We start from the raw sequence: 71,351 nt of genomic DNA on the forward strand, positions 1-71,351 counted from the left end.
TGTGGGCTGGGAGCAGGGAGAGCGACAGGAGTGGAAATGCTCCTGGGACCTCTGGCGCGATGGTGGGCTCACCGAGCCTTGACTGGATCGTCGGTCCTTGGTCACCCTGCCGCGATTCTGCAACCCTCCTGCCTTTGGAGGGCAGCTGGCCAGGCTGGACTTGGGCGGGTTCTCAGACGACTGTTTCAGCCCTCCTTTATCCTGACATGACTTGCTAGTGGGGAGAGTCTTGTTAGTGGAATCCACCTACAGAGAGAGAAAGAGAGAACTGATGAGTCTATGTGAAAGAGAGAGACATTCCATGAATGAACAGTACTAATAAAACAACCACATGTAATGGAACTCACCACACCCCCCTCATCCTCCTGCTGCGACAGCGACAGTCTGCGGCCTCTCTTCAACCAGGTGTTGGGATGGAGCCCCTTGCAGCCTTTCAGCGTACCCCAGGAAGGGACCTCCTTCGGCGGGGAGATATTGGGACTGAGCCCCTGTCCTGGAGCCGGGGTGGGTAGATTATGTTTTGAAGTAGGGGAAGATATGGGGGTTAGAGGGACAGGAGGACCAGGAAGGACAGGAGGACCAGGGGAGGGAGTCAATTTTGCGGCGCTGGGTCCCACCCTGGGTTGCCAGAATGGAGCAGACTGGATGCTGGAGTGGGAGAGGAGGCTGTCCAGGAGTCCACTGAGGAGCGTGTTGGGGTGGGGGAGGTGGGCGGCGAAGAGAGACTGGAGTAGCTCGCGTCCCGACGTCGCGTCTGTGTACCTTGTGAGGGTTCGGGGTCACACACACCCTTACTGCCATTCCACTCCCCTGTGTGTGTGAGTCCGTGTGTCTGTGTCTGTCCATCCTTCCGTAAGCTGTGAAACATCTCCCCACCTCCAGCCAGGTCATCGATGCTACCCAGCCTGTCTGCGTTCCCTGCCAGTCGCGCCACAAAGCTGGCCACAGAGTACCCTATGGCCGGCTCTGAGCACCTCCTCCCCCCCATCCGAGGAGCTGGGGGGCTGGGACAGGAGGAGGGGGGCACAGCTGGGATGAGTTTCCTGGTCCTACCTCGGGCTGGGGTTGAGGGCTGGAGGAGGTTGCCAGATCCAGGTTGTGTGATCGTATCACGGTGGTGCTGGTTGCCAGATTGGGGGTCTGTAGTGTGGGGTCTGTGGGTCTGTGTCCAGGTCGGGCTGCTCCTTGTCGCAGTCACTCAGGGTGAGGACCGAGTCCAGGCTGCCCTGCAGGGGCTTGGCTCTCCAGCGCCGCCGTGAGGTGTGGAGGCATGGAGACTCACTGCTGTCATCATTCAGCATGTTCTCCAGGCTGTCATAAGATGAGTCGGTCAGGTGGAAGGAAGACACGTCTGTGGAGAGAATGAGAAAGAGAGAGATAGAGGTGGACAGACAGGAAGAGGAGAAAAATAGGTGGTGTGTGCTTTTGAGCAGGGGAATCTTTGCATAAACAGAAATGTTAGTGTGTGTGTGTGTGTGTGTGTGTGTGTGTGCGCGAGTGAGATACCCGATTCGGCACGTTTCCGGGGTAGACCTCCAAACACGGAGGTGACATCCTCTCCCAGGACCTCCTGGCAGTGTTCTATCATATACCTCACCAGGTCACACACCTGGGGACAGGACAGGGGACAGGTCTTTAACCTGGAGGAACTACTACAGATACTGAGCTCCATGTATCTTTTTATTAGGCCTCGAGTTAAACCAACAACTAGCATTTAAGACACATCGTGTTTTTCTCATGAGAAATCAGTCTCCAAGATAGAGAAGTGGGTCTATTCTTAGGACAAAGGGCTTCACAGCTTTCTAACGGCATGAAACAGGAACGCAGGAGTGACGTGAATGATGGGAATTTACCAGATAACCTTCTCAGAGAAAGAACAAACTATTCCGAGTGGGTTGGACATTCCGTTGATATGGTGATGAACTGACACAAATGCAGCCCCAAAATGGCTCTGATGGTTACATTGATGTCGCTCTGTCTGTATTTTCAGTCTCGGCACGCGAGATAAGCTTCTAGGGGCTAACGGGCTATGGAACACATGAACTTACTTGTAACCTAAGACTTTGTTGCATAATACATTTTTGCTATGTTAGCAGAGCAGTCAGACAAATCTGTTAGCCATAGAATTAACTTAACTGCTACACTATTAGAGAAAAAAAACACCCATTGTGAGGGAAGGGGTAGAGTGTGTGTGTTTGTGTGTGCATCGCAAGACTAGTGTGAGAACAGTGCTGACCCTGCAGGCTGAAGGAAATGCGTTGCATATTTCCTAGCGAGCCCATTATGTTTCCAGCTACCTTCTCATTACTGTTGAGTTCCCAGCTACATGTTAACTGTTACTCTACTGTGGTTTTCCAGTGTTTGAGTGACCATTCACTAGGTTACAGGATAAAGCCTTAAGTGGAGCCTAGCCTAGATAAAAGGTTAGGGGTCAAGGGAAAGTGCTTATGTGCATTTCCCCTCACCTTCTTGGCGCCCTCCCCCTCCACCTCGGGGCTGCTGGGGCCCGGAGCCCAGAGCATGCTGGGAGCAATGCACACAGACAGGTTGAAGGCGTTCATCTGGTTGTCATGGGCGTTTTCCTGGATACCGTGCAGCACGGCGACAACGTGGCGTAGCAACAGGGCGTTCTCTTTGGGCAGTAGACCAATCAGCCTGCAGAGAAGGAGGATCACAGATGGGTCAAAGGTTATTATTGGTTCTCAAAATGTGTATTATTTACAGTATGAACGGGGTCTTGGGTTTTCCCTGACAGGAAAAACTCCAGACGCTGGTTTGTTTATTTGGATCCCTATTAGCTTTTGTAGAAGCAACAGCACCTCTTCCTGGGACTACAAAAAAACACAACACATGACTCGTAACAAAACACTGATAGACAAGGACAGTCACACACATTTAAAATACAACAAAATACAAATACAACTTGATTTGATTTGTGTAGGTACAAGCTTCCCCTAATGACTGATACGTGGTCAGATGTTTCTCATTAGCCTGATGGTTTTGATTAAGATTCAAGTAACGTGGTAATCTGATCCTAGATCTGTCTTAAAGGGCTACCTCTACCTCCATCTGAACATGGACTGCTTTCCAGCACAGAATGAATGATAACATAACAGTTCACACACTCTTTCTTTCTCTCTCTCTCACTCACTCACGCGGCTCCCTTGTGACTGGGTGGAACGAATCGATAACAAATAGTTGAATGCCCAGGAGGAATATTCAGTTTGCCCAATATTTTCCTACTTTAAAGCGGCCTACAGTCGTGCTGAGGCTGTCCAGTCCTTCTCTTCAGTTCCCTAATCCTGTGCTCTGCCTGTTTAGAGAAGCGAGCTGAAAAGCTTTGTGAACCATTGAGATAAAACTCTCCATGATTAGAACACTGAGCTGAGGGAAGCAGTGGATCCTTAAAACCCTTTAGAGGAGTTTCCCTTTCATAACTAAATCACCTGGTTCATTACTCAGCCTATTACTGGCTGATTACGCCACTTATCAGAGTAGGCTACTGCTGATACAGGTGAGGATGGAAAGTGTCTGTCTACCTCGTTATATCCTGTGCCTGCTCCTCCTCCTCTGCCTCCTCCGATTCTGCTTCCTCCATCACATCCATCCACTGTTCATAGAGGTCGGAACACAGCAGACTGCCCGGAATGTTCCGCAGGAAGTCCTGAATGTCGAGACAGAGACCAGAGTCACTAGACTGACACAATTTATAGTGGAACAAAAAATATACAACAGTAAAATATCATTGAAGTTCATTTTGAGGTGAAGTTTTAGGTGGACACCTTCATTTGTCGTCATAGACTTCTAGATGTGACTGTTAACGTCTTCAGACTCACTCAGTGGATCTCGACCAGATTATGAGCTACAGATTCAATTGGACGACCTTATCTCTATTTAGCTATAGTTTTTGTCACAGCCTGTGCTGCATTGCTACCGGCTCGTATGTGTCACCCATAGAGATATGAGTCGATAATTGGATTGACGACAACAACACACCACAAGGGCACAGGTGTAATGTAACACTTGGCAAGCAAGGACAATGTCCTTCCCTGACATTAGTCATTCACAAGGCTCAAAGGTCGACTTTGGGCACGAAAAACAGTCCAACTCCGCCTCTTTCTCAATTTTCAAACAGAACATGGAGTGTGCCGTTGGTGGTCCATCGACGTGTCATTCTGGTCATGCTCGCCACGACTGACGTAGCTAGTTCGTTAGCTAAATGGAGCCGCTGTAGCTAGCCAGTAACTCCCCCTGTATGTGTTGATGTCATTTCACAGGTCGGAAGCTCTAGAGATCGGTAAGAAATTGCAGTTCTGCAGCCATTTTAAAGCATTAAATGACCTGGTTTGATGGTGCATTGATCAGTTATATAGTTTAAGGCGGTTATTTGAGCGTTTTCCCCCCCCAACCTCAATACTACAGCATCAATCTGACAGCCGCATGTTTCTTTACAGCTTCATCTGCCACGGTCCTACAAGGTGACCAGATTTACTAAGCACAAAGGTTAAACCTGTTTTTCCTCAGGTGATGAAAGTACATTTGGTTTCACTTCACTGAACCCTCCGCCTGCCATAAGGCCTACATAACACCACAACATTGGTATAATTGATGTAATTCTGCCACAGACTTCAGAGTTGTCAAGCGTGTTTTAGAGAGTGGACCTTAAACACAGCAGCGATGATGAAGACGTGCTCCCGTGACAGCGGGACATCCTGAGCCCCAGAGTCCAGTCTGTCCCTGAGTTCACGACACGCCCTCGCCCCCGCTGACCGTCGGAATATCCCCCGCGTGAACGGACCCTCGTTGTACAGAAACACCAGCATGTCCTAGTGACAGAGACAGAGAGAGAGAGAGAGAGAGTGAGAGTGAGAATGACAGAGAGAGAGAATGACAGAGTGACAGAGAGAGAGAGAGTGACAGAGAGAGAGAGAGAGAGTGACAGAGAGAGTGACAGAGAGAGACAGAGAGAGTGACAGAGAGAGACAGAGAGAGTGACAGAGAGAGAGAGAGACAGAGAGAGAGAGTGACAGAGAGAGTGACAGAGAGAGTGACAGAGAGAGTGACAGAGAGAGTGACAGAGAGAGTGACAGAGAGACAGAGGTTGCAGATGTGAGTGATACATTTTCAACAGACTTCCTCAAATCACTGTGATGATGTCATTCTGAAGTCACTGCGACATCATCGCCTCACTCACCATGACGGGCTTGGGCAGGGAGTTGTCCCAACAGATGGTGCTCAGCGATTGGCCAAACAGGTAGCCGGGGGCAGGAGAGGAGAGGTTTGTAGAGGAACTGTGGAGGTTAGGATTGGAGCCTTTCCAGAAAGCCCAGTTGATGAGAGAACGCCTTCGCTTGAAGGGCTTCTGAGCTGGGTCTACTGGAGAGAGATGTCAGGTCAGACAGGACGTGGTCACAACAGAGAGATCAAATCATTTGCAGTGCGACACAGGAGAGAGGAGAGAAAGGGAATCAATAGAGTAACAAGAGAAAGCGTGACAAGCAAAAATGAGCCAATTCTGGACCATCAGTAACAGACCATTAATAAACCTTTTATTGACTGGTATTAGTACATTAAGCACCTCCTCGGTCCTCACCAATCACAGGCGTTGTTGTTGTGGAGCTGCATCGGGTCTTTAGGATGAACTGGCACTGTTTGTCCACCTGTACCTGGTCGCGGTGCATCGCCCTCTGTCTGTCTGGAGGTGGAACTGTGTCCCTGCGGCCCGGCTGGGCCAGGGGCTCCCGCATATGACTCATCTGGATACTGAAAGGAAACTCATGACCTGGGAGAGGGTTAGGGCGTAAAGGTCAAAGGTCAGGGGTTCCAGTAGGATTTAGTTCCAGGCTAACACTAACACACCTGACTCAACACCTAATTCAACTAACACACCAGGGAATCAACCAGTAGACAAGACCTTAGTTAGAATCTCACCAATGAGAGGGTAAGGGGCGTTGTCCCTCTTGGAGCTTACCCACAGCTGGTAGTCCTTCACACAGCTCTATGGAACACAGACAAAGATATTCTAAGATCCAAGATAAACAAAAACACTCAAAAAACTGCATTAGTCAAGATAACAACACAAGACACAAACAAACAGTATTGCTCAATTCTATACACACCGTGACACCAAACTGTTGAAGAGCGAGTCGGACAACCTCATTGGTTGAATCAGAGTTACTGACACCCAAGGTCTTACTGACGGCCTGAGCACAACTCCCGATGCCTTTCCCAAACACCTTCAGTGGAATGGTTTTAGGATCATCCTTTTCCTTCTCCTCTTTTAATCGACTGGAAAAACAGGAAAGTTAGGCTCCAGCCCACAGGCAGAACACATACTGGACACGTGTCAACATACGTTTACAGTAGAAGAAACCATGAAGGCTTGTCTGTTGCTCACCTTTTGAGCATGGAGAGCCAGCTCTCCTTCTGGACCTCAGAGCTGGTAAAGATAAACCATAAATGTCAGAACAACAACACGATCAACCTAAACATGTCAAATAAGAACCTAAAACACATTCTACAGCAACTTATAGAACCACCTGTAAAAATGTACCAGGTTGAAATATATACAACCTATAACGGTCATAATGTTTATCGGGGGAGGCTGGTGGGAGGAGCTACAGGAGGACAGACTCATTGTAATGGAGTAAATGGAACGGTATCAAACACGTCAAGCATATGGAAACCACATGCTTGACTCAGTTCCATTAATTCCATTACAATGAGCCCATCCTCCAATAGCTCCTCCCACCAGCCTCCCCTGCTGTGTATATATAAGCAATGCTTCACTGCTCAGAAATACGCAGTGCAGAGTGCAGACCCAGAATGTCTGTTGTGTACCTGAAGGTGACCACACAGTTGCAGGTGGGCCAGCCCATGACGAAGCTCCTCTCTGGGTTGGTGCTGCCCTCACATACGTCCTCCATACACTGGGCTGTCCACATCTCACCCACACACACCTGGGCCTTCAGCTTGAAGTGTGTGGGAGACCTGAGGATGACAAACAACAGATGTCAGAGACACACTCACACACACACACACACACACACACACTCATTTTCATATTCATTCACTGCAGTCATCCTCCCCCTCTGTCTCCCACCTTCCTCATCCCTCTCTCGCTCTTACTTGGACTTGGCGATGATGAGGATGTCAGTGAAGAGGAAGAAGTCTCTGTCCTGCGTCTGCAGCCCTGTCTTCAGCGTGACGTGGCCGTGCAGGAGGAACGCCCTATCAGGACACAGGAACGACTGGACCAATGGGCACGTCTCTGGACACACAGGAACCAGGAAGCTCTCTCTGGGGAGAAAATATCAGGTATACATCCAATCTAAATCTGGGGAGAAAATATCAGGTATACATCCAATCTAAATCTGGGTAGAAAATATACATATACATCTAATCTAAACACAGTTTTCCAGAATAAATAAATATATTCTTTCCTAACCAAATTATACAACCGAAACAAAAGGTTTAAAAAAAAACGATGTAGGAACTTCAGTTCAGGGAATCAACATTATGGGGTATGTGGTTGTGATTGAAGTGTGGAATTAAATGGAATGTGACCCTGCTGTGAAAGGGGTCAGTTAGGTTAGTAGTCACCAGGGCAGTATCTCTTTAATATGGTTATTCACTGCCCTGGACAGAGGGTCAAAGCCAGGGATATTAATAGATCCCAGATCCTGATTGGGATGGATTAGCTATCTGAGAGGATTAGCGATGCCTGAGAGGAGAACCACTCTAGGACTAGGAGCTTGGTGTTTGTGTGTGTAACAACAACTGGAGATCATTGTGAACCATTCACTTCACAACTTCCTTGACATATAGCATGTGAACACACACAAACAGAAAAACTCTGTTCCTCTCTTAGTAATGAAGTCGTTCCACTCCTTCCTGTTAAGCGTCTGTAGTGTGGTGCAGATTATGAGATCACCCCTCTTGAGTATTTGGAAGACGTAGGCGCAACTCTCACTCAATTAAAGAACTTGGTCCAGCTCCTTCCACTCCTCTCAATCACAGCTCAGAGTCCCAGGGGTCGTCTAAGCAGTAATGACCCTGTCACACATCCAGGCTGGGAGGAGGATGTCTGGTCTGTCCCTTTAGACAGCTAACTCAGACTGATAACACACTCTTAGAACAAAAGGCTGCTATCTAGAACCTAAAAGGCTGTCCCCGTAGGAGAACCCTTTGAAGAACCCTTTCTACAGAGGTTTCTCCTATGGGGAGAGCCATAGAACCTGTTTTTTTAAATATATTTTTCATAAAGAGTGCACTGCTGTCTCCTGTTTGACCAGGGTACGCACGTACACACACACACACATGCACACACAGACACTCACTCGCACGCACACACACACACAAACTGTCTCCTCAGGTTCAGCCAGAGTGACCCTTGACCTCTCTGATGTATGATCATCACAATCCATGGCCACTTCTCTAGCCAAGAGAGAACCATAGAAATAGAATGGAAACTGTTGACTTAGAGCTCTACCTTGAGAGCTGAATCCTAACTGGAAAACCCACTTAACTCAAGCTTTGAGTGTGATATTGATGGGAGATTTGCAGGAAAAGTTGAGTTGTGTAATTTTTTGTTGAGCTAGCATTTGACCTTTACACCTAGTTTATGTGAAATGTCCCTGGTCCCACAACGCACCTGGAGAAAGTTCTGGATCTGGTCAGGGCTTTGTTGATGACCAAAGAGGGAGCGGACTGTCGACGATGGCTCAGAGACTTCAACCTCTGTGGAGGAGAGAGAGAGGGGTATGATAGGGGTGGAGATGGAGGGAAACAGAGAGAGAGAGGGGTATGATAGGGGTGGAGATGGAGGGAAACAGAAAGAGAGAGGGGTATGCTAGGGGTGGAGATGGAGGGAAACAGAGAGAGAGAGGGGTACGATATGGATGGAGATGGAGGGAAACAGAGAGAGAGAGCTGTACAGACACAGCAGAGACTGATCCAACAGCCCAAATAGGTCTTCAACTCTGACTAATGTTCTCTAATGGGTTTCACCTTATTTACAGTACACAGCAGCAGCTGGCTGGCTGGACAGACACATACAGCATTTAAACATTGGTTAAAAAGCGCACCGTGGTGCAGCCTAGACATTGCACAAGTCCGAGGTAAAGAGATAACATTTACACTAGATGTATGCGATAACTCGCCATCAACTTTGGTGTCAGCAGTCACCGCTAGAATGGCCTCCAAACGGACAGTTTAAGGGAAGTGAAATTTACAATGGAGGTTTCAATTATATATCAGGGCTGAGGTGACTGAGGTTCTTTCTCAGTGAGGGATGTCTCCTGTAAGTGTAGACTGTAGGGAGCTCTGGAGAGACTTTCCTTTTGAGGGACAACACATGTCATTCATTAATTGGGAGTCCAAATTGGATTGGAGGGTGGATGATCTTATTTTAAGGTAGAAAATATAAAGTGAATACGTAAATCAGATGTTATGCCTCTGTGAAATCTACAGGTAACCCTGTGTACAACTTTGGGGTCAGTCATGCCTCCTCTGAGGTCACCAATGTACAGCTGATTAATTGCATTAAAACATGTTACCAGCAGGGTTGGGTAGGTTTACTTTCTAAATGTAATCTGTTACAGTTACTAGTTAGGTTACTGATTACTATTTTGGACAGGTAACTAACTTCTGGATTACCCAAACTCAGTAACGCAATCTGATTACATTAAGTTACTTTTAGATTACTTTCCCCTTAAGAGGCATTGGAAGACAAAAATGTATTTTACCAATTGAACGACATCTATTGCAGGATAAATCAATGTTAAAGTTGACATATCTGGCCTTATCTGGATGTTACATTTTACTTTATGGGTTGGTTATGTAGGCTTCTTCTAACCCATCGCTTTCTACTACAGATAATAATAATAAATAGATTCCATTATATATATTAATGTACAAATAAGTCAAAAATGGATGTAGCAACTACAGATTGCCCCTTTAAGTCTATCAAATGTGTGCAACTTTGAGCATGTGTCCAGTAGGCCTATGGACTTTTTATTTTATCAGCATGAATTTGACTGAGCAATAAAAGCCCACTTTTAGGCTGGGATCCGCACTATGCAGCTGTTGCAAGAGCCCATTTTTCACTGGCTGTCCACTGGTTTCAAAAACAATGATTGATAGGCAGCTTAAACTTCTTGAATTCAACCATTATCGGGTTCAAATCCCCATTTAGATTTGTGAACAGACATCCACAACACGTAAGGCGCAAATAGCTAAATGAGAGAGCAGCAGTGTGATTCACATCAATGAGCTAGGTAGATATCAATAATAAGGGATATCTGTATGCAGTAGACTACAACACTGCTGTCATCCTGACCTCCAAGCGTTTATTCACATTGGATGCCGACAGCAGTCGCACCATTGGAAGACATAGATTGGACTGTAGCCTACAAAAACCCATTCCTGCTCTTTTCATGTGATTCATCAAACACCTGTGGTGTGTCATCCTAGTGGTCTCTGATTTACGGTCAGTCTCGCTCAGGTGGAACAAACTTCAAATTTGCACCTTTTTTCAATACCGATTTGAGTGTCTTTGAGAAAACAGAGAAGAGTCCAAGATTTGTTTTGCAAAAATCCTGAATTTAAAAGTAATCATCTACTTTGTCAAAAGTATCTGTAATCTGATTACAATATTTTTTGCTGTTAAACAGATTACAGTTACCGTTTTGTTGTAATCCCTTCCATGTAACGGATTACATGTAATCTGTTACTCCCCAACCCTGGTTACCAGAGTAGTTGGTTATTATTATTATTACATGGCACATGGGCAACAATGTAAACATTGCCTGTTCTATCTCGAAGTAAACAGCTAAATAACATGTTATTCTGAACTGTACAGATAATGACTTGTGTAACGACTTTAGGCATAATCATGTTTCCTCAACAGACCAATTATTTATGTTAAACCCATCAGGGTTATCTAGCCTGCTGGTCAGCAGCCAAATCTGTTAACCTAAACAGTTAGGACCTATCCTGTGATGACATCAGCTGTCACTACTGGTTATAAGGAAGGCATCTATACTACATTAGTAATGACAGTTATTATGACACAGTAATATACAGTGCATTGGAAAGTAATCAGAACCCTTGACCTTCTCCACATTATGTTACGTTACAGCCTTATTCTAAATTGATTAAATTATCCCCCCCCCTCCCTCAACTAAACACAATATCCCATAATGACAAAGAAAACAGGTTTTAGATTTTTTTGCAAAAACAGAAATACCTTATTTACATAAGTATTCAGACCCTTTGATAGGAGACTTGAAATTGAGCTCAGATGCATCCTGTTTCCATTGATCATCCTTAAGATGGTTCTACAACTTGATTAGAGTCCAACTGTGGTAAATTCAATTGATTGGACATGATTTGGAAAGGCACACACACACCTGTTAATATAAGGTCCCACAGTTGACAGTGCATGTCAGAGCAAAAACCAAGCCATGAGGTCGAAGGAATTGTCCGTAGAGCTCCGAGACAGGATTGTGTCGAGGCTCAGATCTGGGGAAGGGTACCAAAACATTTCTGCAGCATTGACGGTCCCCATGAACACAGTGCTTCCATCATTCTTAAATGGAAGAAGTTGGGAACCACCAAGACCCTTCCTAGAGCTGGCCTCCCGGCCAAACTGAGCAATAGGGGGAGAAGGGCCTTGGTCAGGGAGGTGACCAAGAACCTGATGGTCACTCTGACAGAGCTCCAGAGTCACTCTGTGGAGATGGGAGAACCTTCCAGAAGAACAACCATCTCTGCAGCACTCTGCCAATCAGGCCTTTATGGTAGAGTAGCCAGGCGGATGCCACTCCTCAGCAAAAGGCACATGACAGCCCGCTTGGAGTTTGCCAAAAGGCACCTAAAGACTCTCAGATCATGAGAAACAAGATTCTTTGGTCTGATGAAACCAATATTGAACTCTTTGGCCTGAATGCCAAGCGTCACGTCTGGAGGAAACCTGGCGCCATCCCTACCGTAAGGGTGGCAGAATCATGCTGTGGGGATGTGTTTCAGCAGCAGGGACTGGGAGACTAGTCAGGATTGAGGGGAAGATGAACAGAGCAAAATACAGAGTAGATCCTTGGTGAAAACCTGCTCCAAAGTGCTCAGGACCTCAGACTGGGCCGAAGGTTCACATTCCAACAGGACAACGACCCTAAGCACACAGCCAAGACAACACAAGAGTGGCTTCGGGACAAGTCTCTGAATGTCCTTGAGTGGCCAGCCAGAGCCCGGACTTGAACCCAATCTAGCATCTCTGGAGAGAACTGAAAATATCTGTGCAGCAACGCTCCCCATCCAACCTGAGAGCTTGACAGGATCTCCAGAGAAGAATGGGAGAATGTCCCCAAATACAGGTGTGCCAAGCTTGTAGCCTCACACCCAAGAAGACTGGAGGATGTAATCACTGCCAAAGGGGCTTCATCAAACTACTGAGTCAAGGGTCTGAATACTTATGTAAAGGTCATATCTCCGGTTTATACATTTTATACATTTGCAAACATTTCTAAAAAGCTGTTTTTGGTTTGTCATTATGGGGTATTGTGTGTAGATTGATGGGGGGAAAAAAACAATTTAATAAATTTTAGAATAAGGCTGTAATGTAACAAAACGTGGGAAAAGTCAAGGGGTCTGAATACTTTCTGAATGCGTAGGTCTGGTGACTGGATAGATAAATGAAACAGTTTTAATAACTATAAATTACTGAAGCAGTCATGTATTAATGGCAGGCTTACTTAGATCTGCTATTTCCACACAAAGCAGAGCAGTGGGTAAAACCTATTGCAAAAGGCTTCCAGTCCCCACGCAGCCAGACACTATAGTGGTGCCAGAGACTGGAATACCCGGCTACAGAACACCACAGCTTTTACACAAACACAACTACTGATTCAGAAGACTGCGGAGGGGGAATCTATACATTCCAACTGTTGATCATTGTCCTATAATAACCTACAGTTGGCTATATGATAAAAGCCTAAGGTTTCAAACGAAGGTGTCATTTGATATACTGCATAAGATTGTGGTTTCAGAGCATTGAAACGCTTTTGAAATGTCACCAATTCACATATACGCATGGATATGCAACAAGTAGTGCTGTTTTCAGAAAATAACTGAGTTGCATGGGCCTAATTCCTGGGTCTGTCTATGGATATTCAGATTAGTATCTACAACCGGGGGTTCGGTTTAACGGCGATTTACTCCCTCCTCCTGCGAACACCGAGTCCGAACATAGCACCGGCAATCCCCGTGTGAGTCAGTGCGCTACGGGGCACAGAGCGCGTAACAACACAATTGCAATAAGCTACTTTACAAAACAAAAGTATTTTCACTGTTTTGAAACGCATAACAAATCACACACACATTAATGGGAATGAGTGCGTAAAAACACATGATTTGGCCTATCACGTTAATTTACCCTCTTGTGTTCATGTTGCGTGCTGGTCTTGGACTCGCCGGTGAGTGACGTCCTGCGACTCAGCTCGTTCTGTTGCTGTGGTGACATGGTTTCCATCCAGGTAGAGTTCCGCGGGAAAAGGGGAGCTGCAACCGCGCTCTACTGTCCCAAAGCTACCCAAAGACGAAGTAAAGAAAGAAACTCCATAAAAGTACTTATTCGTTAGAAGCATTCCACCCATGCGTCGCTGTGCATGTGCGAAAGAAAGGTAAATGTTCCTGTCGACACCTTGCAGTCCAACCAAGGTCGTATAAACTACGCACAGGATTTGTATACGGTATTGTGCCCGTCGTGGTTGAAAATTAGAGTTCAGTTGTCTGGTGTTGAAAACGAACTGTCTAAGCCATGCACATCTTCACAATTTATAGGTCTTCTAAGCACGCACCTCACTCAGGCTCTCCACACACTGAAACAAATTGGCTGTGTCAATTCTTTACACACGAGCTCGTGAGCCCTGTGGAGTCGGCGCCTCGGTGGCCCCTGGGTCCTACTGCAGACCGGGTCTGGTAGAGAAGAGTTGGTTATTTTAAAGTAAAATATCTCCGGGAAAATTGACGAGGTAACATTTCAATTTAAGTGGGGACTATGTTACAAGCTTGATAAAAAAAATAGTATGTGCTTGTTGTATTCCTCCAAGACTTGAGGTGAGCTTTGAAGTTTAGACTTGTTAGACTTGTGAAAAACACTATTCTTATTATCATGATCAGCAGGAATTAGACATGATAGACATTCATTAACAGGTGGTCAGTGTAATAGACAAGAGGGCGCTGTGCCCACTGTCATAATAAGAGTAGGAGATAAGAAATGAGACCCAAAACTTTTTGAACTCGGTTTCAAAAAAAGAAAGAATGTAATAAAATCCATTTTACTGCAGCATCAGACAGAAGTGGAGCACAAACTGGGCTAAAGTGAGAAGAACCAGGACAGTGTGTGCTCCCCAAACCAATCACAATCATAGCCCCATTTAAAGTGGTTCAGAAAATCCGATGATTAGATGAATGAGGGTGATAATGAAATGCCTTGGGCTGTTGGGCAGACAGAACATAGAGAAAGTACAACATACCCTCATTATTGTCTCTCTGAAACTTCCACTTTCTCCTTTAATCTTGAGGGCCGGTTTTCTGGAACCTAATTAGTCCTCAATTAAAAATATGTTTGAAATTTAAAAGAGAAAAAGTAACATCCCTCCTAACTTCTCTTGACATCCCTTCTTTTTCAGGCACGCAGACACATTATGTCATTGCATTAGATAGAGGATTTGAGTGGCTTTTCAACTGTGCTCTGTAGGGTTCCATTAGAAAGGAACGTCTGGTCTCCCTGCACAGCCAAAACATGTGGCGAAGAGCCCTCAGAGCCGACAACTACAATCACTAACACTACATTCCTATCTTTCTCTCCCACTCTGCCTCTTCCTCTCTCCCTCAACTCTCCACACTCTTTCTGTCCATGCCTCTTTCCCTTCTGCCAACAGCCCTATACTTCCCGTCCGTCCCTCCACCTCTTTCTGTGTTTTTGTCTTCCTTCATCTCCTCCTCCCTCTCTCCATGTTCATCCCAGCACAGCATTTCGTCCTCCAGTGGTTGGCCCGACCCTCGTCCCATCGATTTAATCAGCTTCCCGAATGAGCCAATGTTCCAGACAGAAAAAGGCAGAGAGGCGTGTGTCTGTTCGCTATGCAAGGTCCTGAGGACATCACCTCTCCTCTTCACCTGCAGCAACTAGCAACACAGGGTCACGTAAAACATGGCTGAAAACTGAGAACTACAATTGACTGAAAATTACAAATGCAAAAAGTTGACGCCATCCAATGACATGAAGTACTATATTCTCATTGTCATATTCACTGTTCCACACCAATGTAACAGACATGGTTAGAATACATCTACAGTTACTCCTACCACTGGATGTGCCTTCCTGCCCTCCGTAGCCTGTATGAGCTGCAGACGTCAGAGGCAGGAGATGTTTATTGCCAATAAATGAGAGACTGATGTGTGAGATAAATATTTATGAAGTGTGTAGATTCCCTCCCTTCAGTCCAACAGTAGACAAACTCTCTCTCTCTCTCTCTCTCTCTCTCTCTCTCTCTCTCTCTCTCTCTCTCTCTCTCTCTCTCTCTCTCTCTCTCTCTCTCTCTCTCTCTCTCTCTCTCTCTCTCTCTCTCTCTCTCTCTCTCTCTCTCTCTCTCTCTCTCTCTCTCTCTCTCTCACACACATCTGTTTCTGGAAAGATTCCTCTGCTGTGTCAGCGCTGTAAAGGCAATACATCGTCTGTACAGATAATATACAGAGGGAAGTTTTTGGACTTGGGGACTGGGCCAGAGATGTGAGCTGAATGACTTCGGTTCGAGCTCTGTTCTGGTTCTGGTTTAGAGTGGGTTCATAGAGATGTGATCAGATACGATCACATACAGTCTGTCCTTTGGTATCCACACTGTTTGTCCCGTGGCAGCGATTGCCATCCTGATAGCCATAATCTAATGGCTCACGTCTCTCTTTATAGCTGCCCAAGAATGGTATGAAAAAGCTGTGGATACCCTCCATCATAGTCAGAGGACCCTGAATCAACCAATTGACTATTGTTCTACTGACAGTATGCCTCAATTGCCACTGATGCTGAAAGACTGTCAGATAAAACTTTGACATTGAATTGTCATCAAGATCGTGTTTCAATGCATCCACAAAGGTTCATTCTCATCAGTACTAAGACTTTTTACTGCAACTTTTGATTATGTTTGTTGTATGCAACAATTGTAATACTTTTTTCTGTAGTGTTTCAGATAGGTCTACATGTTATTCCTTTGTAATGTGTATCACGTCTGCTAGCTATATTTGTATTTACCCTCCCAGTGATCATATCTAGGGTCTATTGTTTTCTGCTAGCAGGCCTATGTCATCTATTACGGTCTCTGGCCCCTTTGAAAACTAGATGATAGACCTCAGGGAATTTTTCTCCTACATATTTCCACTCTGAAAACGAGTAATAAAAGAGTCCTATACCCTCCAGCTCCTCTCTCTGTTTTCTTGACCCATTTCTCTCTGAAATTAATCTGACATTTCCACCATTGGCACACGAACAATGCCGGCTTACATTAATCTAATTTAAAACAATGTTTCTGGCCACAACTTTCAGAGGCCTTCCTTTCAGTTGGACTTTATTTCGGTTGGCCTTCCTTTCAGACGCCTTCATTTAGTTTGTACTGGTGGGAGCCTGAGGAGCGATTATCACAGCCTATGATAACAAACACAGACCCAGATCTGCCCTGGAAACACAGGAAACAGAGGAAACTACCAGTTCTGACAAAAGTCACCCAGACAAATGTTAAGCGGCCAGTACTAGTTCAAATTCAGTTCTTACGCTGGCTACGTCCCTTTCGTCTTCAAGAGAGCGAGAGTTGCACCCCTTCTGAAAAAACCTACACTCGATCCCTCCGATGTTAACAACTACAGACCAGTATCCCATCTTTCTTTTCTCTCCAAAACTCTTGAACGTGCCGTCCTTGGTCAGCTCTCCCGCTATCTCTCTCAGAATGACCTTCTTGATCCAAATCAGTCAGGTTTCAAGACTAGTCATTCAACTGAGACTGCTCTTCTCTGTATCACGGAGGCGCTCCGCACCGCTAAAGCTAACTCTCTCTCCTCTGCTCTCATCCTTCTAGACCTATCGGCTGCCTTCGATACTGTGAACCATCAGATCCTCCTCTCCACCCTCTCCGAGTTGGGCATCTCCGGCGCGGCCCACGCTTGGATTGCGTCCTACCTGACAGGTCGCTCCTACCAGGTGGCGTGGCGAGAATCTGTCTCCTCACCACGCGCTCTCACCACTGGTGTCCCCCAGGGCTCTGTTCTAGGCCCTCTCCTATTCTCGCTATACACCAAGTCACTTGGCTCTGTCATAACCTCACATGGTCTCTCCTATCATTGCTATGCAGACGACACACAATTAATCTTCTCCTTTCCCCCTTCTGATGACCAGGTGGCGAATCGCATCTCTGCATGTCTGGCAGACATATCAGTGTGGATGACGGATCACCACCTCAAGCTGAACTTCGGCAAGACGGAGCTGCTCTTCCTCCCGGGGAAGGACTGCCCGTTCCATGATCTCGCCATCACGGTTGACAACTCCATTGTGTCCTCCTCCCAGAGCGCTAAGAACCTTGGCGTGATCCTGGACAACTCCCTGTCGTTCTCAACTAACATCAAGGCGGTGGCCCGTTCCTGTAGGTTCATGCTCTACAACATCCGCAGAGTACGACCCTGCCTCACACAGGAAGCGGCGCAGGTCCTAATCCAGGCACTTGTCATCTCCCGTCTGGATTACTGCAACTCGCTGTTGGCTGGGCTCCCTACCTGTGCCATTAAACCCCTACAACTCATCCAGAACGCCGCAGCCCGTCTAGTGTTCAACCTTCCCAAGTTCTCTCACGTCACCCCGCTCCTCCGCTCTCTCCACTGGCTTCCAGTTGAAGCTCGCATCCGCTACAAGACCATGGTGCTTGCCTACGGAGCTGTGAGGGGAACGGCACCTCAGTACCTCCAGGCTCTGATCAGGCCCTACACCCAAATAAGGGCACTGCGTTCATCCACCTCTGGCCTGCTCGCCTCCCTACCACTGAGGAAGTACAGTTCCCGCTCAGCCCAGTCAAAACTGTTCACTGCTCTGGCTCCCCAATGGTGGAACAAACTCCCTCACGACGCCAGGACAGCGGAGTCAATCACCACCTTCCGGAGACACCTGAAACCCCACCTCTTTAAGGAATACTTAGGATAGGATAAAGTAATCCTTCTCATCCCCCTTCCCCCCCTTAAAATATTTAGATGCACTATTGTAAAGTGGCTGTTCCACTGGATGTCATAAGGTGAATGCACCAATTTGTAAGTCGCTCTGGATAAGAGCGTCTGCTAAATGACTTAAATGTAAATGTAAATGTTATTGATTGATAAATGACTGGAGATTATTAGGAGGCATTGACCAAATAGGGCCAAATCAAACCACCCCACAGCTGGTCGAGGATTAGTTTAGAAGTGGGACAACCTGTTTATTATCTTCAGAAATATTTTCATTATATTTCATGATTCGTCAACTTTGTGGTTGATTCTTTATTGTTTTTGTAAGACGGGCGCCAGCGACACTGTCCCCCTAATCCTACAGGCAAATATTTGGGTAAAAGTAAACATGCTAGACGTAAATGGTCGATTTTTGTGGATCTAGTAATATCTATCCAAATACATCTCTACAACATTATTTTGCCAAGTGTTATTAGAGATGATGAGACAGTTGTCTTGGTGTCAGGTCAGCAGCAGTTCAAGTTTGCCATTGTAGTGGAATTTCTGACAGTCACTACCACAGGAGGAATAACCACAACCCCAAAATGTGTTGAGAGCCCTGCAAGTAGAGAACAGTATGCACAGGCAAAAAGTATCATTATAGCTATCCTGCTATCATCTACATGATTCTTTACTCCAGTTACTTTAGTTAACGGAGAACCATTCTCTCACAAAACAACGACCTGCAGAAGAATTGCAAAGGAGTGGAAAAAGGAGGAGTCAAAGGAGTGGAAAAGGGGAGGGGTCAGACTTATGACTACTGAGATGTACCTAAACACTCAGTTAAAGCTGGGCCTGATTCTCACAACACTGTACCTCAGGGCCCTCTGGGGTCAGGCTCGGGGATGGGGGAAGGAGACACAGTTGTGGAGGGCGCGGTCAGGTCAGTTGGAATGTTGAGGATCCTCCATGACGCTGGTGTTCCTTAGGAATGTGGCCTGTCAAATATCACACTGACACTGACATTTAAACACTCACAGTATTCACAGGAAGCCACTGTCAGTATAAGGTAATGGTTCCCAAAGTCCTTTACAGCCTGACCTTTACCCAACAAAGGTCTTTGTGACCCAATAATTAAGTTTAGGAATGCTGTTCCAGGATAGGGTTGGGGGTAAGAAGCAGGGAATAGAGTTGATAGAGGATGTATTAAACCTGGGCTCAGATAGTTTCCCATCTGCCCAATGGTTCAGGAAGGGTTGGGGGTAAAAGGCAGGGAATAGAGCTGATAGAGGATGTATTAAACCTGGGCTCAGATAGTTTCCCATCTACCTAATGGTTCAGGAAGGGTTGGGGGTAAGAAGCAGGGAATTGAGCTGATAGAGGATGTATTAAACCTGGGCTCAGATAGTTTCCCATCTACCTAATGGTTCAGGAAGGGTTGGGGGTAAGAAGCAGGGAATTGAGGATGTATTAAACCTGGGCTCAGATAGTTTCCCATCTACCTAATGGTTCAGGAAGGGTTGGGGGTAAGAAGCAGGGAATTGAGGATGTATTAAACCTGGGCTCAGATAGTTTCCCATCTGCCTAATGGTTCAGGAAGTGTTGGGGGTAAGAAGCAGGGAATTGAGGATGTATTAAACCTTCCTGATATGAACCAGCACAAAAATCATGTTCAACAGAGAAAAATAGGGTTTCACGATGACATCCATTGAAATAAACAACTGTATTAAAACAAAGTTTATTTGCTGTATTGAGTCAATACAGATGTGATGGGCCACTTCAATATGCTAACATGCAGCCATCAGTACAGATAGAATATAGTGGCCCAAATATCCTGTATGTCATTGTTAAACAATTGAATAGGAACTCCTGTTGTTTAGAAATCCAAGTGTGTGCTCTGTGCTAGATACAGTGGTGAGGACTTCCTGAAGCCAGCAGTGTCCTGGAGGGTAAGGTCCCTGAAAGTGGGAGCTAGATTCACCTTAAAAAGCTGACACTGAGTGATGCTTCCCCCTCCACACACACAACTCAATTCGTTTTTTTGTCTAGTGCCAGAAAATAGAACATTAATTTAAAGTTGGATGTAACAAGAAATCCACAATGATAAAGTATAATTTGTTGTTTTCACTTCAGATTCACTCGCTGCACTCATTGCAGGGATATTATGTATCCCTTTTGTGTGAGTGCTCATATGCAACTTCAAGCTTCCTTTATAACTAAAACATTTGTCACATTCTTTGCACTGATGGAAGTTTCTCCCCTGTGTGAACGCTCTGATGACGTCTTAAATGGCTTAATTCCATGTAACTTTTCCTGCAATCAGGACAGCTGTATGGTCTCTGTCCTCTATGAACTCTCATATGCAATGTCAATTCTATCTTCTGGTTGAAAGCTTTGCCACTGTCTTCACACTGAAAAGATCTCTCCCCTGTGTGTATACTTGTATGTCTGTCCAAGTGACCTTTCTGGATTAAGCTTTTGCCACATTGTTTGCACAGATAAGATTTCTCTCCTATGTGTGTTCTTGAATGGATGGTCAAGTGTCCCTTACGTGTGAAGCTGTTGCCACATTGTTTACACCAATATGTTTTTTTCAGTGTAGCAGAGCAGTCTGGATGAACTGAGAGGGGCTGATCACTGGTTGGTTCTGCTACTCTGTAGTCCTCTACATCAGGTTCTGTTTTGATCTCTTCAGTTATGATGATAGGTAGAGCGCTCCTCTCTCCATCATCCACAGTTTGGTTTTGGTAAAGATGTGAGGGCTGAGGTGGGTCCTCCTGACTGAGTCTGAGCTCCTATTGTTCCTCTTTAATCTGTGTGGGTTCTGGGTCCTCCTGCCCCAGACTGGGGCTCCATTCCTGCTCACAGTTCTGCTGCTCAGGGGGAACAGAGGGAGTGAGTTGCTGGAAGTCTGGAGGGAAACATATATATTCAATCAATATTTTGAATGACTAAAAATAGTGATTTTGTTTGAAGGCCTCTTTGTGCTTAAAAACAAGATGATTTGTTGAATGGTCTTCTACACTAGCTACAGCAAGAGAGCAATGTTGGCCAACTAAAGTTATGTTCAGGGTGCGCTATCCCAATATTAGACTTGTCATTCATTATTTCATTAATTAGTGACGAGGTCTTTGGGCATTTTATAGTGACATTGGAGATAACTCATGGTCCAATGACCACTAGCAGCATGTGTCCCAAGTCCAAAGCTACAGTGCCTTCAGAAAGTATTCACGCTCCTTGACAGATTTTGTTGTGTTACAGCCTGAATTTAAAATAAATTAAATTGAGATTGTGTCATTGGTCTACACAATGCCCATAATGTCAAAGTGGAATTATGTTTTGAGAAAAATGTACAACCTAAATAAAAATGAAAAGCTGAAATGTCTTGAGTCAATTAGTATTCAACCACTTTGTTACGGCAAGGCTAAATAAGTTCAAGAGTGAAATTTGGTAAACTGTCATATGGAATTGTTTTAAGATGGTCACACTATATGGATCATTTAGCGATTTGATTTTTAATTTTAGAACCCCTTTAGTTATCAAAAAAATATATACAATGATTTGATAAAATATTGATTTTGGCCTTTACTACTAAAGCCCATTGAAACGTATTAAATAACGGAAATTGCAGAAACAGAATCGCCGTTTGCGTCGCTGACCAATGAACAAAGAACTATTAAATCCAGTTTTTATATGCTACTTCCCTCCCCAAATCAAAATCTAATATGGACGCCAATGTTTTTCGCTTTGTCATTATGGGGTATTGTGTGTAGATCGATGAGGATTTAAAAAATATATATTTTAGAATAAGGCAAAAACATAACAACATGTGGAAAACGTCAAGGGGTCTGAATACTTTCAGAATACACTGTAAATGTGTTTAGCTAATCGGGACGAGGGTGTAGATAGCTTCAGACGAGGGACAAATGGCTCTAATCAGGACTAGGATCTAGATAGTTTCAGACTCGGGACACGTGGGTCTACTACAGGTACAGTCATTGGACCATGAGTTCTCTAATGCAGTCGTTATGGAATTACCCTCCAGACCTCAACCAGCATATCCAACCCACTTGTTTACAGCTGCAGTAGGGTTGGACAGGCTTCCTACGGAGCCGGCGCGAGATATGTCTCCAAGAATGTTCTCCGAATTGTCATCCGGTCTTCATCTATGCAGGAAAACCGTCAGACCCTAGTGCAGCTGTAAGCAAACAGGTTGCATCTGCTGGCAATTTAAACCTCGATTTATTAGTTAATTAAATAATTGATCAAAGGTATAATATTGGTCTGAGAGTGCGCATATCACAACGTGCCACCTGAATTATCTTGTCTAATGACGTTAAATATACAAATCTCGTATCACAACTGTAGCTGTCTTGGAGCATTTAATGGAAAACCAGTTACAAGATCCTACCCCCAACACCAAATTGAGCTAAAACATCTTCTTCTTCGTCTCTATCATACTACTCTGAATTGCTAGTTTAGATTTCTAACTGTTGTCAGTCAGTATATTCTGTAACAGAGACAATTTTTTCATGCCTTAGCATTGTCTCTTAGTGCCTTCTATTTAAACCATCATGTCCCAGGAGACACCAGTTGGGAGGAGGTCAAAGTTGACCCTAACCAGTAACACAGGGTTAGGGCCAGGGGTTGTATTCACAAAGGCCCCAATTCTAGGGGTTATAAATACAGGGCTTGAAAACAAAAGTGTCAATGTATGCCAATGTCTAAATGACCTCTTAAATCCGCACATCTCGAGCCCTACACAGTATCATTGAATATATTGATCCATTTTCTATCCTATTTGGACTTAAACCCAATTATGATAAGTGTACCTTATATTAAAATACACATTTTTCATTTTTACATTACCTTGTAGTTTACCTATAAAATGGCCTGTTGGTGAAGTAGACATACTTGATATTCATATCCTTAAAGATATCAATTAATTTACCACAATAAAGTTTAATTGAAAGTTAGCAAAAATAGACAAGATTCTGCAACCATGGAGAGGTATACCTGTATATTTATGGACAAATCACATTGATTAACTCGAGTCCAATCTCCATTTTACGGACTAATTTATGGCGCAGCCTACTCCAGATGACATGTTGTTTTTAAATCATATGAGCCAAAAATATTGCTAATTAAAGGTGCCTATTTATATAATGAATATGAGTTTGGGCGACTGAAATAATGAAACATGGCCGCTGGAAGATTCTGCATTTCTCCCCACTCTGCTGACCAATATTTTGCTCCTCTCCGCTCATACGGGAGTAATAAAGGCCTAGTGCACTAATTTGGTGAAACAAAACAAATGCTGTATACATTTTTTATATTAATAATTTTTACAATTGTGATTGTCAGAGGGTGCTGCAGCACCTACAGCACCACTTCTTCCTGTGGCTATGCCTTTAAATATTAAAGCATTAAACCTCTCACTAAAAACTTCACTCATACCTAAATTATACTTAAACCCAAACTGGTTCTACAGTAGATTATTAAGAAAAACTCAACCTTTGTTCCAAATGACCTTTTTGCGTTTATACAGATTATACAACTTCTTATTTTCGATTAATTGAAAAGGAAACTTTGTTCAAAGTATCACCCTTTCAGTTAAATGCAACGAAATGTAATCTACATAATCCCCAAAAGTAATTATTTATCATGAGAGGGCCACAGACTATAAATAGTCATCCTGCATACTCCAAGAAAGGTTCAATCTCCCCATTCTGGTAAAAATAGTTATATATTTCTGAGGTGTAGTCACTTTGAAGGACACAAGCTCAAGTAAAGAGTACAAATATGACATATTTGATATGATGCATTTCCTATTCAACAAAACATTATGAATAAGGCTCGAGATGACTTACAGTGTGCTTTCTAAATATAGTATAATCAAACTATAAGATTACACCTTCGTTCCAACTGTAAAATACATATCTGTGTGTCTAGTGTTATGAGAAAATATATTTTCTAAAGGTTTCTCTTGATCAAAACGTTTGCCCTCATCACTGTGAACGGCACACAGAGCTATAGCTTGGCTTCCTGAACTAGTTAGGAGCTTGCCTATCATTTCATATGAATCTTGTCAGTCTATGACAAACAAACATTTCCATGTTTAAAATATATGAATCATTTTAGATCAATGGCTATAAATCGATCTCTGAATGTGCTACAGTGATACAGTGCTACAGTGTTACAGTGTTACAGTGATACAGTGCTACAGTGTTACAGTGATACAGTGATACATTGATACAGTGATGAGCCACCCCTGTAATGATTGCAGGCATGTGCTTTGTCAGTGGATGTGGTGTAGGGTTCAGCCAGGAGTTGATGGACAGTCAGCTGTGAAAATGATATGGTAGGAGGGACATTCCAGCATCAAGGAGTTTCCATGCTCACATCCTACGTCACACAGGCTCAGCAATATAACTCCACCATTCCTATTCATACTGTGACCGTGGGAACCAGGGCTATCGCTCAATGCAAGCCATTTCGATCTACAGTGTCCACAGATGGATTTGTAAGTGAACATGTTGGTCCGAACCAGTACCAGAACCACGCAGGTCCCCTAAACAGGGGTCTTTACATCCCTTGAGGTTATACAAGTTATACACAGCTGGTTACAATTTCAGTTTTATCCTCCAGAAAAGATAGAACAAATATTACAACAAATATTATGGTTAAACTCAAATATACTGATTAATAAAAAATAAAACAACTTTTTTTTCTTGTTTTATATTTATTAATGATATGATGAATAGGAATGGTGGAGTTATGTCACACATGCAAATATAAAAAAAAGATGGGAATGTTTGCTTAATCCAAAGTTACAATCAACTGATTGCAGCATTACTGCAAAAAAAATGGAGGAGGTGTCACGTTCTGACCTTAGTTCTTTTATTAGGTCTTTGTTTTAGTATAGTCAGGGCATGAGTTGGGTGGGTTGTCTATGTTAGTTTCTCTATGGTTTGCTATTTCTGTGTTTGGCCTGGTATGGTTCTCAATCAGAGTCAGCTGTCAATCGTTGTCCCTGATTGAGAACCATATTTAGGTAGCCTGTTTTCTATTGTGTTTCGTGGGTGATTATTCTCCGTGTTTGTACCACACAGGACTGTTTTGTTTGTTTCACGGTGTTATTTTGTATGTTGTAATGTTCAGTTTGACTTATTAAAATGAACAATTACCACACTGCAAATTCGTCCGATCTCTCTTACTACTCGTCAGAAGAAGAGGACAATCGTTACAGGAGGCAAGTGGAAGGGGGAGAAAGTAGGGAACATGTTTGTCAGCAATATTTCAAAGACCAAAATTTGGTGAAAAAGATTGGCATAAATAGACTAAATTCACCAGTTTCATTTGAGGACAAAAATGTTGACAGCTGCACAATACAGATCGCAAAATAGCTGCGAAGAGATTGTCTATGTACCGATTCCATGGCACATCAGTGGCGGTTCTAGCTTGTATGGCTCCCTGGGCGAGCCCCCCCCCAAAAGCACCATTCTGCACTAACTGTCATTTTTATTCAGACATTTGGAACAACACAAAAAATAATATTTAGTATAGTTTTATCTATAAAGGATAACTTTTTAAATGTTTCTTATTTATAAAATTCAATGAAGAGGATGGTCCTCCCCTTCCTCCTCTGAGAAGCCTCCATTGATTTTTCTGGTATCGCCCCAATGTAGCTTGTTTCTGGTCACATGCTCAGGAATGTCTGAACAATTAACATCCATTTAAAATGAATCTTACAAATAGCAGTGTTGGGTGATTTGGAATGCCATAGTCAATCAATCAACAACATAACACTCACAGGAAAGGTCTTAATCTTTAGCTCACAATCTGTGTATACTATGCAAAAATGTAAAACATCACAGCACAGTTGAAAAACGGCACTTAGAAATCAAAAGAGGGTGGTCTATGGAGATAAGTGGGATGGGCTGAGTAGAGCTCTCAGTCCATGATCTGTAATGGTTATTACTGAAAACACTATGTCATGTAAATTCTTACATAGGGACACCCAAAGTCAATCTTAAATTAATCATTGTTTATTGTCAGTGCACTGGAGAGGTTCCAACAAACTTAATGAACCATAGTGAATGTCTGTCAGAAGCTCTAACAGGGCAGTCCCGTATAGTTCCCTTATAGACTGGTTACAGGCATGTTACATAGGCATAGTTCATAGGGTTGGTTCTGGCATGTGTTTGGCACTGTCTCGTATCTTAACTAGTCTAAAGGAGGAGGTCATAACACCCCCCTCTTATATATATTTAGATGGCGTTCTTTCATTTACCCCTATTTTCTGAACTGTTTCTGAACTCGTTCTCTCAATTTATTCTAGTCTGTCGACTAAATTCGAATTGAAGGGATACTGTATTTAAAGGGATCACGGCTTAAGATAAATGACCTGAAAACCTTATTTAAAAAATCGGTATTTAAAAAAATATGTTTAAGTCAGTTAAGGACACATTCTTATTTTCAATGACGGCCTAGGAACGGTGGGTTAACTGCCTTGTTCAGGGGCAGAATGACAGATTTTCACCTTGTCAGCTCGGGGGATCCAATCTTGCAACCTTACAGTTAACGAGTCCAACGCAATATAGACCTGCCTCTCTCTCGTTGCACTCCACAAGGAGACCTGTTACGCGAATGCAGTAAGCCAAGGTAAGTTGCTAGCTAACATTAAACTTATCTTAGAAAAAACAATCAATCATAATCACTAGTTAACTACACAAGGTTGATGATATTACTAGATATTATCTGGCATGTCCTGCGTTGCATATAATCTGACTGAGCATACAAGTATCTAAGTATCTGACTGAGTGGTGGTAGGCAGAAGCAGGCACGTAAAACATTAAATCAAACAGCACTTTCATGCGTTTTGCCAGCAGCTCTTCGTTGTGCGTCAAGCCTTGTGCTGTTTATGACTTCAAGCCTATCAACTCCCGAGATGAGGCTGGTGTAACCAAAGTGAAATGGCTAGCTAGTTAGCGCTCGCTAATAGCATTTCAAACGTCTCTCACTCTGAGCCTGCTAGTAGTTGTTCCCCTTGCTCTGCATGGGTAACGCTGCTTCGATGGTGGCTGTTGTCGTTGTGTTGCTGGTTCGAGCCCAGGGAGGAGCGAGGAGAGGGACAGAAGCTATACTGTTACACTGGCAATAGTAAAGTGCCTATAAGAACATCCAATAGTCAAAGGTTAATGAAATACAAATGTTATAGAGGGAAATAGTCCTATAATAACTTCAACCTAAAACTTCTTACCTGGGAATATTGAAGACTCATGTTAAAAGGAACCACCAGCTTTCATATGTTCTCATGTTCTGAGCAAGGAACTGAAACATTAGTTTTCTTACATAGCACATATTGCACTTTTACTTTCTTCTCCAACAGTTTGTTTTTGCATTATTTAAACCAAATTGAACATGTTTCATTATTTACTTGAGGCTAAATTGATTTTATTGATGTATTATATTAAGTTAAAATAAGTGTTCATTCAGTATTGTTGTAATTGTCATTATTACAAATCAATAAAATGTTTATTATTTGTTAAATTTTATAAATCGGCCGATTAATCGGTATCTGGGTTTTTGGTCCTCCAATAATCGGTATCGGCGGTGAAAAAATCAATCGGTTGACCTCTAGTTGGTACAGATAGAAGATAGTGGCCAAAATATCCTGTATGTCATTGTTAAACAATTGAATAAGAACTCCTATTGTTTAGAAATCCAAATGTGTGCTCTGTGCTAGATACAGTGGTGAGGGCTTCCTTTTTCTTTAGTTGTAGAAAAAGAAAGGAAAAATGTTTCTTTATTTGTAATTCATTTCATTTTTTCATCTTTGCACAAAACAACCAAAGCATTAAAAACAAAAAACACGAATAAATAGACGTTTTCCCTCAAATTATATGGTGAGGGCTTCCTGAAGCCAGCAGTGTCCTCCTTCACTTTTTCCACATTGTTACATTGCAGCCTTATTCTAAAATGGATTAAATAATAAAAAATTCTCAGCAATCTACACACAATACCCCATAATGACAAAGCAAAAACAGTATAGAAAATGTTTGCAAATGTATTAAAAATAGCATAAGTATTCAGACCCTTTGCTATAAGACTGGGAATTGATATCAGATGCATCCTGTTTCCATTGATCATCCTTGATGTTTCTACAACTTCTACAGTTCAATTGAAAGGACATGATTTGGGAAGGCACACACCTGTCTATATAAGGTCCCACAGTTGACAGTGCATGTCAGAACTAAAACCAAGCCATGAGGTTGAAGGAATTGTCTGTAGAGCTTTGAGACAGGATTGTGTCGAGTCACAGATCTGGGGAAGGGTAGCAAAACATTTCTGCAGCATTGAAGGTCCTCAACAACACAGTAGCTTCCATCATTCTTAAATGGAAGAAGTTTGGAACCACCAAAATCCTTTCTAGAGCTGGCCGCCCAGCCAAACTGAACAATCGGGGGAGGAGACCAAGAACCTGATGGTCACTCTGACAGAGCTCCAGAGTCACTCTGTGGAGATGGGAGAACCTTCCAGAAGGACAAACATCTCTGCAGCACTCCACCAATCAGGCTTTTATGGTAGAGAGGCCAGATGGAAGCCACTACTCAGTAAAAAGGCACGACAGCCCGCTTGGAGTTTTCCAAAAGGCACCTAAAAGACTCTCAGACCATTAGAAACAAGATTCTCTGGTCTGATGAAACCAAGATTTAAATCTTTGACCTGAATACCAAGCGTCGCATCTGGAGGAAACCTGGCACCATCCCTACGGTGTAGCATGGTGGTGGCAGCATAATGCTGTGGGGATGTTTTTCAGTTGCAGGGACTGGGAGACTAGTCAGGATCGAGGCAAAGCTGAACGGAGCAAAGTACAGAGAGATCCATTTGCTAAAATTTCTAAAAAACTGTTTTTGCTTTGTCATTATGGGGTATTGTGTGTAGATTGATGAGAAAAAAAAACGATTTAATCAATTTTAGAATAAGGCTGTAACAGAACAAAATGGAAAAAGTCAAGGGGTCTGAATACTTTCCGAATGCACTGTAGGTCTCTGAAATTGAGAGCTAGTTTCAGCTAAGAAGTCTAATACTGACTGATGATTTTCATACTGATTTTCACAACTCAATTTGTTTTGTTGTCAAGTGCCAGAAAACAGAACATAACATTAATTTACAAGTTGGATGTGAGAAGTAATCCACAATGATACAAAGTATCATTTGTTGTTTTCACTTTCACTTCAGGCTGAAGCTTTTGCTGTACTCACTGCAGTAATATCATGTATGCCCTTTAATGTGAGTGCTCATATGTGATGTATGGCTGTTTATAACCAAAGCTTTTGCCACATTATTTGCACTGGTTAGATTTCTCCCGTGTGAACACACTGATGAAGTCTTAAATAGCTTTCCATTGATACAGATTATCTCCTGTATGTATCCTTGTATGGCTGGTCAAGTTGCTCTTATGGTTAAACCTTTTGCCACATTGTTTGCACTGATAGGGATTCTCTCCTGTGTGTACCCTTGTGTGGATGGTCAAGTTGCTCTTCTGGTTAAACCTTTTGCCACATTGTTTGCACAGAAAAGGTTTCTCTCCTGTGTGTATCTTTAAATGCAAGGTCAAGTTTCCCTTACGTGTAAAGCTTTTGCCACATTGTTGACACCGATATGGTTTCTCCACTGCAGCAGAGCAGTCTGGATGAACTGAGAGGGGCTGATCACTGGTTGGTTCTGGTACTCTGTAGTCCTCTACATCAGGTTCTGTTTTGATGTCTTCAGTTATGATGATAGGTAGAATACCCCTCTCTCCGTCATCCACAGTTTGGTTTTGGTAAAGACGTGAGGGCTGAGGTGGGTCCTCCTGACTGAGTCTGTGCTCCTGTTGTTCCTCTTTAATCTGTGTGGGTTCTGGGTCCTCCTGCCCCAGACTGGGGCTCCACTCCTGCTCACACTTCTGCTGCTCAGGGGGAACAGAGGGAGTGAGTTGCTGGAAGTCTGGAGGGAAACATATATATTCAATCAATATTGACTTATCTTAATACAAAATCTGCCATTTCTGAAAAGTTCGCGCACATACAAAAATATTGAGATTGATCAACTTGGCGCACGCCATACATACGCATGTTTACAGTTATAAAATCAGACGCGTCCTGAAACTGCACTCATGAACGAGCATTATTTGCTGTATACTTCTAAAGTATTTGAATTAGGTCGAGGCATGTTTCTAAAGGATATAGAAATAGTGAAATAGATCAAATGTCTTTGGAGGAGATGGCACAATGTTAAACTTGCTGTAGGCCTCGGCTGACAGACATACAGTTTAGGAAAGACAGCAATTGCAAATGGCGGTGGACCTGTAAACAGATCGTTTGAATTGAATAGGGCCTGTTTTGCATTCATTTTATCTCGAACCTATGCGGCACTGCCCGCGAATTAGTGTCTACTCACAGTGGTATCCATACACCTCAATGCACAATATCAACTGTCTGTTCACCTGTTAAATTCGACTTTGTTATAAACCACACTTCCTTTCTGATATATAGAGCAAAATACTTGAAATAATAGCGTATCTAATAGGCCCAATTAAATGAGAGACGCGCATGGTAATTTGTTGTATATAGGCTACGGCTACTTCGGGAAAATGAACCCAGCATGCCTAGAAAATGGGAAGAATTTATTCTACAATGGTAATGAAAAGTTGTGTATAAATCAAATTGTCTCCTCAAGAAATGTTAAATTAGAGTATTCAGACGTAAACTATAGAAGTAACCTACACCTTAATAACCTGCGCTCCAGATCAGATGGCATACTGCAAAATACCGCAAAATACCGTAGCTTATCTATTGACTGCTGTGAAGTGGGTCCCATTAAACTAGAGACAGAACGAAAGGTATCACTACTGTAGGCTACCTCGTGAGTATGAAACCATTGCAAAAAGGAGAGGAATGTATTATGAAATTAAATAAATAATAGCCTAGGAAATATACCTATTTCTAATGATTTTAAAATGCAAAGAATGACAAATGATACTTTCTCTCCTCACTAATGGTAAATTATTGCATCTTGATATTAACCTGTTTGTTATGAATAAGCCGTCCATCATACGCCCCTTTTGCACAAAATACTAATCTACTTGCAATGCAATACTTCAACCACTAGAAACTGTGCGTGTGCATTAGAGGTCGACCTCTATGGTCTAAAGTTTGCGGGAATGTGAGCACATTTTCACATCAACTTCAGTTTTTATAAATGCCAACTTTTATGTGGAAACTGATGCACACGTTTTGGGGTATATTTGACACGTACCCGCGGTTTATAAATGAGGCCCCAGATCCAGCTGCTATCGCAATGGTGACTATGAAAGAGCCATAGGATCTGACCGAATCTGACAGACAAAAAGGTTATGAAACACAACAATTGCAAATTGCTGTGGACCTGTAAACAGATCGTTTGAATTGAATAGGGCCTGTTTTGCGTTGACTTTTTCTCAAACCTATGGTGCACTGCCCACGAATTACAGTGTCTACTCAGAGTGGGAGCCATTTGTGCAGTCACTTCATCCCTACACACATGTACAAATGACCTGGACTAACCTGTACCGCTGCACACTGACTCGGTACCGGTACCCCCTGTATAAAGCCTCGTTATTGTTATTCTTATTGTGTTACTTTTTATTATTGTTTTACTTTAGTTGATTTGGGAAATATGTTCTTAACTCTTCTTGAACTGCACTGTTGGGTTAAGGGCTTGTAAGCATTTCACGGTAAAGTCTACACTTGTTGTATTCGGTGTATGTGACAAATAAAGTTTGATTTGATTTGATACACACTTCAATGCAAAAGATAAAGTGTATGTTCAGCTGATATCACATTGGTGACTATGAGACAGACATAGGATCTGACTGGATATTACTGATTCTCCCCACACACAGTAACTGGAGTAAATTCGGAGCGATATGAGAAGCTCAAATTTGAGTTTTACCCAAATCTGTAGAAAAACTACTTTGTTTGAGGTCTGTGATAGTTTTTAAAGCACCTGTGGCAGTTCATCTGCCTGGGTTGCGTTCAGTACATAAAAACTTAAAATAACACACCTCTCCCTGGTCGCTAGGCGGTATTACATGATACATATGGGTGTGAACTTGAGGGGATTCGATGCATGCTCCTGGTGTACCGGGTTAGTGCTGACTGCATTTGTTTTAGAACCGGTCGTGAGCCTGGTGCAATACTATGAAATAACTATCAATACTATGAAATAACACATATGGAATCATGTAGTAACCAAAAAAAGTGTTAAACAAATATATTTGAGATTCTTCAAAGCTGTCATCAAGGCAAAGGGAGGCCTCTTTGAAGAATGTCAAATATTTTTAAAATGTTTTGATTTGTTTAACACTTTTTTGGTTACTACATGATTCCATATGTGTTATTTCATAGTTTGATGTCTTTACTATTATTCTACAATGTAGAAAATAGTTAAAAAATAAAGAAAAACCCTTTAATGCGTAGGTGTCTCCAAACTTTTGACTGGTACCGTATATTTTATGGAGTAGAGATGTTGAATGTTCCTGAATGATGCGCCATGCTCCATTTTTTACAATATGCCGAGCAGCGCAGATTACAATTCGATTTGAGTAGGGCGTGCCTTCCTCACCAGCCCGGACTAGCCGTTCAACCCGTGCAGGTTAATCGAGTCTGAAATCGCAAAAAGTCGTCCATCACCACATGGTAACTGCCCTCTGGGCCACCATAATCACAACTTTTTCAAATAGTCGTTCCGCTTCCGTTAAATTCAACGTTGCACCCCTTTCTGTCGTACTGAACGCAACCCTGGTCTACACTACAGCACGTGATTCAAAGAAGCAACGTTGGCAAACCAGGGGTGTATTCATTAATTCTGTTGCAAAACGTTTCTTAGACGGAAGCAAACGAAACGGGAGGGATCTGCCTGAATTTGTTTAATAGAAAATTTGCATCTGTTTGCACTAATGATTACTCCCCAGAGTTGCGGTCAGGGTGAGAATTGCACAACGTGCCACATAAATGGTCTTATCATTATTCTACAAGTAAAATGTTATAACTCGAACGTTAACTCGCTACAGACCTGTTCTGTATAACTGTATCTCTGATTTGATAATCATGTCCATCTCCCTCCGTAGACGCTCGTTCTCCTCTGCTGAACGGAAGATTTCTTCCCGATACTCTGCTACAGTCTTCTCTACGGCCCCAAATATCTCCACAGCAGCAGCCGACAAACGCTCGGTAACGAACACATTCAGCAACTGTAGTTTGGACATATTGGCGAGGGCAATGAAAGTCTAGCTGTTTGTTTTATCAAAGAAATATTGAAACGTCTGTCTGCTTCAGCCTAGCGGGTTTACGCTACTTAGTAGATACCTTTGTAAACAAAAATGTACTGTGTTTTCTATTCATCAACCGCTGACGGTGTAAGACTGCATTACATTAGCGCCACCTGATGTCTTGGAGCACGTCAAACCACGTCCGGAGGCCGTCAATGAACGGGGGTAAATTTGAGCTGGATTTGCCCTCCAGGCAAGCAACTAGAGCATGTCGTCTATACGGAGAACAGGCGTGTGTGCTCTGTTGTAGACAGCCGCGAGGACTTCCTGTAGCCAGCAGTGTCCTGGAGGGTAGGTCCCTGAGTCAGAGCTAGATTCAGTTTACAGATCTGATAGACTAATGCTTTTCCCTCTCCACACATTACACAATTTGTTCTGTTATCAATTGCCAGAAAACATCATATAAAACCTATTCACAAGTTGGATGTGTCAAGAAATTCACAATGACAAAGTATGAATGTATTGTTTTAACTTCAGATTCACTTCAGGTTAAGCTTTTATGTAACCCCTTTTGTGAGTGATCATATAAGACTTCACATTTCCTTTCAAACTAAAGTATTGGCCACATGATTTGCACTGGTAAGAGATCTCCCCTGTGAAACACATTGATGACATCTTAGATACTCATGTATATATAGTGTATGTGGACACCCCTTCAAATGAGTGGATTTGGCTGTTTCAGAAACACCCTTTGCTGACAGGTGTATAAAATTGAGCACAAAGCCATGCAATCTCCATAGTCACTCATTGGCAGTAGAATGACCTTACTGAAGAGCTCAGGATGCCACCTTTCATAAAAGAAATCTGCCCTGCTAGAGCTGCCCCGGTCTATTGAAAGTGCTGTTATTGTGAAGTGGAAACATATAGGTGCAACAAAGACTCGGACGCCAAGTGGTAGACCACACAAGCTCACAGAACGGGACCGCTGAGTGGTAGGCCACACAAGCTCACAGAACGGGACCGCTGAGTGGTAGACCACACAAGCTCACAGAACGGGACCGCCGAGTGGTAGGCCACACAAGCTCACAGAACGGGACCGCCGAGTGGTAGGCCACACAAGCTCACAGAACGGGACCGCCGAGTGGTAGGCCACACAAGCTCACAGAACGGGACCGCCGAGTGGTAGGCCACACAAGCTCACAGAACGGGACCGCTGAGTGGTAGGCCACACAAGCTCACAGAACGGGACCGCCGAGAGGTAGGCCACACAAGCTCACAGAACGGGACCGCCGAGTGGTAGGCCACACGAGCTCACAGAACGGGACCGCCGAGTGGTAGGCCACACGAGCTCACAGAACGGGACCGCCGAGTGGTAGGCCACACAAGCTCACAGAACGGGACCGCCGAGTGGTAGGCCACACAAGCTCACAGAACGGGACCGCCGAGTGGTAGGCCACACAAGCTCACAGAATGGGACCGCCGAGTGGTAGGCCACACAAGCTCACAGAATGGGACCGCCAAGTGGTAGGCCACACAAGCTCACAGAATGGGACCACCAAGTGGTAGACCACACAAGCTCACAGAACGGGACCGGCGAGTGGTAGGCCACACAAGCTTACAGAACGGGACCGCCGAGAGGTAGGCCACACAAGCTCACAGAATGGGACCGCCAAGTGGTAGACCACACAAGCTCACAGAACGGGACCGCCGAGTGGTAGGCCACACAAGCTTACAGAACGGGACCGCCGAGAGGTAGGCCACACAAGCTCACAGAACGGGACCGCCGAGTGGTAGGCCACACAAGCTCACAGAACGGGACCACAAAGTGCTGAAGCACGTAAACGCATACAAAGTCTGTCCTTGGTTGCAACACTCACTACCGAGTTCCAAACTGCCTCTAAAGCTTCATCAAATGGATTTCCATGGCCGAGCAGTCGCACACAAGCCTAAGATCACCATTCGCAATGCCAAGCTTCAGCTGGAGTGGTGTAAAGCTCTCCGCCGTTGGAGTTTGGACCAGTGGAAATGTGTTCTCTGGAGTGATGAATCACACTCACCATCTGGAAGTCTGATGGACAAATCTGGGTTTGGCGGATGCCAGGAGAACGCTGCCTGCCCCAATGTATAGTGCCAACTGTAAAGTTTTGTGGAGGAATAATGGTCTGGGACTGTATTTCATGATTCGGGCTAGGCCCCTTAGTTCCAGTGAAGGGAAATCTTAACGCTACAGCATACAATGACATTCTAGACAATTCTGTGCTTCCAAATTTGTGGCAACAGTTTGGGGAGGGCCCTTTCCTGTTTCAGCATGACAATGCCCCTGTGCATGAAGTGAGATCCATACATAAATGGTTTGTCAAGATTGGTGTGGAAGAACTTGACTGGTCTGCACAGAGCCCAGACATCAACCCTATCGAGCACCTTTGGGATGAATCGGAATGCCGACTGTGAGCCAGCTTAATCGCCCCACATCAGTGCCCGACCCCACTAATGCTTGTGGCTGAATGGAAGCAAGTCCCCACAGCAATGTTCCAACATCTAGTGGAAAGCCTTCCTAGAAGAGTTGAGGCTTTTATAACAGCAAGGGGGACCAATTCCAAATGAATGCCCATGATTTTGGAATGAGATGTTCGATGAGCATGTGTCCACATACTTTTGGTCATGTAGTGTACCTTAATGCGATGTAACTTTTCCTGCATACAGGACAGCTACTATACAGTGGGGCAAAAAAAGTATTTTGTCAGCCACCAATTGTGCAAGTTCTCCCACTTAAAATGATAAGGCCTGTATTTTCATCATAGGTACACTTCAACTATGACAGACAAAATGAGAAGAAAAAATCCAGAAAATCACATTGTAGGATTTTTAATGAATTTATTTGCAAGTTATGGTGGAAAATAAGTATTTGGTCAATAACAAAAGTTTCTCAATACTTTGTTATATGCCCTTTGTTGGCAATGACAGAGGTCAAATGTTTTCTGTATGTCTTCACAAGGTTTTCACACAGTGTTGCTGGTATTTTGGCCCATTCCTCCATGCAGATCTCCTCTAGAGCAGTGATGTTTTGGGGCTGTTGCTGGGCAACACAGACTTTCAACTCCCTCCAAAGATTTTCTATAGGGTTGAGATCTGGAGACTTCAAGGTCCTGGAGTGGCCTAGCCAATGCTTCTTACAAAGCCACTCCTTCGTTGCCCGGGCGGTGTGTTTGGGATCATTGTCATGCTGAAAGACCCAACCACGTTTCATCTTCAATGCCCTTGCTGATGGTAGGCTTTGTTACTTTGGTCCCAGCTCTCTGCAGGTCATTCACTAGGTCCCCCCGTGTGGTTTTGGGATTTTTACTCACCGTTCTTGTGATCATTTTGACCCCACGGCGTGAGATCTTGCGTGGAGCCCCAGATCGAGGGAGATTATCAGTGGTCTTGTACAGTGCCTTGCGTAAGTATTCGGCCCCCTTGAACTTTGCGACCTTTTGCCACATTTCAGGCTTCAAACATAAAGATATAAAACTGTATATTTTTGTGAAGAATCAACAACAAGTGGGACACAATCATGAAGTGGAACGACATTTATTGGATATTTCAAACTTTTTTAACAAATCAAAAGCTGAAAAATTGGGCGTGCAAAATTATTCAGCCCCTTTACTTTCAGTGCAGTAAACTCTCTCCAGAAGTTCAGTGAGGATCTCTGAATGATCCAATGTTGACCTAAATGACTAATGATGATAAATACAATCCACCTGTGTGTAATCAAGTCTCCGTATAAATGCACCTGCACTGTGATAGTCTCAGAGGTCCGTTAAAAGCATAGAGAGCATCATGAAGAACAAGGAACACACCAGGCAGGTCCGAGATACTGTTGTGAAGTTTAAAGCCGGATTTGGCCGGATTTGGATACAAAAAGATTTCCCAAGCTTTAAACATCCCAAGGAGCACTGTGCAAGCGATAATATTGAAATGGAAGGAGTATCAGACCACTGCAAATCTACCAAGAACTGGCCGCCCTTCTAAACTTTCAGCTCATACAAGGAGAAGCCTGATCAGAGATGCAGCCAAGAGGCCCATGATCACTCTGGATGAACTGCAGAGATCTACGGCTGAGGTGGGAGACTCTGTCCATAGGACAACAATCAGTCGTATATTGCATAAATCTGGCCTTTATGGAAGAGTGGCAAGAAGAAAGCCATTTCTTAAAGATATCCATAAAAGTGTTGTTTAAAGGTTGCCACAATCCACCTGGGAGACACACCAAACATGTGGAAGAAGGTGCTCTGGTCAGATGAAACCAAAATTGAACTTTTTGGCAACAATGCAAAACGTTATGTTTGGCGTAAAAACAACACCCTGAACACACCATCCCCACTGTCAAACATGGTGGTGGCAGCATCATGGTTTGGGCCTGCTTTTCTTCAGCAGGGACAGGGAAGATGGTTAAATTTGATGGAAAGATGGATGGAGCCAAATACAGGACCATTCTGGAAGAAAACCTGATGGAGTCTGCAAAAGACCTGAGACTGGGACGGAGATTTGTCTTCCAACAAGACAATGATCCAAAACATAAAACAAAATCTACAATGGAATGGTTCAAAAATAAACATATCCAGGTGTTAGAATGGCCAAGTCAAAGTCCAGACCTGAATCCAATCGAGAATCTGTGGAAAGAACTGAAAACTGCTGTTCACAAATGCTCTCCATCCAACCTCACTGAGCTCAAGCTGTTTTGCAAGGAGGAATGGGAAAAAAGTTCAGTCTCTCGATGTGCAAAACTGATAGACATACCCCAAGCGACTTACAGCTGTAATCGCAGCAAAAGGTGGCGCTACAAAGTATTAACTTAAGGGGGCTGAATAATTTTGCACGCCCAATTTTTCAGTTTTTGATTTGTTAAAGTTTGAAATATTCAATAAATGTCGTTCCACTTCATGATTGTGTCCCACTTGTTGTTGATTCTTCAAAAAAAAATACAGTTTTATATCTTTGTTTGAATCCTGACATGTGGCAAAAGGTCGCAAAGTTCAAGGGGGCCGAATACTTTCGCAAGGCACTGTATGTCTTCTATTTCCTAATAATTGCTCCCACAGTTGATTTCTTCAAACCAAGCTGCTTACCTATTGCAGATTCGGTCTTCCCAGCCTGGTGCAGGTCTACAATTTTGTTTCTGGTGTCCTGTGACAGCTCTTTGGTCTTGGCCATAGTGGAGTTTGGAGTGTGACTGTTTGAGGTTGTGGACAGGTGTCTTTTATACTAATAACAAGTTCAAACAGGCACCATTAATACAGGTAACGAGTGGAGGACAGAGGAGCCTCTTAAAGAAGAAGTTACAGGTCTGTGAGCCAGAAATCTTGCTTGTTTGTAGGTGACCAAATACTTATTTTCCACCATAATTTGCAAATAAATTCATTAAAAATCCTACAATGTGATTTTCTGGATTTTTTTTTCTTCTCATTTTGTCTGTCATAGTTGAAGTGTATCTATGATGAAAATTACAGGCTTCTCATCTTTTTAAGTGGGAGAACTTGCACAATTGGTGGCTGACTAAATACTGTTTTGCCCCACTGAGTATGGTCTCTCCAGTATGAACTTTCATATGCAATGTCAATTCTATCTTCTGGTTGAAGGCTTTCTCAGTCTTTGCACTGACATGGTCTCACCCGTATGTGTATCTTTGAATGGATGGTCAAGTGTCCCTTACATGTGAAGCTGTTGCCACATTGTTTACACTGATAGATGTTTTGTGAGAAGACCGAGGTCACATGGTCTGACAAACACCACTCTACCTCTGCCACCGTTTACCACAAATGCAGAAGTGCAACATAGGCGGATTGAGAAGCATCCAATGCAACAAACAAAAAACATCTCTATCTTAAACATCTCTATCTCTATCTGACAGATTTTTATTACGTTTCTTAGATTGACACACCGATGTGTCAATGGACTCTAGGGGGTTACACAGGAAGTAGTTTGTTTCCTGGATTAAGTCAAAACAGATGTGACAGCTGCATGTTAGAATATTGATGTAGCCTGTCAGTACAGATGTGATAGTGAAGAGCGTCTGCTAAATGACTTAAATGTAAATGTAATAGTGGCCCAAACGTCCCGTATGTCATTGTTAAAACAATTGAACAAGAACTCCTGTTTAGAAAGATGAGATTAGAAAACGTTTTATGGATGAAAACATACACATTACATGAAGCATTTACATGTCAGTTCATCTTATTTAGAATTGTCACTGAGGAGGGCATTTCTCCAGCCATTCTTCCGTGCGAGTGGCACCTTTCACCTCCAACCAGACGGCAGCATTTGGAAGGATAATGCAGTGGGCGGGTGTGGTCGTTGAAGACCTGGAGTGCTTTCCCTGTAATGTTCTGTGTGTACAGTTCTTGCAGTTGTGGTCTGTTTTGCTGCTGACTATTTTGCTGACCTGACTGACAACTTTTGCCAGTTTACTCCTGTCCCTGAACGAGAGGATCCCAATTCCCATACCAGGTGGAGATGAAGGTGAGAACACTCTCGATCAGGGATCTTTACACCATGGTCAGTGTGTGTTCGCTTGCATTATTCCGCATCTTACCACCAAGGCATTGTTCTTTAGTCTTGGTGAAATGGACGTCAATTAAGCTATTGTCAAAACATGTCACGAGGTCATCAATTAACTGGGAGAAACTTGAGCTGGATTTGCCATCCAGACAAGCAACCAGAGCCATGTCATCCGCATACAGGTATTTGAAGGTGAGGTCACTGTTTTTGCATACAGTTGTTATTTATGTATACGGAGAACAGGAGTGTGTTCTCTGCTAGATACAGCTGTGAGGACTTGCTGAAGCCAGCAGTGTCCTGGAGGGTAGGTCCCTGAAACTGAGCGCTAGATTCAGTTTACCAATCTGATGCTGACTGGTGATTTCCCCTCAACACACATTATTAAATTTGTTATGTTGTCAATTGTCAGAAAACAGAACATAATTATTCAGAAGTTGGACGTATTAAGAAATTCACAATGACAATGTATTCATTTGTTGTTTTCATTTCAGATTAATTTCAGGCTATTATTGCACTCAGTGTAGTAATGTCATTTATGCCCTTTAGTATGAGTGCTCATATGTGATGTTAGGCGATGTTTATAACCAAAGCATTTGTAACATTCTTTGCACTGGTAAGGTTTCTCCCCTGTGTGAACACGCTGATGACGTCTTAAATAGCTTAATGCGATGTAACCTTTCCTGCATACAGGACAATTATATGGTCTCTCTCCTGTATGAGCTCTCATATGCAATGTCAATTCTATCTTCTGGTTGAAGGCTTTGCCACAGTCTTTGCACTGATAAGGTTTCTCCCCTGTGTGTATCCTTGAATGGACTGTCAAGCTTCCCTTCTGGCTAAACATTTTGCCACATTGTTTGCACTGGTATGGATTATCTCCTGTGTGTACCCTAGTATGTCTGTCCAAGTCGCCTTTCTGGATGAAGCTTTTGCCACATTGTTTGCACAGATACGATTTCACTCCTATGTGTGTTCTCGAATGGATGGTCAAGTTTCCCTTACGTGTGAAGCTTTTGTCACATTGTTGACACTGATATGGTTTCTCCACTGCAGCAGAGCAGTCTGGATGAACTGAAAGGGGCAGATCACTGGTTGGTTCTGCTACTCTGTAGTCCTCTACATCAGGTTCTGTTTTGATCTCTTCAGTTATGATGATAGGTAGAATACCCCTCTCTCCGTCATCCACAGTTTGGTTTTGGTAAAGATGTGAGGGCTGAGGTGGGTCCTCCTGACTGAGTCTGAGCTCCTGTTGTTCTTTAATCTGTGTGGGTTCTGGGTCCTCCTGCTCTAGACTGGGGCTCCACTCCTGCTCACAGTTCTGCTGCTCAGGGGGAATGGCAGGAGATAGTAGCTGGAAGTCTGGAGGGGAAAAATATATTCAATCAATATAGACTTAATATATCTGTCATTTTGTTAGGAAGGCCTCTCTGTGCTCAAAAATAAAACTAGTTTGTTGACTAGTCTACACTACAGCACGGAAAAGGCTATACTGACACTCCTTGACCTACAAAAAATATATTTAACTTTAGAATTTGTTCAAATTACATTAAGTTTATGGTTAGGATTAAGGTAAGGGTCAGTTTTAGATTTTGGTTACAGGACAGGAGTGCCTTATACCCGGTACCCCGGCACGTGACTTAACAAAGCAATGTTGGCCAACCAGGAGTTGCGTTCAAGGGTGCGCATAGCCAGAGAGGAAGAGGGATTCTAGTTACCACAGCCACAAAGTCAAAGTTGGCTAAATTGTGAAAACGAACATTTTAATTCTTGATCTTGATTTAAGGTGTGGTTAAGGTTAGGTTTAACATTTTAAGATACATTTTTGAAATAGGCGGAATTTATGGCTTTGTGGCTGTGGTAACTAGTAACGACCGAGGAAGAGGCAAAGCTCTTTGGCATGGGAGAGGCTATACGGACACGCCTGGTGCACAAAATTGATGATGCATGTCGCGCAGCAAGAGTTGAGTGGAGACAAACGGATTCTGTTCAGTCAATCATTGTAACTAGCTCTCTTATGTTTTCGTAAAGGGTCGCTAAAGGAACTATGGGAACTCCTTCCCCTTCACGTGATCTGACTGAGATGATTTAATGTGATGAATTTGAAACTTGTCTGCCAAAGTAGGAACTTGTGAGATTGTTCAGATTCATTCCGTTTATCTGAGTAACCAACAACCACAAGGAGAATAAGATGAGGAAACAGTCCGTCAGTCAGAACAATCTTTTTAAAGAATTACAATGTATTTAAATCTCTAGTTTAGTAAAATAAGTAGTTTTATTTATTTAAATCTCAAGTTCAGTGAAATAAGTAGTTTTGTTGGGATCACAAGGAAATGTTAACTCAGGTAAAGAGTGCCAGTCAGGCAGAAACATCTGAATGATCTTAGTTTCCCTGTCTGATATGTCTGCTACTTAGAAATACTATAACAGTAAATCATGATGACATTCACTGCTATCAACCTTTCTCCAATATAACCTCATAGTTTACACAGACCCACCTTTGACAAATACATCCCCGTGTGAAAAGGCCTCCCATGGTCTGTTTTTGTCAACGAGCTCAATGTATTCCAAACACTGGTGGTGACCAGATGATCCCAATAATTCAGGTAGTAAACGTTGGTACAGTGCAGTGCATTCGGAAAGTATTCAGACCCCTTGACTTTTTCCACATTGTTACGTTACAGCCTTATTCTAAGATGGATTCAATAGTTTTTTTCCCATCAATCTACACAAAATACCCCATAATGACCAAAAAAATGAAATATCACATTTACATAAGTATTCAGACCCTTTACTCAGTACTTTGTTGAGGCGCTTTTGGCGTCTTGTTGGGTATGAAGCTAGAAGCTTGGCACACCTGTATTTGGGGAGTTTCTCCCATTCTTCTCTGCAGATCCTCTCAAGATCTGTCAGGTTGGATGGGGAGCTTCGCTGCAAAGCTATTTTCAGGTCTCCAGAGATGTTCAAATCGGGTTCAAGTCCGGGCTCTGGCCAGACCACTCAAGGACATTCAGAGACTTGTCCCAAAGCCACTCCTGCGTTATCTTGGCTGTGTGCTTAGGGTCGTTGTCCTGTTGGAAGGTGAACCTTCACCCCAGTCTGAGGTTCTGATCACTCTGTAGCAGGTTTTCATCAAGGATCTCTCTGTAATTTGCTCTGTTCATCTTCCCCTCGATCCTGACTAGTCTTCCTGTCGCTGAAAAAACATCCCCACAGTATGATGCTGCCACCACCATGCTTCACCGTAGGGATGGTGCCAGGTTTCCTCCAGATGTAACGCTTGGCATTCAGGCCAAAGAGAATCCTTTAGGTGCCTTTTGGCAAACTCCAAGTGCGCTGTCATGTGCCTTTTACTGAGGAGTGGCTTCCGTCTGGCCACTGCACCATAAAGCCCTGATTGGTGGAGTGCTGCAGGGAATAGTAGTCCTTCTGGAAGATTCTCCCATCTCCACAGAGGAACTCTGGAGCTCTGTCAGAGTGACCATCGGGTTCTTGGTCACCTCCCTGACCAAGGCTCTTCTCCACTGATTGCTCAGTTTAGCCAGGTGGCCAGCTCTAGGAAGAGACTTGGTGGTTCAAAACTTCTTCCATTTAAGAATGATGGAGGTTACTGTGTTCTAGGGAACCTTAAAATGCTGCAGAAATGTTTTGGTACCCTTCCCCAGATCTGTGCTTCGACACAATCCTGTCTCGGAGCTCTACGGGCAATTCCTTCGACCTCATGGCTTGGTTTTTGCTCAGACATCCACTGTCAACTGTGGGACCTTATGTAGACAGGTGTGTGCCTTTACAAATCATGTCCAATCAATTGAATTTACCGCAGGTGGACTCCAATCAAGTCGTTGAAACATCTCAAGGATGATCAATGGAAACAGGATGCACCTGAGCTTAATTTCGAGTCTAAAACCAAAGGGTCCGAATACTTATGTAAATAAGAAAATGTAAAATGTATAACCTGTTTTCACTGTGTCATTATGGGGTATTGTGTATAGATTTGCGGGTAAAATTAAATTGTATCCATTTTAGATTAAGGTTGTAATGTAACAAAATGTTGAAGGGGTTTGAATGCTTTCCGAATGCACTGTATATTCCATTTACTAGTCAAAGATATTTAACTTATGTCAAAGACGAAATTAACTGCAACACACTGGTCTCAAATATTTTAGCATTACTAAGCTACACTGAACCATGGCGGACCCAATGTATGGCTTTTTTTCCATATTCAAATATGTTCCAGTGCAACATACCTAGTTTTCAAACACTGGTACGTGGCTTACGGAGCGCTCTTTGAAATAAGCATTTGTAACGCCGTATTCCAATGGATCGAGTTTTTAATTCGTTACCTTAGCTAATTGGCAGGTCACGGTAATATATAGAATGGTGACCAGTAATACAAGTTATTTCTCCCTTGCCCATCGAAATAAATGCGGTCGTTGACAGCTAGCCATCAAACTAGTCTCACCAGGACGAGTGACTGAACCGAATCCATTCGTCTCCACTCGACATACGTCATCAATTTGGGCACAAGGCATGTCCGTATAGCTTATCCCCTTCGGCATAACACAACGTGCCACATGCATCTAGTCTATTAACTAGTCGACATGTCAAATCTCGTTACAACAACTGCATTACGCTACAAACCTCTGTGTAACGTTATTTCTGGTTTGCTAACCATGTCCAACAGCCTCCGTAGACGCTCATTTGCCTCTGCTGATCGGCAGATTTCTTCCTGAAACTCCGCTATAATCTTCTCCACGACTACGAATATCTCCACAGCAGCTGCTGACAAACGCTCGGTGACGAACACATTCAACAACTGTAGTTTGGACATATTGGCAATGGTTATGAAAGTCTAGCTGTTCGTTTTATCAAAGAAATGTTGTTTGAAATCTCTCTCTCTCTCTCTGATTCTGCGTACCGGCTGATTGCGACCTTGTTGCCGTTTCACTAAAGTTGGTCGGTGAAAAAAAGACTTCATTACAGTAGCGCCACCTGTCGTATTGGAGCATTTCATGGAAAACCGTTGTCAGTATATTACAAAATATTTTATGTTAAAATATCTTTGAGCCACATTACCTGGACCAAGTTTTGACCTGTTTCAATATGGGTTTTACAACCAGACAAAACGCCACTTTTTTCATGCCTTTGCCTTGTCTTTTAGTACCTTCGAATTAAACCACCTGGGCTCCTGAGTGGCACAGCGGTCTAATGCATTGCATCTCAGTGCTAGAGGCATCACTACAGACCCTGGTTCGATTCCAGGCTCTTTCACAACCGTCTGCGACAAAATGGTAGCGATTAACTGAGCTGGGCATGGGTCATCGACAAGTCATTGTCTCAACACATCCTTGAAATGCGTGGACAGAGTCCAGGAGCCAAGATGATTCAGATGGACTCCATCATTCCTGTAGAGCATTTTCTGTTTTTCATTTTCTCTAAATCTAAAAGTCACAAACTAGATTTGAGTCATTGTAATAAGTAATTGAAAATGCTATTACTCCACCCTTGTGAACGTAACAAACTGACATGTTTTCATTTGTCAAAAACAACTTTATTACAAAAGAGTGCCTTTGATTTGACGGCCTGTACATGTGCAGTTCGGGGCGGGGCGACCGGAAGACCCAATGATGTTTCTGCACATTCACTTAGCTAGCCAATGTCGCCATTGCATTGCCCACAAGTGTGATCGGGATTTCTACTGGAGAAGCAGTTTCTACCCATCTTCATACTGTAATGTCTTTGGTGCACCAACTGGGAGGTCAATGTTGCCCTTAAACAGTAACACAGGGTCAGGGGTTGTGTTCTCAAAGCGTTTCAAAGTAGGAGTGCTGATCTAGGATAAGTTTAGCTTTTTCAATTATAATGAATGGACAGGAGTGATCTGATCCTAGATTAGCACTCTTCCAAAATGCTTTATGAAAACAGGCCCAGATACATTCCCATCTGCCTAATGGGTCAGGATAGGGTTGGGGTAGGAGGCAGGAAATAGAGCTGATAGGCAGGTTTAATTCATCCTCCAATATGAATGACATCCATTTAAAAAGAAAAGTCCTTTATTACAGCAAATTATTTGCTGCATTATTTAGATTGTCAAAGACGTAATAGGCTACTTCAATATTCTAACGTCAGTACAGATAGAAGATAGTGGCCCAAATATCCTGTGTCATGGTTAAACAATTGAATAAGAACTCGTTGTTCAGAAATCCAAATGTGTGCCTTGTGCTAGATACAGCAGTGAGGGAGTTTGATTAGGCTGAACGTGGTGCACTGGGCTATGGCCTGTCATGTGATTGGCTCAAGCCCGTGAGGCATCATGGTCTCAAACTGGTGCAATCACTTTTCACCTGATGCAAACTCCGCCTACCCGGGCCAACATAATCAAATTCCCTCATTGTAACGGCAAATAGGCATCCCCAAAAAAATTAACACCAAAATGAGCTTACAAATCAGATACTGAATGATGCTTTACACTCCACACGCACATTGTTACTTTCCTCAGCTACAAAACCACATAACGTTGCTCAAACAGAAGGGGGAAGTAACAAAAAGTCTCACAACCAAAACGAAACAGGCAGGGTTTTACGAGGGGTTCTGAAAGACACTCGTTGGGGTATCCACTGAAAGTTGAATAGTCACAACAACTGGAACGTAAATGACACCCACCATGAGCAGCCACTAAATTTGCCCAAGAAGAGGCCAACACAAGAAAAACCCACACCAAACTTAAGACAGGAAGCAAACCAAAAAGTTGAGCAAAACAAATACAGGGAAGATCAGACAAATGAAAATTTTTCTATAAATGAAATAGGGAGAGCCAACTAAAAAGGTGTTGACCGAACGTCCACATTTCAAGGCAACTGAAGCACTGGGCTAGCCACTCTTAAATAGCACAAGGGCCAGCACAGGTGTAACACATACTCACTAACGAGGTGACACAAATCGGGTGCGTCCAACCTGCTATACATCCAACCTGAAAACATAAATTGAAAAAACAAAACCTTTAACACATAACTACATTTGTTTTGTTGTCAAGTGGCAGGAAATATAATTATTATTTACAAGTTGGATGTAACAAGAAATTCACATGTGAGTAATCATTTGTTGTTCTCACTTCAGGCTGAAGCTTTTGTGTGAGTGCTCATATGAGACTTCAAGCTTCCTTTAATACCAAAGCATTTGTCACATTATTTGCACTGGTAAGATTTCTCCCCTTTGTGAACACGCTGATGAAGTCTTAAATAGCTTAATGCGATGTAACCTTTCTTGCATACAGGACAGATATATGGTCTCTCTCCTGTATGAGCTCTCATATGCAATGTCAATTCTATCTTCTGGTTAAATGCTTTGTCACAGTCTTTACACTGATATGGTCTCTCCCCTGTATGTATCCTTGAATGAATGGTCAAGTGTCCCTTCTGGTTAAACATTTTGCCACATTGTTTGCACTGATAGGGATTCTCTCCTGTATGTATCCTTGTATGGATGGTCAAGTTGCTCTTCTGGTTAAACCTTTTGCCACATTGTTTGCACTGATAGGGATTCTCTCCCGTGTGTGTCCTTGAATGGATGGTCAAGTGTCCCTTACGTGTGAAGCTTTTGTCACATTGTTGACACTGATATGGTTTCTCCACTGCAGCAGAGCAGTCTGGATGAACTGAGAGAGGCAGATCACTGGTTGGTTCTGCTACTCTGTAGTCCTCTACATCAGGTTCTGTTTTGATCTCTTCAGTTATGATGATAGGTAGAATACCCCTCTCTCCGTCATCCACAGTTTGGTTTTGGTAAAGACGTGAGGGCTGAGGTGGGTCCTCCTGACTTGAGTCTGTGCTCCTGATGTTCCTCTTTAATCTGTGTGGGTTCTGTGTCCTCCTGCTCTAGACTGGGGTTCCGCTCCTGCTGCTCAGGGGGAACGGCAGGAGATAGTACCTGGAAGTCTGGAGGTAAAAAAAACATTCAGTCAATATTGTCTTCTTAATACAATGCCTGTAATTTTGTTTGGAAGACCTCTCTGCACTCAAATAAAACTATTTTTGTTGACTAGTCTACACTACAGCACGGAAAAGGCTATACTGACACTCCTGACCTACAAAAATATTTAATTTCAGAATTAATTCAAATTTGGTTAAGGTAAGGGTCAGTGTTAGATTTTGGTTAGTTGTTTACTGGACAGTGGTAGGGCTGGGCTGTATACCGTATATTACTATATACCGGTACTGATGCACGGACCGGTTTGGGTTTTTACTTTACCTTCTATAATGGTTTGTTAAATGCGATACGCTGTGTGTAATGTCCACTTTTATAGTTTACTCCCCTACTTTAGTCACCGCTCTCTCATGCCTCTTTCCACACAGACCTAGCCCCACCCCCTTTCCCTCAAGGAGTGCATTTGTTGTTGCTCGACCACTGGACACTTGCATTCAGTCTGCATGTTCAATGCAGCACATGCAACATTGTTGATAACTACGATGCTGTTTCGACTTTTCTTCTTAATATAAATCCACAAACCTTCTATAAGTTTGTGTTTCCTACATCTACCAACTGCTAGCTTGTCTTTTCTTAGCAAGTTGTGGCTAAGTTGTGTTGGCTGCCAATCGCTAGTTAGCTAATAAATGTACTGAGTCGGAGCAAACTTAACTAGCTATACAGCCTGATACCAGTGATGGTGGAGGCCTAAACCAGCATGTTGTTTGTGCAACAGTATCTTCTAAATCAGGGGTGTCAAAGTCAAATGGACGGAGGGCCAAATAAAAAATTTAGCTACAAGCCGAGGGCCGGACTGTTCGAATGTTCATTGAAAATTTTTTAAATGACGCATATAGTCTAGTGAACCTAATTGAACCTACTGAAAACCTAACAAATATATTCCAATATGATCAGATAAATAAAGCAATATTTTCTTATGGCTCTGTCAGTAATCTTTAATTTTCAACAGACACAAAAGACAAATTTCCTTTATATAAAAATCCCCATAACATGAACATTAAATGAAAGAAACCGGTATTCAAGGCACCATCAGTAGCCTATATTTTCTATTTTAGCAAAAGTGGGCTAAATTTACTTCAAAGAAAAAAACAATAATAGCAATTTTCTATCATCCACTCAACTGAAATATTTTTAAAATATAATTGGATTGAAATACAATAAAATAAAGTGCAAAAATCTATTAATCAAAAACAACACTTTGTTTAAGGAGAAGTAACATGCAGTGAAAACAAATATTAAACTTTAACTTTTAAACTTGAACTGAGTAAAAACTCTAAATATGTGATTGCACAGTAATGTTCACTTGTTTGAGGTTGAGGGTGATACTTGGTGGTGTCCCATCTTTTCCACAAGTTCATCAATGTTCGGGGTAAGGCTCTGAGCTGAGGAAATCCTCAGAATTGAGTGGAGGTGTTCAGCAGTAAGTCGACTTCTGTGTGATGTTTTGTTCAAGTTCATCAAAGAAAACAGTTGTTCACACAGGTATGTGCTGCCAAACATAGACAACGTTTGAGCAGCCTGGATGCGCAGCTGGGGCATTGTGTCGGGAGGAAACGGGCGAACTCCGCAGCACCCACTGCCGCATATTTTGCCCTCAGTGCATCATTGCATTGGAGGTCAATCAACTCCATTTGGAGGTTTGGTGGTGAGCTTTCCACGTCAACAGCAAATGGGTTACCGAGCAGTTCCAACCTGCTTTTTTGTGCTTCAAAGTCAGCAAATCGGCGTCGAAAGTCAGCGGCAAGCATACCTATTTTATCAGCCAACTGTGCGCTCGGGAACGCACTGGTAGAGAGCTTCTCTTTCATGGTCTGGCAGCTGGGAAAGTGGCTCAAATTTTCTTTCCGCATCTGCGTCTCCCACAGAGTCAGTTTGGTTTTAAATGCCTTCACTGTACTGTACATATCAGAGATGACACGATCCCGACCCTGCAGCTGCAAGTTCATTGCATTCAGATGACTCGTAATGTCACACAGAAAAGCCATTTCACACAGAAACATTTCGTCTCGGAGTTGTGTTGTGTCTTTCCCTTTGCTGTCCAAGAACAGACAAATCTCCTCACGAAGCTCGAAACATCTTTGAAGCACCTTTCCCTGGCTTAGCCATCGCACCTCTGTGTGATAAGGCAAATCACCATGCTCCGTTTCTAACTCCGTCAGAAATGCCTTGAACTGGCGGTGATTCAAACCTTTGGCTCTGATAAAGTTAACTGTGCGCGTGATGATGCTCATTACATGCTCCATTTTCAAGGCTTTACCGCACAACGCTTCCTGGTGTATGATACAATGATAAGCTGTCAGCTCACCTGTCGCGTTTTCCTCTTGCATCTTTTCCTGTATCTTCCCCACCAGTCCGCTCCTGTGTCCACACATTGCAGGTGCTCCGTCGGTTGTCAAACCCACGAGTTTTTCCCAAGGCAGCTCCATCTCATTTACACATCTTGACACCTCTTCATACAAATCATGCCCCGTAGTTGTGCCATGCATAGGACGTAAAGCCAAAAACTCCTCTGTCACGCTTAGGCTGGAGTCCACTCCGCGGATGAAAATTGACAACTGGGCAATGTCAGAAATGTCGGTGCTCTCATCCACAGCCAAGGAATATGCAATGAAATCTTTTCCCTTTTTCACAAGCTGCTCTTTTAGATTGATGGACAACTGGTCTACTCTCTCGGCAATGGTGTTTCTGCTCAGACTCACATTTAAAAAGAGTTGCCTTTTTTCTGGGCAAACTTCGTCACAAACTTTAATCATGCAGTTTTTGATGAAATCCCCCTCCGTAAATGGCCGGGCTGATTTAGCGATCTCTTCTGCCAAAATAAAACTGGCCTTGACAGCAGCCTGGCCTTGTGATTTGGCTTTTTTGAACAGAGCCTGTCGAGATTTGAGGCCTCGTTTTAATTCCTCTGCCTTTTGTAGCCTTTGTTCCATGTCCATATTCTTGTTTTTGTCCGCGTGTTTCGTTTCATAATGTCGTCTCAGATTATACTCTTTCAGTACCGCCACACTTTCTCCACACAGAAGACACACAGGTTTTCCAGCTACCTCCGTGAACAAATACTCCGACTCCCACCTTGTTTGAAACCCCCGGTTCTCAGTGTCCACCTTCCGTTTTGCCATTTTTGATGGGTATCTGAAAGTTAATTTTACTGTGATGCTGACAACTGCTGTGCCAATAAATATTGAAATGAAGCAGCCTACTGCTCGGTGCGTCACCGTTGCATTGTGGGAAATGTAGTATTGGTGCGTGTAAAAGATCTGCGGGCTGCCGGCTTGCTGCGGTCTGCGGGCCGGTTCTAATAATAAATCAAGATCATCCCAGGGGCCGTAAAAAACCTTCTCGCGGGCCAGATGTGGCCCGCGGGCCTTGACTCTGACATATGTGTTCTAAATCAAAGAGGAATAGGCTAAGCTTACAATATGTTAGCTACATGAAGTAGCTAAGAGAGAGTTTATAGGGTACCCAAGGAAACACTGACCATCACTTTGGTTCCTACCCTGCCATCAACTCCTCCCTGGTATTTTTGTTTGTGTCATGTCAAACATTGTATTCAAAGTGTCCACTATTATCTTCTAGCTATAGAATTAGAATAATCATTATTTTTCCATGATTCCAACAGTTCACCCAAGTGTTGATCTAAATCGCAAGTTTATTTTTATTTGGCATTTATTTAACTAGGCAAGTCAGTTAAGAACAAATTCTTATTTTCAATGACGGCCTAGGAACAGTGGGTTAACTGCCTTGTTCAGGGGCAGAACAGATTTGTTTTACTTTGTCAACTCTGGGATTGCAACATTTGTTACTAGTCCAAGCTCAAACCAATAGGCTACCTCACTTTTTTTTTTTTGCCCATATCGTGTGGCTTTACGTGACAGTGTGGAAATAATCTCAAATGAGTGCAGGAAATTATTTTGAGTTGAAGTTGAATTGAACAGTAGAAAACAATTAGAATGAGTAAGAACCATTGAAATAACTTAGAATGAATGTGTTGCCACCCCAGGGTCAAGAACTACTCATAAAGCAAATGTCTAACTTTATTAGTCAAAAACAAAGTACCGTCAAATACTGTCAACATTTAGAAAAATACTGTGATATGATATTTTGACCATATCACTCAGCCCTAGTATTTTGTAAAAAATAAACAAGCTGTTACCATGTTCCAATGCATACCATATAGTTTGTTTCATAGTTGTAACAAAGGCACTCCACAAATAACATTGATTTAACAGTGGAATTTGTGTTTTTACATATAGCCTACATCAACTAATAAATGCTATTTTGTTACTTGGAATCAGGGAACACATTTTCCAATGTTGCCCAACACCATCATGAACACAATCAAATGATTATTTCAGTGATAGCATATGAAATGTATTAATTACACTGTTAGAATTTTGCAGTCAGAATGACTGCTCATTTGCATAAAAGGAGGTCCCTCGAGGCCCAGAGGTTCTAGTGTTTAGTATATTTAAAATCAAATACTTTGACTTTTACTCACTATATTTTACTAGGTTTTTCACTTTTATCTGAGTCCTTTTCTATTGTGGTATATTTACTCATGCATGACAATTTAGTACTTTTTCCACCAATGCTCAGACTCGTCCTCTAGCTTGAAAACAGACATCCAAACTGTTGCGGTACAGTAGCTCCATGTGGAAAGTAGTTGAACAACATGGTAAGAACCCGAAGAAAAAATAAAAACACCAATCAAAACCGTCTAACTCATAGCAGAGCGTTTATGACGTACCCACTTCATTATACTCGCCCTTAATCCAGTCGCCATATTGGGATGAAGCTACACCCTTCACCTCCCCTTTGGCATATCACAACGTGCCACATTAATCTTGTTTATTGGTCTACAAATCAAATATCGTACAACAACTGTATTTCACTACAAACCTGCTACGTGTGAGATTCTCTCTGGTTTGGTAGCCATGTCCAACAGCCTCCGTAGACGCTCGATCTCCTCTGCTGAACGGCAGATTTCTTCCTGATACTCCGTAATAATCTTCTCTACGACCCCGAATATCTCCACAGCAGCCGCGGATAAACGCTCGGTGACGAAAACATTCAACTGTAGTTTCGACATATTGGAAATGGTTATGAAAGTGTAGCTGTTCGTTTTATCAAAGGAATATTGTCTGAAACCTTTCTCTAAGAATCTGTTTAGTGACCTTTGAACAACAATTTCTCTCGAAAAAAAAGAGTTTTCTCCTTTTACAAAAGCTGGTCGGTAGAAAAAAAATACTGCAGTACATTAGCGCCACCTGTTGTTTTGGAGCATTTAATGGAAAAACAGTTATTGGATCCAACCCATTACCTGGACAAAGGGAATTGTAGTTCTTTATGAAAGCCACATTAGTAGCTAATTAGTGTTTCATTTTGTGGAGTGAATATATATATATTAGTACCAGTCAAAAGTTTGGACACACCTACTCATTCAAGGGTTTTTCTTTATTTTTACTATTTTCTACATTGTAGAATAATAGTGAAGACATGGAATCATGTAGTAACCCAAAAAGTTTTAAACAAATGAAAATATATTTTATATTTGAAATTATTCAAAGTAGCCACACTGTGCCTTGATGACAGCTTTCCACACTCTTGGCATCACCAGGCCCAGCACACAGAATGGGTTTTTCCCCACAAAAGGGCTTTATTACAGACAGAAATACTCCTCAGGTTCATCAAATCAAATGTATTTGTCACATACACATGGTTAGCAGATGTTAATGCGAGTGTAGCGAAATGCTTGTGCTTCTAGTTCCGACAATGCAGTAATAACCAACGAGTAATCTAACTAACAATTCCAAAACTACTACCTTATACACATAAGTGTGAAGGGATAAAGAATATGTACATAAAGATATATGAATGAGTGATGATACAGAGCGGCATAGGCAAGATACAGTAGATGGTATCGAGTACAGTATATACATATGAGATGAGTATGTAAACAAAGTGGCATAGTTTAAAGTGGCTAGTGATACATGTATTACATAAAGATGCAGTAGATTATATAGAGTACAGTATATACGTATACATATGAGATGACTAATGTAGGGGTGGCGGGTCTCAGATGATGCCACAGGTGAAGAAGCTGGATGTGGATGTCCTTGGCTGGAGTGATTTCACATATTCTGCGATTGTGAGGCTGGTTGGATGTACTGCCAAATTCTCTAAATAGACGTTGGAGTCGGCTTATGGTAGAGAAATTAACATTGCATTCTCTGGCAACAGCTCTGGTGGACATTCCTGTAGTCAACATGCCAATTGCACACTCTCTCAACTTAAGACATCTGTGGCATTGTGTGACAAACTGTACATTTTAGTGGCCTTTTATTTTCCCCAGCACAAGGTGCACCTGTGTAATGATCATGCTGTTTAATCAGCTTCTTTATATGCTACACCTGTCAGGTGGATGGATTATCTTGGGAAAGGAGAAATGCTCACGAACAGGGATGTAAACAAATTTGTGCACAACATTTGAGGGAAATAACCTTCCAATGATCTTTAATTTCAGCTCATGAAACATGGGACCAACACTTTACATGTTGCATTTAGATTTTTTTCTGTATAGATAACCACCAACTGTAGTTACGTGTACAATGCACATTACCCTCCTTACAAGTAAAAAAAACGAGCATATAATAGCATAATGAATGTTGTGATCTCTCTTTTGAAAATGTTTCTTTATAAACATCGCATGCCACAGACTTAGGACCTGAATGTAGAAATCTTAGTCTGCTGGCCAGTGCCCAAAATCCTTATGTTATCTCCCTGCATGTCAGTACTTTTCAGACAATCCCCCTATCACTGTTGGTCCTCTTCAGTGACCTTATGGCTGAAGGTTTTAACTTTCCTCTTGAGAATTAGAATCAGAAGTAGTTGTATAGCTCATTGCAATACTTCGCCTCTTCTGGCAAATAGTAATTTCGACTGCCCTGATCATCTAGTTGAGCGTTCCAGATAATTCCTTCATCTCAGCAGACATCCTTTAAACATCACAGATATAAATTCCCACTGTGCCCATGATGACATGCAACTGTGAATTGTGCTGTACTACTGAATGAAACAAGAAATGCACTCAGACCAGCCTTTGTGATTGAACTTATGTTGACTACATTATTTTAGTTGGCTGCTTTGAGCAAAACTTGTACGGAATACGGAAAGTATTCAGACCCCTTGACTTGTTCCACATTTTGTTACGTTACAGCCTTATTCTAAAATGGATTAAATACCCCCAATCTACACACAATAGCCCATAATGACAAAGCAAAAACAGGTTTGTAAATATTTTTGAAATATCACATTTACATAACTATTCAGACCCATTATTCAGTACTTTGCTGAAGCACCTTTGGCAGCGATTACAGCCCCGAGTTATCTTGGGTATGAAGCTCGGCACACCTGTATTTAGGGAGTTTCTCCAATTCTTCTCTGCAGATCATCGCTGAAAAACATCCCCACAGCATGATGCTGTCACCACCATTCTTCACCTTAGGGATGGTGCCAGGTTTCCTACAGATGTGACGCTTGGCATTCAGGCCAAAGAGTTCAATATTGGTTTCGTCAGACCAGAGAATCTTGTTTCTCATGGTACGAGTCCTTTAGGTGCCTTTTGGCAAACTCCAAGCGGGCTGTCATGTGCCGTTTACAGAGGAGTGGCTTCTGTTCGGCTACATAAAGGCATGATTGGTGGCGTGCGGCAGAGATGGTTGTTCTTCCTGAAGATTTCCCATCTCCACAGAGGAACTCTGGAGCAGGGTACAAAACATGGATTTAATATCTTTCTGAGTTTTCTTGTTTTTGTAGAACCACCTACAAATGGAATCGAGATCTAAGAAATTATCACCAAGAACAGGTTAGTTAAAAAATCTAATGTGGAGGTTTGTGTGGGGCTTTCCTGTAATGGACACCAAAAACCTTGAGGTGAGGAGCAGGATTATTTAAGATACCCTTTGAAAGTTTTCAGATGTTTTTGGAAGATGGGCAGGCACTGCTGTCCTAGCTTCAGGGAGAAGCCATTGGGGTGCCAGGACAGAGAAGAACTTGGGCTGAGTGGGAGCTGCCCTCCCGTAGGGGTGGGAGGGCCAAGAGACCTGAGGTGTCAGAACGGAGTGCTCAGGTTGGGGTGTAGGGTTTGAGCATAGTCTGAATGTAGGTAAGGGAAGTTCCTCTTGCTGTTCCGTAGGTAAGCACCATGGTCTTGTAGTGGATGGGAGCTTCGATTGGAATCCCGTGGAGTGTGTGGAGGAGTGGGGTGACATGAGAGAACTTGGGAAGGTTGAAAACCAGGCGGGCTGCAGCATTCTGGATAATTTCAGGGGTTTGATGGCATGAGTGGGGAGCCCAGCCAGTAGCAAGTGATAGTAGTCCAGACTGGAGAGGACGAGTTCCTGGATTAGGACCTGCTCCGCTTCCTGTGTGAGGTAGGGTCGTATTCTACGGATGTTGAAGAGCATGAACCTGCAGGAGACTGTGACTACTTCGGTGTTTGCAGAGAACAGCAGGGTATTGTCCAGGGTCGCGCCAAGGTTCTTTACACTCTGGGAGGGTGACACTGTGGAGTTGTCAACTGTGATGGAGAGGTCTTTGATCGGGCAGGCCTTCCGGTAGGAAGAGAAGTTTCGTCTTGTTGAGCTTGAGGTGGTGGGCCGAGATCCATGTTGAGATATCTGCCAGGCACGCAGAGATGCATGTCGCCAGCTGGGTGTCAGAACGGGGATAGGAGAAAAGTAGTTGAGTGTCAGCCGCATAGCTTTGATAGGAGAGACCATTTGAGAATATGATGGAACCGAGCGATTTGGTGTAGAGTGACAATTACAAACTCTGTTATGCACATCATTTGTATACGCCTTAAACCTGTACATTTCCACTGTCTATTTCTATCATGTAAGAAGAAGCCAGTGTTTTTCCTCTCTCTCTTGTTTCTGAGTAACTTAGTCACGTGGCCAAAGACAAAAGGGCGTCTGAGTGACCCGGTTTTTTGGGCCATCCTGTTCTTTTCCCATCTTTCAAGGGCACAGCTGTGTGGAGACATGAAGAGCACAGAGGCTAGCTTGAGCAGCAGCGACAATTCTATCAGCAGAAAGGAGGAACAAAACTGGCATTATCACTTGTTTGTACACTATGCTCCCACCATGATCTCACACCCCTGCTGAAATGCCACATAGACAAGAGGTTGTATTTTCCTATAAAGGCTGAGAACCAACTGTTGTTTGTTGGGCTCTTGACTGTTGCACCTGCTCCATTATTGCAAATCTTAAAATAAAATAAGTTGTTTTGAGGAGTCTCTGTCTTTCTTTCTGGTTAGAATTTCCACAACAATAGAGAAAAGTGTCTTTGGACACTGTGTTAACAACCCTCCAGGCGAGCTTCAATGTCATACAACTCTCCTTCCGTGGCCTCCAATTGCTCTTAAATACAAGTAAAACTAAATGCATGCTCTTCAACCGATCGCTACCTGCACCTACCCGCCTGTCCAACATCACTACTCTGGACGGTTCTGACTTAGAATACGTGGACAACTACAAATACTTAGGTGTCTGGTTAGACTGTAAACTCTCCTTCCAGACCCATATCAAACATCTCCAATCCAAAGTTAAATCTAGAATTGGCTTCCTATTTCGCAACAAAGCATCCTTCACTCATGCTGCCAAACATACCCTTGTAAAACTGACCATCCTACCAATCCTCGACTTTGGCGATGTCATTTACAAAATAGCCTCCAATACCCTACTCAACAAATTGGATGCAGTCTATCACAGTGCAATCCGTTTTGTCACCAAAGCCCCATATACTACCCACCATTGCGACCCGTACGCTCTCGTTGGCTGGCCCTCGCTTCATACTCGTCGCCAAACCCACTGGCTCCATGTCATCTACAAGACCCTGCTAGGTAAAGTCCCCCCTTATCTCAGCTCGCTGGTCACCATAGCATCTCCCACCTGTAGCACACGCTCCAGCAGGTATATCTCTCTAGTCACCCCCAAAACCAATTATTTCTTTGGCCGCTTCTCCTTCCAGTTCTCTGCTGCCAATGACTGGAACGAACTACAAAAATCTCTGAAACTGGAAACACTTATCTCCCTCACTAGCTTTAAGCACCAACTGTCAGAGCATCTTACAGATTACTGCACCTGTACATAGCCCACCTATAATTTAGCCCAAACAACTACCTCTTTCCCAACTGTATTTTATTTATTTATTTATTTTGCTCCTTTGCACCCCATTATTTTTATTTCTACTTTGCACATTCTTCCATTGCAAAACTACCATTCCAGTGTTTTACTTGCTATATTGTATTTACTTTGCCACCATGGCCTTTTTTGCCTTCTCACCTAATTTGCTCACATTGTATATAGACTTGTTTATACTGTATTATTGACTGTATGTTTGTTTTACTCCATGTGTAACTCTGTGTCGTTGTATCTGTCGAACTGCTTTGCTTTATCTTGGCCAGGTCGCAATTGTAAATGAGAACTTGTTCTCAACTTGCCTACCTGGTTAAATAAAGGTGAAAAAGAAAAGAGAGGGCCTAGAACTGAGCCAGATCCTCTCCACCTCACCTGGTAAGTAGGATGCAATCCAAGGGTGTGCGACGCCTGAGACACCCAGCCCTGAGAGGGTGGGGAGGAGGATCTGATGGTTCACTGTGTCCAAGGCAGTGGAGAGAAAGTCAGCTTTGGCAGTACGGAGAGCCTCCATGACAGAGAAGCACAGTCTTGGTTAAGTGACCCATCTTGAAGCCTGACTGGTTAGGGTCAAAAAGATAATTCTGAGAGAGATAACAAGAAAGTTGATCAGAGACCGCACGCTCAAGTGTTATGGAAAGAAGAGATACAGGTCTATAGTTTTTTACGTCAGATGAGTCGAGTGTTGGTTTCTTGAGGAGGTCAGCAACTCAGGCCATTTTGCAGTTAGAAGGGACTCGGCCAGTGGTCAGGGATGAGTTGATGAGGGAAGTGAGGAATGGGAGGTCTCCAGAGATGGTCTGAAGATGGTGTCGAGCGGACAGATTCAGGCGGCCAGACCTCACAAGTCGCAGGATGTCATCTGGAGAGAGAGGGGAGAAAGAGGTCAAGGCATAGGGCAGTTCTGTGTGAGTGAGACCAATAGCCTGAGTGAATGAGTAGCGGATGTCGTCAACCTTGTTTTCCAAAGTGGCTGACAAAGTCGTCCGTAGAGAGGAAAGGAGGAAGCGAGGAGAAGGTGAAAAATTGTTTCCGAGGGTTAGAGGCAGATGCTTAGCATTTAGAGTGGTAGAATGTAGCTTTAGCAGTGGATAAAGAGGAAGAGAAGGTAGGTCCTCCGGAAGTTTAGTTTTCCTACAATTTTGCTAAGCTGGTCACGGAGCAGGAGGGCAGGGCCGACACGACCAGGAGGAATGGGGACAGTGTGAGTCATAGGATGCGGAACTGGAGGAGAGTGGGGTCGAGTGTGAATCATGGAAGGACCCTGAGCCTGACATGATGACTCCTTGCTGTCCCCAGGATGGCCTGGGCCCTAGGACCATGTCCCAGGACTACCTGACATGAGGACTCCTTGCGGAACCTGGAGGAGAGTGGGGTCGAAGAGGCAGAATCAGGAGGGAGAAGGATTTAGCAGAAGGGAGAGATGATAGGATAGAAGAGGAGAGCGTAGTGGGATAGAGAGAGCCACGATTGCAATGGTGCATGACCATTTGGGCAGGGTCTGAGTGGTTAGGGTTGGAGAACATACTCTGTTTTCATATCCCGAAAGAAATAAATTTTCACTACAATACATTTTAATAGAAAGTTAGTAAAAATAGATAAGATCTTGCTACCATGGAAAGGAAAATACCTGTCTATTTGTGGAAAAGTCCCGCGATTAACTCTTTAGTCATGTCCCAGTTTATGTATGGCCTTGCCTACACCTAGTGACTTGTTTAAATTATATGAGCAAAAAATATTCCATTTTATTTGGAACGATAAACCAGACAAAATTAAACGGGCCTATTCATATAATGAATATGAACTCGGAGGGCAGAAATGATTAAATATTAAAGCATTCGACCTCTCACTAAAGGCTTCATACAAAGTTATACTTAAATCCGTACTGGTTCTCTAGCAGATTAGTAAGAATGTCTCACCACATGTTCAAGAATGGCCTTTTCCCCTTTATTCAGATTTCAACCTCTCACTTTCAGTTATTTAAAAATTTAATCTCCAAAATATCTCTTTTTAAAACAAGCTGTAGAAAGTTGGTTGCAATTTCAGTTTAATCCACCAGAAAAGACAGAACAAATATTACAATAAATAACGGTTCAACTCAAATATACTAATTGGTAAAAAAAAAATGATTTTGGATTTTTAAAAATTACAACTGTATAATCTTTGTAAATGATATCATAGACAGGACTGGTGGAGTTCTCATACATGCAGCCAACATAAATATATGGAAATGTCTGCTCTACCCAAAATTACAACCAACTAATTGCAGCATTACCACAAAAATGGAAGAGGCAAGTGGAAGGAAGAAAGGAACTTGTCTGTCAGCATTAAAGACCATAATTGGTTAAAGAAAATTGTGATAATGTATACCAGTTTCAGTTAAGGACAAAAAATTGACAGCTGTGCCATATAGATTGCAAAATAGTTGGGAAGAGATTTTTGATGTACTGATTCCATGGCACATGGACAGATACACTAAATGACGGTGGATTCAAAAGTGTTTTTCATTTTTAATTATACAAAATTCTTGCAACCAATATAATGTTATATATACCAGTTATATACAGCACCAGGCAAACATTTAGACACACCTTTTTATTATTTTCTACATTGTAGAATAATAGTGAAGACAAACTATGAAATAACACATATGGAATCATGTAGTAACCAAAAAAGTGTAAAACAAATCAAAATATATTTGAGATTCTTCAAAGTAGCCATCCTTTGCCTTGATGACATCCCTCCACAATCTTGGCATTCTCTCAACCAGCTTCATGAGGGAGTCACCTGGAATGCATTTCAATGAACAGGTGTGCCTAGTTAATTTGTGGAATTTCCTTCCTTCTTAATGCGTTTGAGACAATCAGTTGTGTTGTGACAAGGTAGGGGTGGTATACAGAAGATAGCCCTATTTGGTAAAATACCAAATCCATATTATGGCAAGAACAGCTCAAATAAGCAAAGAGAAACAACAGTCCATTACTTTAAGAAATGAAGGTCAGTCAATGAGGAAAATGTCAAGAACTTTTAAAGTTTCAAGTGCAGTCGCAAAAACCATCAAGCGCTATGATGAAACTGGCTCTCATGAGGACCGGCACAGGAAAGGAAGACCCAGAGTTAACTCTGCTGCGGAGGATAAGTTCATTAGAGTTACCAGCCTCAGAAATTGCAGCCCAAATAAATGCTTCAGAGTTCAAGCAACAGACACATCTCAACATCAACTGTTTAGAGGAGACTGCGTGAATCAGGCCTTCATGGTTGAATTTGCAAAGAAACCACTACTAAAGGACACCAATAAGAAGAAGAGACTTGCTTGGAACAAGTAACACGAGCAATGGACATTAAACAGGTGGAAATCTGTCCTTTGGTCTGGCAAATAGAAATCAAAACTGGATGGTGTTCAGAGATAGATGGGAGGGGTTGAGTGGAGTTGAAGGGTGGGACTAAAAATAAACAGTGTCCGTAAAATGTGTGAGTTTCAGAACATATGTGAAACAGTACAGTTGGAAAACATATGGCAAATAGAAATCAACATTGGATGGTGTTCAGAGATATATGGGAGGGGTTGAGGGTTGCTGAAGGGACTAAAAACAAACAAAAGATAACTATTGTAAAATATACTGTGTCCGTAAAATGTATATAGTGTATATATAAGATGGAAGTAGAAGCCTAAGTGTTGTTGTTCATTAGTTTACTACAATTAGGGGAGGGATGGTAGAGTTAGAGGAAAATAATAAAATTAAATATATTTAAAAAAAATATATATATATATATATATAAAAAAACACAAAAACATTTATGGGGGATTGGAAATGATGCAGACAATTACATTGAAAACCACAATCTGTCTGCAATATTAAAGCAGATCTACACCCCCCCCATTTTTTTTATTTAAAATAATTTTTAACATACAAAATATTTGCTGCATTATATAGTCAACAAAGACATAATAGGCTACTTCAATATTCTAACATGCAGACAAAAGTACAGATAGTGGCCCAAATATCCTGTATGTCATTGTTAAACAATTGAATATGAACTCCTGTTGTTTAGGAATCCAAGTGTGTGCAGTGCAGGAGTTTGATTAGGCTGAACCGCGGTGCACTGGACTATGGCCTGTCATGTGACCAGGCAAAAGTGGTGAGGGAGGAGTGGCTCATGCCCGTGAGGCAGCCTGGTTTCAAAAAGGATGCAATCACTTTTCAGCCGGGCCAGCATTGTCAAATTCCCTCATTGTCCTAGCCAGTAGGTATCCAAAAAAATTGAGAGCAAAAATGAGCTTACGAATCTGATACTGACTGATGTTTTATCACTCCTCTCACATAACTACATTTGTTTAGTTGTCAAATGCCAGAAAATAGAACATAACAAATTATTTACAAGTTGGATGTAACAAGAAATTCATGTGAGTAAACATTTGTTGTTCTCACTTCAGGCTGAAGTTTTTGTGTGAGTGCTCATATGAGACTTCAAGCTTCCTTTATAACCAAAGCATTTTCCACATTCTTTGCACTGGTAAGGTTTCTCCCCGGTGTGAACACGCTGATGAAGTCTTAAATAGCTTAATGCCATGTAACTTTTCTTGCATACAGGACAATTATATGGTCTCTCCCCTGTGTGAACTCTCATATGCAATATCAATTCCATCTTCTGGTTGAAGGATTTGTCACAGTCTTTGCACTGATAAGGTTTCTCCCCTGTATGTATCCTTGAATGGATGGTCAAGCTTCCTTCTGGTTAAACATTTTGCCACATTGTTTGCACTGGTATGGATTATCTCCTGTGTGTACCCTAGTATGTCTGTCCAAGTCGCCTTTCTGGATGAAGCTTTTGTCACATTGTTTGCACAGATAAGATTTCTCTCCTGTGTGTATCTTTGAATGGATGGTCAAGTGTCCCTTACGTGTGAAGCTTTTGTCACATTGTTGACACCGATATGGTTTCTCCACTGCAGCAGAGCAGTCTGGATGAACTGAGAGGGGCAGATCACTGGTTGGTTCTGCTACTCTGTAGTCCTCTACATCAGGTTCTGTTTTGATCTCTTCAGTTATGATTATAGGTAGAATACCCCTCTCTCCATCATCCACAGTTTGGTTTTGGTAAAGATGTGAGTGCTGAGGTGAGTCCTCCTGACTGAGTCTGAACTCCTGTTGTTCCTCTTTAATCTGTGTGGGTTCTGGGTCCTCCTGCCCCAGACTGGGGCTCCACTCCTGCTTACAGTTCTGCTGTTCAGGGTGAACGGCGGGAGTCAGTACCTGGAAGTCTGGAGGGAAACAATATATTGTAAACAGGTGCACTATGCAGAAATCGCTCAGTCATTTCTTGGTTGCTAAAATTCTAATAGTTTTCCTTATTTCAGTTTAAATGACAAAACAAGCAAGTATAGTGTAGCGAATCATTGTACCATCTAAACTGCTGTGAAATATATTTTCCATAACCAAAAATATTGTATTTGTTGTTTGAAGCTTGTGTAAAAAAATAAACTTAAGAATGGGAAGCAGATAATGTGCATAGCACATATAGAACAGATCTACCACTTCTTAGACTTGCTTTCAATGAGAATGACAGATCTATAACTACATTTCTATCTGAATTTGGTCAGTTGGCCAGAAAATGGCATATTCCAGCTTTAATAAAGTATCAGAAATGTTGTTTGGAAGCCCCCTCTGTGCTCAAAAACAAGACGATTTCGTTGACTAGTCTATAGGAGGGGTTATTTAAGACTTTGTGGCTGTGTTATCTAGTGACGACCGAGGAAGAGACGAAGCTCTTTAGCATGGGAGAGGCTATACGGACAAGCCTGGTGCCCAAAATTGATGACGTTTGTCGTGCAGAGTTGAGTAGGGATGAACGGATTCGGTTCAGTCAGTCGTCCTAATCAGCCCCCCTTAGCTAGCTAGTTCTATTTTGTAACGGGTCACCAAACAACATCCTTACTGTACCCACGTAACCTGTCGAGAATTGTAAACTTGTTTGCCGAAGTTGGGACTTCATTCCATTGTTGATTTGTTTTATGTAGACGTTGCCACAGTTGTACATTTTCGGTGAAAATCACTACAATAAATGTGCTTTAGCTGTCACTCTGGCCTGATATTGGCTAAACTATCTAGCTACCTCCCTCTCCCTACTGCAGGACAGCAGTGCTCGGCAATCAAGATTGAAGGACAGACTGTGCCCCGTTTTGTTGTTGCCGGGATGCGGTGCAACTCTCCCTGTTGAGCAGTAGACTCCATCATGGTGACTACCAAAATTACACATTATTTATCATGCAGGTTGCTATCCTACTTGAAATATAATCAAGGAACAAATTGACCAAGTAGCTACCGCCAGCGACATGTGATACAGATGCACGGTGAAGCAACTTCTGCCCAGTGGGAATTACAGTAACTTTGCACTGTTCATCCACAACGGTGTAGTGAGATAAAGCCGTATTCCAACGGATCCAGTTAGGTGAGCTTATTTCAAGGAGAGCTCCATAAACCACGGCCCAGAGGGCAGAGATTGGCAAACTGGACTGGGACACGTTTTAATAAGTAAAACCTCAAACTGTATAGGACTCAGCATTGTTTCCCTGTTACCAACTCAAATATATTTCACTTAAATCAGACGAAATTACCTGCAATACACTGGTCTCGGATATGTAAGCATAACACCGCTACACAGAACCACGGCGGTCCAATTTTAAATTGACAGGCGTTTCTTCCTATTAAAACGTGTCCCACTGCAACATGCCGAGCAACGGCCTGGGGGCGTGGCTAACGGAGCGCTCTTTAAAATAAGATCAAGCAACGCAGTATTCCAATGGATCGAGTTTGTCGATACGTTAGCTAATTGGCGTATCAGGGTGATATCCAGATGGTGACCAATACCACAAGTTATTTCTCCCTCGCCCATCGAAATAAACCTCACTGTCTTTTACATGTTTAAACTAGCGCAATGCTGCTGTTGACAACTCGCCAGCATAAACTAGTATCACCAGGATGACTGACTGAACCGAATCCATTCGTCTCCACTCGAATATCAACTGCGCGACACACGTCATCAATTTGGGAACAAGGCGTGTTCGTACAGCCTCTTCTTTTTAACATATCACAACGTGTCACATGAGCAGGGTTGCCACATGCCGATGGTTTTCCCCGACATTTGGGCTACTTGGAAAACGATTTTGCTGGTGAATTGTTCGCGGGCTGCAGGTTTTTGGCCTGCACTGCGGCCACCATCGCATTCCTTAAAAAAAAAAAAAAAAAATGTATATATGTATATATATTTTTTTTTTACTGTGACCGGTTGCTGCTGACTATGATGCAGTGAGGGAGGCTGTTGCTGAATGAGTGTTGGGGAGGGCCGGAAGGAGGTGTGACAGAGCAGCAGTTCTTGAGTTTCTAGCGCTGCGCGAGTCGACATTTGAAATGGCCGTTATGGAACTCCCTCTCCGGGAAAAGTCCACAATAAAAAAAAACATCAAAATGTGTAGAATGACACATTGGCCATCAAGTAGAGTACTAATTTCTATGGATTTGTAGGCTACTGTAGCCTCCTACCATTTGATACAAAAATAGTTGAAATGAAGATATCATTGCAGTCATTGCAAATCCATTTGTGCCACTTGTGTAGCATATCTGGAGCTGGCAAACGGATTTAATAAATAGCCTATAACTTCAGGTTATTTTTGTTGTAGCCTTGTGCTATTATTAATTATTAATGTCCATGTTTAGTTAATTAAATGCGAAGTTATCAATTGTGATCTCACAGCTTATAATTTAACCTTATTATTATATGTAGTAGAAAGTGAATAGTTAGAAGAAGACGACATAACCAACCCTATAAAGTAAAATTTAACATCCATATATGGCCAGCTATGTAAAATGTAACATTGTTTTATTCTGCAATAGATGTGGCTCAATAGTTAAATAAAGGTTAAATAAATTAAACATACATTTGTCTTCTTTACAATGCCTCTTAAGGGGAACATGACGGAATGAAAACATATTGCGTTACTGAGTTTGGGTAATCCCAAAGGTAAATTACTGATTACATTTTGGAAAGGTAACTAGTAACTAATGGCTTACATTTAGAAAGTAACCTACCCAACCCTGCTGGCACGTAGGGACACAACTGACAGAAAATAGCCTGAAGTTCGTCCAAGTGTGTCTTGCAGCAGAGATTGTGATCCTCTGTCCAACTTTCATCACTCAAACTCTTCTGTCGGATTTATCTAAAGTTATACACATGCGCAACTGGGATTGATTTACAATCATAGCAGTCAAACGAGTTAAATCGACATCCGTTCACGGAAAATGATCTGGCGAGTTTAATAAGGGCGATTTATCTTTCCTCTTGCGACATGTTAAAATTCCTCGATTACAATCACGTTAGCTCAGAATACTGATTATTTTCATGGAAAACGAATTTTGATTCTGATGTTGTGACGTTAATATTCCTTCTTAATTCGCTCGATAACGTTATGGAAAAAGGGTTTATTGGATAAACGTGGCAAATCCTTTTTTACCTACCCCCCCCCAATTGGGGCTAGTTTTCAGGCCTTATGCAGGTTTTGAGTAGTCATTGTCTATAAATGTTAGCTAGACCTGGCAACCCTGCACACGAATGACTCCATGATTAAATAAAAAATTCGAAAATAAACATGAATCTAGTCTATTAGTCAAATCTCGTTACAACAACAGAATGTTGTACGAACCTGCTCTGTGTAACTTTATCTCTGGTTTGCTAACCATGTCCAACAGCCTGCGTAAACGCTCGTTCTCCTCCGCGGAACGGCAGATTTCTTCCTGATACTCTGCTACGGTCTTCTCCACGGCTCCGAATATCTCCACAGCAGCCGCTGACAAACGCTCCGTGACAAACACATTCAACATCTGTAGTTTTGACATATTAGCAATGGTTATGAAAGTAGCTTTTCGCTTTATCAAATAAATGTTGGTTGAAACCTCTCTGATTCTGCTTAGCGTTCTTCGTCTTCTTCTTCTTCGATGAGGTTTAACGGCGGTTGGCATCCAATAAATGTTGCATTACCGCCACCAACTAGACTGGAGTATAAATCCATTATACTTTACATGAAAAAGGTCAAATACGGCACCATCTAACCCTACACTCATTACAACCCCACCACCCTATTCCACTATTTAAACCTATATAGTCCTACCTCAGGCCAACAACCTGGAAGGACGGGACACCTAGACAAGCAACTTTGGACAACAATGGACCAGTGGAGGCTCCGAGGAGGAGGAAGGGGAGGACCATCATCCTCAGTGAATTTTATACAAATTTAAATAGTAAAACATTAAAAAGTGATCCTTTTTAGATGAAACTATACTAAATATATTCACGTCACAAAATAATGTATTAAAAGACAATTTTGCATTGAAGGTCTATAGTAGCCTCAACAGCACTCTGTATGGTATCACCATGGTGTAGCCTGAGGACAGCTAGCTCCCGTCCTCCTCTGGGTACATTGACTTCAATACAAAACCGAGGAGGCTCATGGTTCTCACCCCCTTCCATAGACTTATACAGTAATTATGACAACTTCCTGAGGACGTCCACCAACCAATCAGAGCTCTTGCAGGATGAACTGACATGTTGTCCACCCAATCAAAGGATCAGATAATTAATCTAGTACTGAAAGTATAAGCTACAGCTAGCTAGTACTGCAGTGCATAATATGTGGTGAGTAGTTCAGTCAAAGAGAGAGAAAGACAATAGTTTAACAGTTTTTAACAATTTCATTTCTTCCAAAATGAAGGAGAAGAAAGAGGGAGACTGTCATTTCCTTTGTTTCACTTGCTTAGCTAGAAAATGCCTACTCAAACAGAGGGATGTTATGTTAGCTAGCTGGCTATGACTATCCAACACAACACTGGAGCTCTTCCAAGTCAAGGTAAGCTTTTGGTTTTACTCATTTATTACCACTGGGCCCCACCGGTGTAAGTGCTAAACAGTTTACTGACTGTACACTGCAACATTACTGCATGATTGTAGCGAGTTTACTAACCTGTTATTTCTATTAGCTACATTGACTATGATGTTACTTTAGCTAATATGGTGACAACGATGTAGGCTGTGTGTAGTGGGTTATGATATGGTTTGGCTTGGAGAGGTTTTTTCACCTGGTCACATACAGCGGATGTGTTGTGCATTGAAATCCATAAGTGAAGGGAAAAGGTGAGAGAAGGAGAGCACAGATGCGAGAAGGTATGTAATGTGGCTACTATGAAAGTGAACTGTGTTTCAGCGTGACCAGGGCTGTATTCAATCTGACGATTCTGTTGAAAAACGTTTGCAGATGGAAAAACGGATGCAGATGGAATGAAACAGAAATAAACATACCTGTATTTGTCCAATAGAAACTCTTTGCAACTGTTGGACTAATAATTACACCTTAGATAAGCTAGATGCGGGCAAAAGTGTACAAGGCAGTATTGAATGTGTCACTGTCTGTCACCTAAAGTGTTTCTCCTTGTGACAAACTGACACGTTTTCATTTTCATCAAAAACAACTTTATATGGAAGGAGCGCCTTTGACGGCCAGCACGTGTAATTCAGCACGAGACGACCCGATGATGTGTTTCTGCACATGAGCTTAGCTAGCCAACATCGCCTTGAAGTGTGATCAGGGATTTCTATTTGGACAGTTTATGCCCATCTTCATACTGTACTGTCTGTGGTACACCTTTAAATCAACTGTGAGGAGGTAAATGTTGACCCAAACCAGTAACACGGGGTTCTATTCACAGAGTGTCTTAGAGTAGGAGTGCTGATCTAGGATCAGTTTTGCATTTTAAATTACAGAGGTGATCTGATCCTAGATCAGCACTCATCTGAGCCTTTATGAATATGGGCTCAGATAGTTTCCCATCTACCTAATGGTTCAGGAAGGGTTGGGGGTAAAAGGCAGGGAATAGAGGATGTATTAAACCTGGGCTCAGATAGTTTCCCATCTACCTAATGGTTCAGGAAGGGTTGGGGGTAAGAAGCAGGGAATAGAGGATGTATTAAACCTGGGCTCAGATAGTTTCCCATCTACCAAATGGTTCAGGAAGGGTTGGGGGTAAGAAGCAGGGAATTGAGGATGTATTAAACCTGGGCTCAGATAGTTTCCCATCTACCTAATGGTTCAGGAAGGGTTGGGGGTAAGAAGCAGGGAATTGAGGATGTATTAAACCTTCCTGATATGAACCAGCACAAAAATCATGTTCAACAGAGAAAAATAAGGTTTCACGATGACATCCATTGAAAAAACAACTTTATTAAAACAAATGATTTGCTGCATTATATAGATTGTCATTATATAGATTGTCAAAAATGTAATAGGCTACTTCAATATCCTAACATACAGCCATCAGTACAGATAGAAGATATCCTGTATGTCATTGTTAAACAATTGAATAGGAACTCCTGTTGTTTAGAAATCCAAGTGTGTGCTCTGTGCTAGATACAGTGGTGAGGACTTCCTGTAGCCAGCAGTGTCCTGGAGGGTAAGATCCCTGAAACTGAGCGCTAGATTCAGTTTACCAATCTGATGCTGACTGGTGATTTCCCCTCAACACACATTACTCAGTTTGTTCTGTTGTCAATTGCCAGAAAACAGAACATAATTATTCAGAAGTTGGACGTATTAAGAAATTCACAATGACAAAATGTTAATTTGTTGTTTTCATTTCAGGCTGTTATTGCACTCAGTGTAGTAATATAATTTATGCCCTTTAGTATGTGATGTTAGACGATGTTTATAACCAAAGCATTTGTAAAATTCTTTGCATTGGTAAGATTTCTTAAATAGCTTAAGACATCTTAAATAGCTTAATGTGATGTAACCTTTCTTGCATACAGGGCAGATATATGGTCTCTCTCTGGTTAAATGCTTTGTCACAGTCTTTACACTGATACAGTCTTTACACTGATATAGTCTCTCCCCTGTATGTATCCTTGAATGAATGGTCAAGTGTCGCTTCTGGTTAAACATTTTGCCACATTGTTTGCACTGATAGGGATTCTCTCCTGTGTGTACCCTTGTATGGATGGTCAAGTCGTGCTTCTGGATGAAGCTTTTGCCACATCATTGTTTGCACAGATAAGATTTCTCTCCTGTGTGTACCCTTGTATGTCTGTTCAAATCATCCTTCTGGATGAAGCTTTTGCCACACTGTTTGCACAGATGAGGTTTCTCTCCTGTGTGTATTTTTAAATGCAAGGTTAAGTTTCCCTTACGTGTAAAGTTTTTGCCACATTGTCTACACTGATATAGATTCTCCACTGCAGCAGAGTAGTCTGGATGAACTGAGAGGGGCTGATCACAGGTTGGTTGTGGTACTCTGAAGCCCTCTCCATCAGGTTCTGTTAAATTGTTTTCCTCGTCAATCTACACACAATACCCCATAATGAAAAAGCAAAAACCGTTAAAAAAATTTTTTTTTGCAAATGTATTAAAAATAAAAGTATTCAGATCATTTGCTATGAGACTTGAAATTGAGCTCAGGTGCATCCTGTTTTTATTGATCATCCTTGAGATGTTTCTACAACTTGATTGGTGGTAAATTCAATTGATTGGACATGATTTGGAAAGGAACACACCTGTCTACATAAGGTCCCACAGTTGACAGTGCATGCCAGAGAAAAAACCAAGCCATGAGGTCACAGAAATTGTCTGTAGAGCACCGATACAGGATTGTGTCGAGGCACAGATCTGGGGAAGGGTACCAAAACATTTCTGCAGCATTGAAGGTCCCCAAGAACCTAATGGCCTACATTCTTAAATGGAAGAAGTTTGGAACCACCAAGACTTTTCCTAGAGCTGGCCGCCCCACCAAACTGAGCAATCGTGGGAGAATGGCCTTGGTCAGGGAGATGACCAAGAACCTGATGGTCACTCTGACAGAGTTCCAGAGTTCCTCTGTGGAGATGGTAGAACCTTCCAGAAGAACAACCATCTCTGCAGCACTCCACCATTCATGCCTTTAAGGTAGAGTGGCCAGACGGAAGCCACTACTCAGTAAAAAGGCACGACAGCCCGCTTGGAGTTTTCCAAAAGGCACCTAAAAGACTCTCAGACCATGAGAAACAAGATTCTCTGGTCTGATGAAACCAAG

General features: G+C 42.6%; 4 protein-coding genes across 6 annotated transcripts in view; all 4 read right to left on the minus strand.

Annotated features, from left to right (window-relative positions):
• The window catches only part of LOC124010724 (rho GTPase-activating protein 20-like), a 14,538-nt gene extending 585 nt beyond the window's left edge, over nucleotides 1-13,953 (minus strand). The window contains exons 1-17 of the mRNA XM_046323369.1: nucleotides 13,433-13,953; nucleotides 8,654-8,739; nucleotides 7,129-7,299; nucleotides 6,841-6,990; nucleotides 6,398-6,439; nucleotides 6,120-6,288; nucleotides 5,932-5,998; nucleotides 5,594-5,782; nucleotides 5,195-5,376; nucleotides 4,662-4,826; nucleotides 3,540-3,664; nucleotides 2,466-2,655; nucleotides 1,507-1,609; nucleotides 1,114-1,351; nucleotides 763-1,004; nucleotides 348-493; nucleotides 1-246 (exon numbers count right to left, since the gene is read on the minus strand). The exon at nucleotides 1-246 is cut by the window's left edge and continues 585 nt beyond it. Coding sequence (XP_046179325.1) covers nucleotides 1-246; nucleotides 348-493; nucleotides 763-1,004; nucleotides 1,114-1,351; nucleotides 1,507-1,609; nucleotides 2,466-2,655; nucleotides 3,540-3,664; nucleotides 4,662-4,826; nucleotides 5,195-5,376; nucleotides 5,594-5,782; nucleotides 5,932-5,998; nucleotides 6,120-6,288; nucleotides 6,398-6,439; nucleotides 6,841-6,990; nucleotides 7,129-7,299; nucleotides 8,654-8,739; nucleotides 13,433-13,528 — 2,607 coding nt within the window. The 5' untranslated portion in view covers nucleotides 13,529-13,953. The remainder of the gene's footprint in view (nucleotides 247-347; nucleotides 494-762; nucleotides 1,005-1,113; nucleotides 1,352-1,506; nucleotides 1,610-2,465; nucleotides 2,656-3,539; nucleotides 3,665-4,661; nucleotides 4,827-5,194; nucleotides 5,377-5,593; nucleotides 5,783-5,931; nucleotides 5,999-6,119; nucleotides 6,289-6,397; nucleotides 6,440-6,840; nucleotides 6,991-7,128; nucleotides 7,300-8,653; nucleotides 8,740-13,432) is intronic.
• Nucleotides 13,954-19,958: 6,005 nt separating this feature from the next.
• On the minus strand, nucleotides 19,959-33,842 carry LOC124010800 (zinc finger protein 880-like). 2 transcript variants are annotated; one of them, XM_046323473.1, is made up of 2 exons: nucleotides 33,337-33,842; nucleotides 19,959-21,145 (listed from the first exon to the last, which is right to left on the minus strand). In XM_046323473.1, exons 1-2 carry the CDS (start codon nucleotides 33,527-33,529, stop codon nucleotides 21,030-21,032), a joined length of 309 nt encoding a protein of 102 aa, XP_046179429.1. In that variant the 5' UTR covers nucleotides 33,530-33,842; the 3' UTR covers nucleotides 19,959-21,029. The 2 variants fall into 2 exon arrangements, with proteins under 2 accessions (XP_046179429.1, XP_046179428.1); XM_046323472.1 differs by lacking the exon at nucleotides 19,959-21,145 and adding an exon at nucleotides 29,162-30,228 and having other exon boundaries at nucleotides 33,337-33,686.
• A 5,364-nt stretch (nucleotides 33,843-39,206) lies between these two features.
• On the minus strand, nucleotides 39,207-44,992 carry LOC124010798 (zinc finger protein 2-like). Of its 2 annotated transcripts, none has more exons than XM_046323469.1 (2): nucleotides 44,708-44,992; nucleotides 39,207-41,428 (listed from the first exon to the last, which is right to left on the minus strand). In XM_046323469.1, the coding sequence occupies exons 1-2, from the start codon at nucleotides 44,895-44,897 to the stop codon at nucleotides 40,599-40,601; spliced, it is 1,020 nt and encodes a 339-aa protein (XP_046179425.1). In that variant the 5' UTR covers nucleotides 44,898-44,992; the 3' UTR covers nucleotides 39,207-40,598. The 2 variants fall into 2 exon arrangements, with proteins under 2 accessions (XP_046179425.1, XP_046179426.1); XM_046323470.1 differs by having other exon boundaries at nucleotides 41,314-41,428; nucleotides 44,739-44,992.
• A 16,580-nt stretch (nucleotides 44,993-61,572) lies between these two features.
• On the minus strand, nucleotides 61,573-67,427 carry LOC124010799 (zinc finger protein 25-like). Its single transcript, XM_046323471.1, has 2 exons — nucleotides 66,944-67,427; nucleotides 61,573-63,508 (listed from the first exon to the last, which is right to left on the minus strand). The coding sequence occupies exons 1-2, from the start codon at nucleotides 67,257-67,259 to the stop codon at nucleotides 62,967-62,969; spliced, it is 858 nt and encodes a 285-aa protein (XP_046179427.1). The 5' UTR covers nucleotides 67,260-67,427; the 3' UTR covers nucleotides 61,573-62,966.
• Nucleotides 67,428-71,351: the final 3,924 nt, after the last annotated feature.

Source organism: Oncorhynchus gorbuscha, linkage group LG23 (assembly GCF_021184085.1).
Source record: "Oncorhynchus gorbuscha isolate QuinsamMale2020 ecotype Even-year linkage group LG23, OgorEven_v1.0, whole genome shotgun sequence".
NCBI classification, from domain to species: domain Eukaryota; kingdom Metazoa; phylum Chordata; class Actinopteri; order Salmoniformes; family Salmonidae; genus Oncorhynchus; species Oncorhynchus gorbuscha.

Coding starts and splice junctions, on each gene's coding strand:
- LOC124010798 (XM_046323469.1), bottom strand. CDS start 44,897: ATGTCCAAACTACAGTTGTTGAATGTGTTCGTCACCGAGCGTTTGTCA. Junction 41,429..44,707: donor AGAAATAACGTTACACAGAG/GTTTGTAGCGTA, acceptor TTTCCCCTCCAG/ACTTCCAGCTACTATCTCCT.
- LOC124010799 (XM_046323471.1), bottom strand. CDS start 67,259: ATGCCAACCGCCGTTAAACCTCATCGAAGAAGAAGAAGACGAAGAACG. Junction 63,509..66,943: donor GATAAAGTTACACAGAGCAG/GTTCGTACAACA, acceptor GTTTCCCTCCAG/ACTTCCAGGTACTGACTCCC.
- LOC124010800 (XM_046323472.1), bottom strand. CDS start 33,529: ATGTCCAAACTACAGTTGCTGAATGTGTTCGTTACCGAGCGTTTGTCG. Junction 30,229..33,336: donor GATACAGTTATACAGAACAG/GTCTGTAGCGAG, acceptor GTTTCCCTCCAG/ACTTCCAGCAACTCACTCCC.